The sequence below is a fragment of the Puntigrus tetrazona genome, chromosome 12 (genome assembly GCF_018831695.1).
Source record: "Puntigrus tetrazona isolate hp1 chromosome 12, ASM1883169v1, whole genome shotgun sequence".
Lineage (NCBI taxonomy): Eukaryota > Metazoa > Chordata > Actinopteri > Cypriniformes > Cyprinidae > Puntigrus > Puntigrus tetrazona.
In genome coordinates, this window is record NC_056710.1 from 6,028,080 (window position 1) to 6,100,168 (window position 72,089).

Sequence of the window (72,089 nt, forward strand, 5' to 3'; positions counted from 1 at the left end):
ATTAAAAGGTCATTCCTTATACCTGGTCTTTAAAAAGTACATAGCATGGTGTATGGGGACACACACCACACTACACACACCACACTACACACACCACACTACAGGCCGATCTGGCTACAGAATCGCGCCTTGTTGTGTTTTGTCACTTTGCTTATATACTCAGACCAGACAAAGAGATTCCAAATGTAGCTGTAAATACCTTTTAGTGTTTAGGTTCCCGTGCTCTAGAGTCACACCTGGTTGGAACACTTTCAGAGACACAAAAGGAGGACACACCTCCTTCTCAACAGAACACACTTATACCAAGTTCTTAATCTTCTCCATAATATAAGTGATTACTTTGAAATTGAGACCAATTTACCAATCGCACTGAGACCTTTCAAATGAGACCAAACATGAAAGTGAAGAACAATAGGTTCAAAAGATGCATGACATATAATGCCTTATTCCTAATTAACTTTAAGCCAAGTCTTTTGGGCAGAAGGAGGGGAAGCAGGAAGAGCAGAGGTGAGGAGGATGTCATAAAAGCAATGGGGGGGTGGTGTTGTTTACTCTCTTTTTGAAGTCCTTTTGTTCTTTTGGATATCCCTTCTTAGATTAGTCTTATTGCATTACCGGTTTTTGATTCAGCTCCTTACACAAGCCATACGTATGAAGTGTAAGAGTAAGTCTTGCTGTGTCAGACATACATGTTATTATGCATCAGAGCCAGAGTGCCTCTGTCCAGGTAATGCGTTTTGAGGACTCCCATGCAGCAGCTTGAACAAGTGATAAAGCTGAAGGGATCAAATTCAGTGCAAGTCTATGAATTCTTCACAATATTCCATGCAAGCATTGTGTAATAATACTACATCATTGACGCCATACTCGTACAACTCTTGCCTGAAACCGAAGAACCAAAGTTACTGTGCTGTAACATGAGTCCCGAGTTTCAATTAGCGTCACTCTGGTAATCAACGAGGAGCACCTGGCCGCTCCCATTACTGGCCGATCAGGCACAGCTGCACTTCGTCTCATGTGGGCTACATAAACCCTGCAAGGCACGCCAGTTGACAAGCATGGCCTCCAGAAGAGTTTGGTTTAACAGCTGTCTCTTGGTTTTTTACAAGTCAGATAGCAGCGTGTGACTGATCAACCAGCACTGTACAATGCACAGACCCACTGCACCACAGGAAGAGAAAGAGAGAGAGCACCACAGCACGTTTTGTTTTCATGTGATTCTTCACCCCGTCATGCTGGGTAAGGACCCTCGTAATTTGCACCCTATTGAAATGATGGGAAAAGTCAATGATTTTTAAACATTTATAACTCACCTATGTTCGTCCTGTAAACAAACTGATGTCTAGCAGGCATTCAAACTTGGCTATATTATGAAACCCTGTGTCATTGTGGATGAATGTCGCTCTAATTCGTTCTCGGGACTTTGCAGATTGAGATACCATATGAGTCAGACTGAAAGGCATAAATTATTAGCATAAATCTCGGGGACGAATAATAAATTTTCCTTCTTTTAATCAACTGCTGCAGAGGTATTTCTGTGAGTTTACGTCTTTGTCCTCCTCCTTGTCTGTTCATAGTGTAACTGGAGGAGCAAACAACAGACACAGTGGATGTCGCATCAGGCCTTGGAGAGGCTTTTTATTAATAAAATACAAAGTGTCCAAAATAAACAGGGGAACTGGTATCCTCGTTCCAGTGGGAAGGGTCCAGGTAAGGGGCGGAGTCTGGCGGCCACATGCGCTCCCCTCTCTGGTTTGGGGCGCTAGGGGCAGCGGCTTCTCCCAGCGGCTTCTCCTGGCTTCCTCCGAACGGCAGTCAAAGTGGATAAACAGCCCGGCATCTTGGCCCATAAAGATATGACCTTTAGGGACTGCTTTACCATAAGAAGGATGTTGACCCTGGGGGTGTCATCTATACTCAGAAAAAGTACCATTTTTAAAAGATGCCTTCCATCTCCTACCCATGTGTGGAAAAGTATGACTGAATGATAACCTTGAGGGGTGAGACAAGCTATAACAGGAACACCCTGTCTTTGTTGCCTTGTTGTGTCAGGCATTCACCACATAAATGAACCATATAAATTACTGAGAAGGTTAAACAAAAGCTAACTCAGAAATATAAGATCCATCCAGACAAGACTTGGTCTGTAGAGGAGTGTAAAAAGGTTTTAGGAGCATGTTTACGTAAGAACAATTTGAAAGGCATTATCTGTTGCCATAGGAATTTGGCTTGGCACTAGCTACACAATCTCAGCGCATCTCAGAACTAGAGGAACAGAACCAAGAGCTATGTGCTAGAATATCGGCTTTGACAAAAAATTTAAACCACAACAAAGATTCAGAAAAAACTGAGGTGGAAGTTAGTCAGCCTGATGGCACATATCCTGACTTGCAAGCCTTCTTTGAAACTGAGGTGCCTGTAGATTCAGTGAAGGTATGTGGTGCTAGGAGAAGAGCTCAGGGAATTGAGGCAGTTGAAAGTGTTCTTCCCAACTCTTGTTGTCCAGGTCCAAACCATTGCAAATAATGCTTGGACCTAAAGACATAGAGGGAATCTCCCAGAGCTTACCCTCACAGACACTGATTTTAAAGCCAGAGTAAGGATTGCAGCAGCATCCTTTAAGGTCAACACAAAGAACAGGCAGAAAGGTAAATGTCCTAAGAGGGAGGGCAATTGCCATTACTGTGGGAAATCTGGACACCGCATGAAAGGCAGGAAAAGCAAAAAGACTTTAGGAGAAATTAACAGCTTAAAACCTACTAAACCTATTTCTAACCTACTAAAGTTATTTCAGACAATATTATAAGTTAACCAAGATTAACATTTATTTTGCCAGGCAAGAATAGTTTCTAAATTGGTATGATTGATAAACATTTGCACAACTGATCAGCAGTACAAAAATAACACAACAAACTTAAAAGGTACCTGGTCTTTCAAAAGTACATAGTGTAGTGTATGAGGACACACACCACACTACGGGCCGATCTGGCTACAGAATCGCGCCTTGTGTTTTGTTACTTTCCTTATATACTCCGACCAGACAAAGGGATACCAAATGTATTTGTAAAACCTTTTGGTGTTTAGGTTCCCGTGCTCCAGTGGTGCTCCACCTGGCTGGAACACGTTCAGAGACCCAAAAGGAGGGCACACCTCCTTGTAAGGGTCCACCCACCGACCGGAATCCAGTGGCTGGTTGAAGGCTGTATGTGTGTAGACTCTTTCTGGCGCTTCTGCAAAATCACTTATATTAATTAACCTTTTGTTTCCCCAATTTTAGTACTGACCTTATATAATTTGATCTGACTCCAATTTCCGTGATTCTGACTCTGTTACTTTTAATGTTACTGCTGGTCCCTCTAGTTGCGATTGAATTTAGATCATTAATTAACTATAATACTTCTTAGTTTTGACTTTTCGTTCGTTAGGAATCTGGGTCGCTTAGAGACCTTGTTTGGCCAGAACAGACTCACGACACATCTGGGCTAGTCCAGGTCTTAGTCAGAGTCTACCCCGTAGATCGCTTACCTTAATGCAGCCATCTCCTCGATAGACAACAAAAAGAGTGTTTTTTTTTTATGCGGTCTTTATGTAATAGCATGCTAAGCCAGTTTGGTGGCCAGAAGTCAAGATCTCAAGACGGCTCCATCCATCGATCGTTGATCTGACTCAACCTAGCACGCCAACAATGCGGAAAACCTCAGAAGTCACTACCCTACTAGAAAAGTTATTCCAGACAATATTATAAGTTAATCAAGATTAACATTTATTATGCCAGGCAGTACTGTTTTCCAATTCATGAAATTTCATTACATTTACACAACTGATCAGCAGTAAACACACAAAAATAAAGCAAACTAAAAACAAACAGATAAAACAAATTATAAAAAGCATCATTTAAAGGTCATCGTACCTGGCAATGAAGACACACAGAAGTTGTGCGGGAAGATCTGTTTACAGAAAGCTTCCTTGAGTGATTTGCCCACTTTCTTTAAATGCCCAGACTGATCAAACATTTAGCACCCAAATGTGAAACATCTCCCCAAACCATTCCCGTGCTCATCCTTGGAGCAAAGACAAATGGTTATCAAATGGTCTTTATTGTGGCACACACTCACCAGGAGACCAGAAACCCTTTCACCAGTCACACCTGAACCATTTACATTAGCCTCCCATCTGCATCTGTCACACTCAAGGGGAAGGAGAGGTTTACCTAAACAGGAACCAAAAACATGAGGGGTAGAAGGGGGAGCAACCAAATTAAGCCACATATTGTTTTTACTCTTTCCCGCAGATCTTCTCGCAAGATGAAAGAGGGTTTGATTACTTTACTGTAGACTGGAATTCTTGCTTGGTTAAATCCATCCTTACATCCCTCTCAACAGAACACACTTCTACCAAGTTCTTAATCTTTTCCATAGTATAAGTGATTACTTTGAAATTGAGATCAATTTACCAATCGCACTGAGACCTTTCAAATGAGACCAAACATGAGAGTGAAAAACAATAGGTTCATAAGACACATGACATATAATGCCTTATTCCTAATGAACTTTAAACCAAGTCTTTTGGGCAGAAGGAGGGGAAGCAGGAAGAGCAGAGGTGAAGAGGGTGTCATAAACACAACAGGGGGTGGGGTGGGCTGTTTACTCTCTTTTTGAAGTTCTTTTGTTCCTTTGGATATCCCTTCTCGGATCAGTCTTAATGCACAGATTTTGATTCACCTCCTTGCAGCCTCATCTGTATAATTAATGAATTTTTTTAGGTTATAATAAATATAATTAATCCATTCTGCATTTTTTGTTTAGTGTGATCTGAATAAATATTGATTCAAAACCTGATTTTACTTCATCTCTTGCCTTAAATTCATTGGTAATCCCTCTAGGTTGTCCAATTGAATCTATATACACATTGGGGTCTGGTTCATAACCTCTTCTAATTCTGTTGTCTCCTTTTTTTTTTTCTGTTCCCCATTGGGCCATGGTAATTTCTTGAAGTAATCTTACTCTTACACAAACTTTTCCATTCAATTGGTAAAGACAGCAGTGATAATTCCTCTCCACAGATCCAAAAGAAATCTGCTATAATTAATGATTGATGTTCATAAACTTCTATAGAAGGTAAGGCCGTAGTTTGATTTTTCACAATTTTCAGGTGATTTTATTTATTTATTTATTTTTTCCTTCCTTTGTGCCGTGTGCTAAGAGTTCCGGAGCTCTAGCAGGAACTCCTGATTTCCAATAATTTTTCTTATCTATCAATTTAGGATTTCCCAAAAAACCTAGGCATTCCGCTATACAATATGGTTTGGTGAAATCTGTTAAAAGACTAAAGTTTCTCCCAAATTCAGCACATTTTTGATAGTTATATGGATTGGGTATGGCTTTGTATCACTTTGTTTAATGGAGATTTGGTGGATAGCAAGCAATTTTCCTTCCCTGTTTCTCTAGCAGTAAAAGCTGCCCACTTGTACCACTCATTATTTTGAGCTGTTTCCCATAACTCATCATTTCGTCTACTTTCTTTATCACCTTTCATTTCATCATCAGCATTTCTATGAGACTTGGTTGTCCTGGTGTCTATGTTTTTGATATCATTATAATTGTTATTCAAAGGTTGAAATTTTAATTGAAGGGAAGTCAGGTTGACTTCTGCTGGGTGAGTTTGAACTTGCATTAGACATAAAATGGTCTTCAGATGAACTGTTAAGACTCATTCTCTTTCTTCTCCTATGCATTGAACAGGAGGATGTGCGTTCCTTGAGAATCCTTTTTCGAGTTTTTGTCTGATTGCCCTCCATCTTTTGTCTCTGGTTGCTTCTCCTCACTTTCTCCTGTATTGTCTGCCAGCCTGTTTCATTCTCTTTCTGTCCTTTCCTTTGGAACTCTAGTGCAGTAGTTTAGATGGTACCATGTCGTGCTTCCTTCCACTTGAACTGCTGTCGGAGTAGCTCTCACCACTTGGTAGGTCCCTCTCTCCTGGGCTCATTCCATTTCCTACAGAATACCCTCAGATATACTTGGTCGCCTGGAACCACTGGACACGCTGTCTCGGTTTCCTCTCTTACATATACGGAGTCCATTTGTAATTGCTCGAGAGGCGGTCCTTTGTAGGGACCTCTGCAAAATGGTACAGGCATGGGTCGACCCGTAAGCCTTTCATGCGGTGTTAGGTGCATGTTTCTTTTAGTTTGCATGTGGTTTGCTCATTAGTGCAAGAGGTAATGCATATTTTGTTCATTTTGGCCTTAATAGTGCCATTAAGTCGTTCGACTACACCTTGTGCCTGTGCTCAGTAAATGCAGCCTAGTTTTATCCTTAATTGTTGCAATTCTTGTTTAACAGTTTTTTTTTTTTTTTTGTTGTTTTTTTTTTTTTTTTTTTTTTTGTATGAATGCCGACCCATTTTCTTAACTTATTTCTGATGGTATCCCAAATCTAGGAATTACTCCTCTTGTTGGAAATTTGATTACTGTTCCTGCTCCCAGATCTGCTGATGGTACTGCCTCGAACCCACCTGCTAAATCTGTCTATTATGACAAGCATATATCTCTGGCCCTGCACTCTCTTTATCATATCCACATAGTCCATTACGAGATTCCTAAAATGACCTTTGGGTATGGGTATATGGCCTATTGGTGTTGCTATCCCTTTCCTCACATTGTATTTGGCACAGATTTCACAGGTGGACAAAAATTCATCCACCATTGCATGTAAATACGGAGACCAATATCCTCGCTGTTTAATTTTCCTTATCACTTCCCCCCTTGCACAGTGGTCAAAACCATGCGCATCTGTAATGAGAATATTCAAAAGCATAGTTGGTGCAACAATTTGTCCTTCATGGGTACGCCAAATTTCCTGTGAGTCTTCTTTAGCTCCCCTACAGTCGTGGTCCCTTTTAAGAATTTTAGTTTTCAGTAAAGAGTTATGCCATGTGATTAAGGTGAAAGTGAGCATGTTCAGCTCAGAGAGTAGAATTTTTTTTAAACTATACTGTTATATTTGCATACTTCTTGCATCATGGGTATGTATGGACTGTTTTTAGCTATATCTATGATTGCTGAGCATTACTTTAAGACAGTGTTACACTTTATGAAGCTTATGGTTAGAAGCCTATTATCTTCTATCTACCTCACTTAGTTAATGGGTATTTGTTGTGGTAATGTTTATACTGTTTCTAGAACATTCAAAGTTTATATAAATACAATTTAGGAATTTAGTTTTTGTAAATTCTTACACATGCAACAGTAAAAGGAAAAAAGGGATTTCAATAAATTTTTGAATATCTGTTGATTGTGTATTTTGTATGTTTCAGTTTCACCTTTCCTCACAACGTCAATAAACCTGTGGACGAGGAGTCTTGATATTAGGGAAAAATTTACCTGGCTGTCAATTTATATACAGTACATAATACCAAGGGCAGCACACTGGCCATGTCTGATAGCTGTGCCATCCCTTTATGACCACAGTGTATCCATCTTCTGATGGCTACTTCCAGCAGTATAACACGCCATGTTATAAAGCGTGAATTATCTCAGACTGGTTTCTTGAACATGACAGTGAGTTCATTGTACTCAAATGGCCTCCACAGTCACCAGATCTCAATCCAATGGAGCACCTTTCGCATCATGGATGTGCAGCTGACAAATCTGCAGCAACTGCGTGATGCTTTCATGTCTATGTGGACCAAAATCTCTGAGGAATGTTTCCAGTTCCTTGTTGAATCTATGCCACAAAGGACTAAGACAATTCTGAAGGCAAAAGGGGGTCCAACCCGATACTAGTAAGGTTTACTTAATAAAGTAAGTGTATAAAGGATAGGCATCTTGAACCTCTGTCAAGAATCATGGGCAAGTTACAGAGTAGATTATGATAAGAAACACTGAAATAAGTCATGAGATCTAGATAACTGTTACCCACGAAATGATATCATTAAGTTGGAACTTGTTCTTGACTTTATTCCACTAGTGCAGAACTCACACTGTACGCATACTTTAGTGGTGGTTGTTGTTGTTGTTGTTGTTTAGAATGATCATATGCATACATGCGTACACGTGCGGTCAAACTGTAAACACAAAAACATTTATATTTAGTAATATCACATACTGCATTACCACAAACTTGTCTATCAACTAAATACAACATAAACAGCATATGTTTACACAAATGTGAGTTGAGAGTCTGGTTAATGACAGCACGTCCCTTTAGAACCCTGAAACGCTGACAAATTTCTGTGAGAACTCGTTCTGGACATGCATGACCCAAACAAAGATGGTAGTGATGAATAATCAGCTGGGTGACGTGGTGATTATTAGGTAGGATCACCGGGTGTTTAGCCTCGTAGGGAATTGGGGCATTTGTTAGTCTACCTCAGGCATGAAGAAGATGATTATTCTCATCCTCGAAAGGTTTGAGCTTGAAGAGAACTGGGTTTTGCTTGAGCAGATCCGAAAGTTGCTGCTTGTATGTATTTGAGACTGGCTAGCTCTGCTTTCTGGAGCTCACCAACAGTGATGGGGTCAGAGAGATGCACACTCGCTTTCTTGCGTGACAAAGCCTTTAGACGCAACAAGATAACAGTAGCTCTTTTCAAACGATGTCAACTGGAGTATCATTCCAGTAATCTATCCACTGCATTTATCATCAGATGGTTTTGTTTTATGCTAGCAGCATAAATTTCTTTGCCTTGTTTGATCTCTGCTTCGTCTGGCAAGTCATTTATAATAGCCAAAAGGCCATTGTTCCTCCTCAAGTCTAAGAAAGTGTGGACCAGCTACCCATCGTTCACTCTCTAGAATCTCCCTCATAATCATCCCTCGAGAGACGTCATCCACAGGGTTAGAAGCAGAATCAATGTGTCTCCACTGGCATGAATCTGACCGTTCATGTATTTTTGATATACGGTTGGCGACAAATGTCTGGAAACGACAATGCTTGTTGTTAATGTACTGGAGTACAATAGTACTGTCTGTCCAAAAAGTCCTTTCAATTGGAATCTCTAAGTGTCGCTTGATATGCTGATCCAGCTCTGTAGCAACAACAGCTGCTAGTAGTTCCAGTCATAGTATGCTAACCGGCTTGATCGGAGCAAGTCTGGCCTTTGACATCACCAGCCTGCAGGTGTCACCAATCTTGATGTATGAAACAGCACCGTAAGCCAGTTCTGAAGCATCGGAAAAGTGACGGAGCTGAATTCGGTAACAAACAACTAATCGATGTTGGTTTAAGACATCTTGGAATTGTCAGTCCTGCCAACAGAGGCAAGTCATTCAACCATCAGCGCCATTGTGCTGCTATGTCCACTGGTAACTCCTCATCCCAGTCGACTTTCATACGGCACAATTCTTGAAAGATTGCTTTTGCTTTGAGCACAAAAGGGCTTGCAAATCCTAAAGGATCATAGATGGAACTGGTAGTGCTCAATACTCCTCTCTTTGTTACTGGCTTGTCTACTGACATGACATCGAATGTGAAGCAATCCCTTTCTACATCCCAAAGGACGCCCAGTGTTCGTTCGAGTGGCAAATCCTTTTGGTCAAGGTTAACCTCATGTAACGATTTCGCCCAGTCATCAGCTGGTATTGATTTTCATCACTTCTTTAGAATTGCTTAACCACTTGGTTAATCTAAACCCTCCACAGGTAAGCAGTTCCCTGAAGCAAGTTTAATGGCAGCCTCCTCTGTTGGTACTAACTTAAGACAATCATCAACGTAGAAAATTCACTTTACTGTTTCCACTGCGTCATCAGAAGTTTCCACAATTGTCTTCAGCCACTCGTTGTAAGGCAAAATTGGCAGCACTAGGACTCCAGACACCTCCAAACAGGTGAGCCTTCATACGATAATGCTTAGGTGGTTTGTTCGGGTTGTTATCATCCCACCATAGGAAACGAAGCACATCCCTTTCGTCAGACAGCACCCGGACTTGATAGAACATGCTCTCGATATCTGCATTTAGAGCAATGGGTTCTTGTCTAAACTTGAGAAGGACTCCTAGCAGCTTATTGGCAAGGTCTGGGCCTTGATGGATGTGGTCATTTAATGAAGTACCTTGGTACCGTGCTGCACAATTAAAGACAATATGAACCTTCTCTGGCTTGCGTGGATGTAGAACCAGATTATGTGGCAGGTGCCACAAGCAGCCATCTTCTCTTATAATGTCTACGACCTCTTCTGCGTATTCTTTCCGCAAAGAGTCTCCAATACCCTCAATATACATGTGAAGCAAAGTTGGGTCCTTCTTGGGTCAGCTTGAATGAAGTTGGCAGAAACGGATGTAGAGCCATCTGCTACTGGTCCATGGAGTGTACATCCCAGGCCACTCAGAATTGCGTATGGTTCGCCAGACTCACCACAGCATGTGTCACGAGGTTTAAGTATGTCTGGTTGGTCTAGACCTATTAGCAGGTGAACCTCATTTGCTAGATCAGCATCAGGTAAACTGATTTCATCCGCAATTTCCCGCAGATGTGACCACTGAAACACCTCCTGCTGTGTGACTAGACTGTCCAGATTTATGTTCAGGTGGTCCCGACAGAGCACTCCTTTCATCAGGAAAGAGTTCCTTTTGAGCATCTTCAACTTGTAAATCAACTGCTAAGGTAACTACGCTGAGGTTTTTGGTCTCCATAATGTTCAATTTAACATTCATTTTGGGTGATTCCAATTTAAGAGCAGGTCCCAAGGTCCAATTGGAGCCACTATCAAGCAAAGCAAAGACATTCATAGAGAATTGTTTGTGTCTGTCTGAAACCACAACAGGCAGGATAGGAAATGTAATCTTCTTTTGACTGACGTCAATGCATTTTCTGGTGGCATGTGTTTGAATTGCTTGTGGCGGGTCAACAGCTGGCTCATCTTCAGTGGCTTGGTTAGTAGATTTGTCTTTGCCATTGTAGTTTCTAACAATGACAGAGTGTAGCCAGCTGTTGTGCCTTTTCCCACATCCCGGCACCTTGCATACCCAGCTGCGAGAACAGACTGCACTGCGTTGACCCTTCATAAAGCAGTTTAGGCAAAGTTGCTTTCGCTGAACAAAGGCCAAATGCTCTTGAACAGATAAAGCTCTGAAGGCTTGGCATTGATTCAGAAAGTGTCCGTCAGCACACTTTGGACATTTAAATCTTGAAATAGTCTTTGTTGTGGGCGATGTGATGGATTCATCAGTAACTGACATTGTTGCAAATGTTTGCCAATTGTTATTGAAGCTTGACTTGGTATTTGATTTGGAACTCACTGGAGAATTTCAAATGGCAGGCATAAGGAAATTCGCAAAGATAGGATCAGCTCTCTTAGCAGCTTCTGATTCAACAAGACAGACTACATCGTTTAACTTTGGTAAACGTCCAGATTTGATAATCTCATAATTTATTGTGAGCCATCTTTTCTTTATGTCTTCAGGCAGCTTTTCCACAATTTTTAGCAAAGTGCGTCCACTCTGGTTCCTGAAAGTGCTGTCCTGGTCGTCTGCCACTCATCCGAAGAACTGCAGATCAGCCCTGATATCCTCCCCATCTCGTCCCTCAACTCCTGGGTGATCTCATGGAGAGAGGTATAGCAAGAAAGTTTTACCTCTCCGTCATCATCGAACGCCACATCAGGGTTGAAGCCCTTCTGGACACAGGAGCTGACATCACACTAATGTCAGCAGAACTCCTCGGAAAAATCCAGGAAGGAGCAAAGGCATTAAATGGCCCCCTCAAACTTCAAAGATGTGAGCTGAACCTTCAAGCATACTCCCACACGGGCCTACAACTGACACAGGTGGCCCCAATTCAGCTAACTGTGGGTCCGATGAACCTCATCCACCCAGTCTACATCTCACCCCTAAAGACTTACCCACTGCTAATCGGAAAGGACCTGCTTAATCGCTTTGAGCCACTAATAGATTTTAAGCACTTGAAGTTGTGGACACAAGTCCGTGAACCTCTGCCTTTCCAGTCAGTAAACTTTCAGGAGTTGCAGTGCCAAGCCACAGACACCACTGCCCGTTTACAGACTGCCGAGGCAATGTCAAGGTCACAAGCAATTTCAAGTCCAAGCAGCAAGAACCAAGACCCTTTGCTGTGTTCATTGCAGATGTCTGACTCAGACTCAGGCTTCTTTAGAATTATGACTGCCATAAACGTCCAAGACACTCAAGTATCTGATGCAGCCCTAACCCTGTGGGCAGAAAACTCAGCCATCAGCCTGAAGCTTTTCCAAGCCATACAGCAGAGACACCAGAGCCTACCACACATCTCCAAACACAGCCGTTACCCCCTCAGCCCATGCTCAACAAACATGGCCACCTCCAAAATCACCTGTGCGGTAGACATAGGATGGAATGACAGACAACTACGCCATCACTTCCTCGTCATCCCCAACCTGCCTCATGATATCTGCATCGGAGCAGACATCCTGGTTCGTCTCAATGCCTGCATCGATACTGTGAACAACGTCATATGGGCCCCCCAGTCACGCCCACTGACACCTGCAGTCAGCCTCATGAACCTTCAGTCTGGCCAAACAATACCAGACGCGTGTGCCATGATCAACAAGCTAGAAGCCATCATACCTGCTTACAGCAAGAGTGTCAGCGTCCGCCTCAACATGCGACCTGCTCAAACCCTCAACAGTAAGCTCGGCTTCTTCCAACCATCCAGATCATGCCTACAACTAGGACTAACATTAGAGGCTACACCTCTCATTGAAGTGTCATCTCGAGCTGTGTACGTGTTGTTCAACAACTGTACGGCCAAAGACATCCACGTACCCAAAGCAAGTCCTATGGGATGGCTCATCAACCAGGCATTCCATGACTTTGAACTGATGGTACCTGTCATCGGCCCCATACCAGCTCAACTCCTGTCTAACGAACAGGATGACACCACAACCTTCACAAGACCGCACGAAACCATTGCCATTACCTCTGTCCTGCCAGTACCGAGAGAATGCATCTGCTGCTCAGAACTAACAGACGACACGCATCTCACAGTCTACACTGTGACGTGGATCGTCAAGGACTCAAGGAGGTTCTGTGCAAATACAAAGACTCATTCGCAAAAGACTCCTTGGACTGTGGCCTAACCGACATTCACACGGTGCACATACCAACACACCCAAGTGCGCCACACACATATGTCAGGCAATACAAGTTCCCAATAGCATCATACGAGCCAGTGCAAGTACCATGTAACAGCACATACTCTGCACCAATATGGCCCGTCCTAAAGCCCAGCGGCAAATGGCGGCCCACGGTCGACTATCGCAAGTTGAATCAGCAAGTACCCTTGTCACGATGGCCTATGACCCAATTGGACCAAGAGATACCCAAAATCAAAGGCTCCACAATCCTTTCCACGCTAGATGTCGCCTCAGGTTTCTGGACAATCCCTGTCCACCCTGATGATCAACACAAGCTGGCGTTCACCTTTGCCAGTCGCCAATACACCTTTACACGGTGCCCCTTCGGCTATGCCAATTCACCAGCTGAATTCAACATATTCCTGAACAAAGCGTGCCCTGATGCCAGAACCAGAGGTAACCTTGTGTTCGTTGACGATGTCTTGTTGAAAAGCACCAATGTGGCAGACCACCTGAAAGAAATCGATCATGTTCTGAACCAGCTAATGGTAGCAGGAGCAAAGATCGCATTGCATAAGGGACAATGGTGTAAGACGAAGGTGAACTACGTCGGCCTGCTCGTGGGACGAAACGGCATTGAACCACAGTCTAACCGCATCCAAGCCATCCAGAACATAAAGACCCCCTCTAACATCTCTGAATTGCGAAGCTTCCTGGGTGTATGCAATTACTCCAGACAATTCATCGAGAACTACGCCGACATTGCACGACCACTAACTTCCCTCCTGAAGAAGGACGAACCATTCATCTGGTCGGCAGTCCAGGACACAGCGGTGAGCGAACTCAAGCAACGCCTGTGCCCTGCTCCGTGCCTGGCCTACCCCGACCCAGGAAAGGAATTTTATCTGGATGCTGGATTCTCCAACCATTGCCTCAGCGCAGGCCTGTACCAGCTCCATGACAAAGACAAGAGAGTGGTCGCGTATGCCAGCAAAACGCTGCTCCCCCCAGAATGCAAGTATTCAGACAAAAGGCATTACTTTGCACTGTGTGGGCGATCCAGCATTTCTCTAACTACATCGGCACACAAAAGGTCATCATAGAGACATGTCACCAGCCTGTCACCTTTCTCAACAGCAGACGAATCCGAGATGGTGTGGTAACCAACGCACGTGTAGCCACATGGTTAATGACGCTCCAAGGACGGGACGTCGAGGCAAGATATGCTCAGAACCACAAATCAGCACTCTGAGACGGACTAGCTGCTTGCCAAAGCTGCTCGACAGACACTACGCACACGTCAACAGAGCCCGAAGTACCGTCACAACCGCTGCTCACAAACTACAGGTATTTCGAGGTAAACGTGTGTGAAGGGATGCCCACAGCATATGTCGATGGCTGCTCCTACAACGACAAGGGTAATTTGAAAGCCGGAGCGGGCATGGTCTGGCTCAACAACGACCCCTGTCCACCACAACAATTCAAATTAGGCCCTCACTCATCGCAGTATGCAGAAGTGGCTGCCATCCTCATCACCTTACAACTGGCCGCCTCCCACAACATCAGAGAACTCCTCATCTGCACTGACTCCAACTATGCCCATTTGAGTTTCACGTGCCACCTAGCCGGGTGGAAACTGAATGGATTCAAGACAGCCAACAACAAGCCTGTCAAACACCAAGAACTCTTCCAAGCATGCGATGCCATCGTCATGGAACATGACATGATCATCTATTGGAAAAAGGTCAGAGGTCATTCACGCCTACCAGGGCAAGACAAAGACTTCAATGACCAAACAGATGCCCTCGCTAAAGCAGGTGCATTAAATGGAGAGTCCTGGACGTTCCACTCCCACCCACCCAACCCAGCTGTGGCAGCCATCACCCGCCGCCAACACGCCACTGGCGTTGCGAACCCCACCTCCTCCCGTATCTCCATCTCACCACAGTTTGCTGCTGATGATCTCAGTACCCTTCAAGCGTTGGATCCAGCACTGCAAACCATCACCGCACACATTTCTGACCCAGCTACCGCCCCCGTTTCTGCCTTCGACCTAGCCAACTCCTCTGACCTCCGCCACCTGCACTCCATCAAGCACATGCTGCATCTCAAAGACGGTGTTCTCACGTATGTCCCTGAGCCACTCGCTACACCACGGCTCGTAGTGCCACCTATGAGACACTCAAACAAGTAGGGCCACCTATGAGACACTCAAACAAGTGGTATACTGGCCTGGCATGCAGCAAGACGTGGCGGAATACGTGAAAGGATGCCTGGTCTGTTGCCAGTTTCAACCGACGAATGCAAATCACCGCGCACCACTGCAAAGGAAAGGAATGACCTTCCCATGGTCGGACCTCCAAATAGACTGGGTAGGACCCCTGCCACGGTCGACACGAGGTAACAAGTACTTCCTCAACGTGGTCTGCAAGTTCACAAAGTGGATAGAGTGCCTCCCAGCTCTGAATGACATGGCAGAAACAACAGCCTACCTCTTAATGAACCATATCTTCTCAAGATTTGGACTGCCCCTGAGTGTCAATTCAGACCGCGGAACTCACTTCACCGCTGAGGTCATGCAAGAAATGTGGAAACTCCTGGGTGTGCAAGCCAAGCTGCACATAAGCCACCACCCAATCTCTTCTGGACAGGTGGAATGTGCCAACAAGACAGTGGTCAGCATGCTGAAGAAATAAGTGTCCGCCAATCAGAAGGATTGGGATGTCAAACTTCCCCTGGTACTAATGGCCATCAGGTCCACTCCTCACCGGTCCACCGGAGTACCCCCATTCAAAATGATGACGGGGAGACGAATGACACTACCCTTACACCTACCAACCCGGTGACATGAACCTTGTCACTGCCTACACCACGCATCAGTACCTGAGAACGACTTTCGCCTTTGCACAGCAACAACTCCAAAGCAGCGCGGAAGGTCGTAAGGCTTACTACGACAGGAAGGCCTCATATCAGGAACTTGAGGTCGGAGACAAAGTGTGGTATTACAGTTTCGCCCAACCACGGCCGAACACCCCTCATCGATTGTCAAAGAAGTTCCTACCTCACTGGAAGGGACCCCACGAAATCGTAGACAAACTGTCACCTGTTGCCTACCGAATCAAGATTCGACAGGGGCGCAGCGAGCCAGCCCTGCGATGGGTACACCGGAACCAGATAAAGAGGCACCAGGGCTCCAAGAGACAAGAAAAGGGGGAAGACCAAACCCACTGACACAGACCGACTATCGCACCTCACTGATGTAATTCCTCACACACTAGGGAAACACATAGCCAGGTTTTCAAACACAACACCTACACGCTCCTTCACCGCACTGCTAGAACCAACACTCTAGTAACAAGGAGTTTCTCCACACATGTGACCATTGTTTGTTGTCCTAACCTCACTCAATGTCCTTGTGTCCCTTCTGTGTTGTCTTTTCCCTTCTCTTTCTCTCTCTGTTTCCCTTTTCCCCTCTAGGCCCTTTTACAGGAACACCCTTAACCATTCCCTCACATCAGGTCCTGACAACGAGATTGACTCCCCGCACCAAGTCCATAGATTGAGCGCAAATGTCATATCAAGTTTCTCACCCGATCTGTCCAAATTCCAAATCTCTGCACCGCAGTGCAGTTAGCGATGGAAATGTTGTTTTGTGGATGTCTGTTCTCTCTGTCCATTGTTCCAGTGCCCGATGACGTTCGCAACGGGAACCTCATCGCGCAAAAGGGGGATCTGTGAGGCCTTGATGAACAGACACAAACCATAAAAGGGGGAATTGCTCTAAAACCAGGTCGTAAAAACCGCGCATCCTCCGCACCCGGACCATAAAGGCAATCAAGATGGTCTGCAGAGCGATGCAGAGCGCCACAAAGTCTGCCAAACGTTTTCAAGAGACTGTCGCTGCAGTGAGCTCGGCAATCCGAGCGGCGTACCCACATCAAGATTGGGATGATTGAAAGCGCAACATCTGGTCGACAGCACGATAACCCGTTCTGTGCACTGACCGGGACCAGTTCTACCAAGCCACCAAGTCAAAAGGTGGTAAGACTCCCGCCGTGAATCAACGTGTGTTCAAGACAACCTTACACTTTCAACCCCCCCAGGGAGGTTTGCTCTGTCCCAACATACATTCCTTAAAAGCGCACCTTTTCCTTTTCGCTACAACAAAGGAACTGCCAGGACACACGTAAAACTACTAAATGAACAATCTAAATGCCTTCCTTTCAAACAAATATAGGTTCATTTGTAAATAACTGTTTAATAAATTTTGTTTCATTATTACGAATTCTCGTTTGTGTGTTATGTGACTGGAAAGTTAAACTCATGCCCAGATCCGTTGCTACCTGCTCGAGGTAAAGCTAAAATCAGATAAAAGAGTAAAGTCCAATTGATTTATTTTGCTGATCACAGAGTGAATTCATATTGGTAACATACATTTAAATTGCCCTAAAACGCTGGACATATTAGGTGATTTAAAGGTATATTTGAATTGCATACTAACGCGAATCTTTTAAGATTAAATTCCCCAAACTTGAATTAAGAGCTAATTCAAATGATAATTCATAATTATCATAATTAATAAAAGGTGTAATCCTACAACACGACCAGGGATGTTATCCGGGCCTGGGGCTTTATGAGCATTTGTCACTCTGAGACAGCGCCTCACACTATCAGGGGACAGTATCAACACCTGGTCACCGAGAGAAGGTGGTAACTTCTGTGCTGGAGTGAAGTTGTTCAGATGGTTCAGCAGAGAGGTGGAGCTATCACAGGTCCGTGGAGAGGGCTTGTAGTCTGTGATGGTTTGGATTCCTCGCCACAGGTTCCTGCTGTCTCTGCTGTCACTGAAACAGTCTGCAATCCTCCTGGAGTACTGTCTCTTGGCCAGTCTGATGCCCCGAGACAGGTTGGCCCTGGCAGTCCTTAGGCCCACCTCGTCCCCAGCTCTGAAGGCAGTGTCCCTGGCCCTCAGGAGCCTTTTGACATCTCCTGTTAGCCAAGGTTTCTGATTGGCCCGTATGGTGATGGTTCTGGTGACAGTGACATCATCCATGCACTTCCTCATGTAGGACGTGACGGTCTCTGTGTGCTCCTGGAGGTCAGTGATGTTGTTGTAGGTGGCTGCTTGCTTGAAGACACTCCAGTCTGTGGTGAAGAAGCAGTCCTGGAGTGCCTCTGTAGATCCCTCAGGCCACACACGTACCTGCTTTGTAGCTGGTTTGGCCACTTTAATCAGTGGCCTGTATGCTGGCATTAGCATAACAGTGGTGTGGTCTGAGGCTCCGAGGTGGGGGAGGGAGAGGGCTTTGTAGGCTCCTCTACAAGCAGTGTAAACATTGTCTAAAGTGTTGGTACCTCTTGTGGGAAAGTTGATGTGACCATAGAATTGTGGAAGCATGCTCTTGGGGTTTGCGTGGTTGAAATCCCCAGCCAGGATGAGAAAGGCATCAGGGTGGGCTGTGTTCTGCTCGCTGATGTGCTGATAGAGTTCGTTTAGTGCCTCACTCCTGTTGTTGCTGGAGCCAGGAGGGATGTAAACTGCCACCAACAATATAACAACAATATTGTTGTTGTTGTTTAGAATGATCATATGCATACATGCGTACACATGCGTACATGTGCGTACACGTGTGGTCAAACTGTAAACACAAAAACATTTATATTTAGTAATCACATACTGCATTACTATAAACTTGTCTATCAACTAAATACAACATCAACAGCATATGTTTACACAAATGAAACACAAACATAATATATTAACATTTACGCACTATGGCTGCACTCACTATAATCTCCAAAATAGCGATATACGTAGCATTATGTTAAACATCATATTTCTTAACAATGAAAACATTCTCACCATGCTGGGAATATGTAGGTTTTAAATCAAACACTTATGTAAATCGACAGAAGTCCAACGTGCCAGAACCGAACAACATGGCCTTCTTTTTTCCCTTTTTCTTTTTCCCCTCCCCCACAACGATCACTTGATTCCACTGAAAACGTTCTTAAAGGGGCAGCAGCCAACAATAACGATCTAGAAAAACATAAATATAATGCGTATTAGATAATAGTAGTATAATAGTAAATATTCACTGGATTCATAAAATAAGGGATTAGTTTTTTTGGTGAAATAATCATTAATAAACATTTGTTATGCATAGGTTCAACATGTCTCACTATTTGGCAGGTATTGTATTCACAACAGTTTATCAATTATCTGTAATACATTTGTAAAGTTATTAGTTTTTTATGAACACCTTTATAATAATAAATTATAAAGGTGTTATTATAAGCTCTTATATTTATAAAAGGTACTCACCTTTTGCAGTTTGCATGTCTGTTAGCTGCTGTTAGAAGTGTCCATGTTCACGTTTATTAGTTCTTAAACATCATTCCACAACACACACTCACTGAAAAACCATTAGTGATTCAAAGTCACACTGTGTGACACCGGACAGTTTTTCCTGCCAATTATCTGTTACCCTGTATATATGCGAAGCGCTCCGATGGGACAGAGTAACGGTAAGACTTAATCTTCCTCCTATGTGGGCAGTGCTTGCAGGTTCACCACCTGATCATGAAGCAGATCAGAGAGATCAGTGGGAACCCTATGGAACACCCTCTTGATGGAAGAGACCCACTTGATGGAAGTTAAGTGACAGGAACTGACTCCAGTGGCTCAAAGAGACCTCTCTGAAGGCCAGCCAGGACAACAGAGAAGTCACATGAGGGCACTAGCGGTGACCTAGGAGTATTTAATCTTCCGGCACCCCTCAGGAACCTCACAACGATATTTTGCTTTCCCAAAAACCAGCAGTATACTGCATCTTGATGGGCTGCAATGGCAGCCACATACACTTTTTTTAAAGTGGAGGGTGACAGCCTATGCTCCAACCTTTCTTTGCAAGACAAAACCCAAGGCAGAGCGGTGGCAGCAGGAGGATCATCCACAAGGGAGGATGTGCTAAATCACCTCGATCTGCTGTTGTAGTGCTGAGAACTGCTTAGCAAAGTCCTCGACAGTGTCGCCAAATAGCCTTCCTGAGGGACTGCACTGTGACCTTTGTCAGTCACCATGTGCAGCTTCTGCATCAACCCCGGGTCGGAGCCACCCTTGTGCAGCTCTTTCAATGCCTTGGCTTGGTATATCTGCATGATAGCCTTGGAATGCAAGGCAGAGGCGGCTTGGCCCATGGTCCTACAGGCTTTGGATGGAAGCCTGGGACAATTCCAATAATTAGCTGCGTTTTGCGGGCACAAGTGTACTGGAACTGCTCTCTCCACCTGGGGAATATCCACATAATCCCTCGCCCCGCCATGGAGGGTGGTGAGGACGGAGGAGGAAGACGAGCAGCTTCTGCTTGAAAAAGGAGCCATCCACGATGCAAGGTTCAGGGCTGGGTGGTGTGGACACCTCCAGCCTGATAGTTATGGCAGCCTGGGCAAGCATGGCTAGCAGCTCCAGATCTGTCTCGGTGGAAGCCGCAGTTCCTGAAACCTGTGATTCCTCCTCTCATCCTTCTTGGCAGACGATAGTCCATCCCTTGATGCTTTGGTTGACATCTGGTCCTCTCTTAGTGCTCCAAACGAAATGAGAGGACCGCCATGAAATGGCAACCAAAACAGCAATCAAATGGGGCAAGCACTGCGGGAGGAATAAATGGTTCGCGTGTAGGATCTGTCGGTGTGGCACTCACCCCAAATGTGTCAGCCAATGATCCTCCACTAGCGGCAGAGAAACCAAAAGAAGTGACAACAGAAGGTGCTGGTCCATCCCAAAGGATAGACAGGCAGGGCAGCCAGGGTAGTCAGGGGCCTGGACTCGCAATGAGGACATGTTCCCACCCCAAAAGTGTCTTCAGCATGCCCAGACACTTAAGATACATAGTGATCACACCTAAGAGGGCACAGCTGAAATGGCATCTTGAAAAAGAAATAACTGTACAAAAATTGCTCTTTTAGGTGAAACATCCAGGGGAATTGCTGGAATACCACCGATCGTGTCATACACCTGTAGCCTATTTATACCTGCATGAGGGGCTCAGGATTAGTTAACCACTTGCCACATTTCATGTTTGGTCTCTTTTGAAAGGTCTCAGTGCGATTGGTAAATTGGTCTCAATTTCACAGTAATCACTTATATTATCAAAAAGATTAAGAACTTGGTAGAACTGTGTCCTCCTTTTGGGTCTCTGAAAGTGTTCCAGCCAGGTGTGACCCTGGAGCATGGGAACCTAAACACCAAAAGGTTTTTATAACTAAATTTGGTATCTCTTTGTCTGGTCTGAGTATATAAGGAAAGTGACAAAACACAACAAGGCGTGATTCTGTAGCCAGATCGGTCCATAGTGCAGTGTGTGTCTCCATACGCCACACTATGTACTTTCTAAAAACCAGGTATAATGACCTATTATGTTTGTTTTATTTTATTTTTATTTTTGTACTGCTGATTGTGCAAATGTTAATGAATTTAACCAATTTGGAAACCATTCTTGCCTGACAAAATTTAAAGTTAATCTTGGTTAACATAATATTGTCTGAAATAATTTTTGTAGTAGGTTAGTGAGGTTTTCATCTCAAAAATATATCCAAATTATGGCATTTGCTCTTAGCATCAAATACAGAAATGTTAATTCATGAACTTATGACCTTGACATTGACTTTATTGGGTGGTTGCTCTGCATGCTTGATTAAAAAAATACAGCTGGTGCAAAGCACAGCAGCTTGAGTCCTTACTAGAACCAGGAATCGTGTCCATATTAATCCGGTTCTGTCAAATCTGCACTGGCTCCCTATCAAACATTGGATAGATTTTAAAATCATGTTAATTACTTATAAAGCCCTCAATGGTTTAGCTCCTCAGTACTTGAGACAGCTCTTTTCACATTATAATCCTGCAGACATCCACAGTGTTCTCAAAACTCATTTGATAATACCTAGAATATCAAAATTGACTATGTGTTTCAGGGCGTGGTTTAGCGGGAAGGAGCACTCAACAAAAATAAATAAACTTAAACCTTTTAATCCTCTTCAAATGGACAAAACAATATGCAGGCAGAACAAAAAACACTCGTATTAACCTTGACGATCGGACAAACTGAATACAAACACACAGGACTTAAATACACAAGGAAATCACTAAATTAACAAGACACTGCTAAAGACGATAAAGATAATTAACTAAAGTAGGTCACACGGAACACAAGGCACACAACGAAAACAACAACAAAAGAGTCCAAAGACGTGACAATGTGAGGTAAATCCTTTTCCTGTTTAGTATCCAAACTATGGAATAATCTCCCAAACACTGTTCTGGAAGCAGACACACTCTGTCAGTTTAAATCTAGATTAAAGACAGTTTACACACAACACACTAACATGCTTCTGTTATCCATTTAAGGATTGTTAGGCTGAATTAATTAGATCAGCAAGAACTGGCAAGACTCCCTTTAACACCCAATGTAGTTGTTAAATCATAAAAAGGATGGCATCAACACATCAATACGTCGGTTTCTTTGTTTGTTCCAAGTCTTAGTCTATGTTGCCCTGCCTGTTTTCCGGTCCTTTTATACTAGTCTTTATAGTTTGTAATACAGTAATTTTCTTGTATAAAAACATTGTATTTTGTCTTTAGTGCTATAATACCTAAAATAGCAGTAAATTTGTGACTTTACAGATATTGTTTGTAATTATACATAGTTTTGAATGTAATTTGAAATAACACAAAACTACTGTAATTTTTATTTCTGTAAAATTCATTTATTTTCACAGTAAATGTTTTATAATAATAATAATAATAATAATAATAATAATAATAATAATAATTTATTAATTTCATTTTCATTTCATTAATTTAACAGTTAATATCGGGGGCCTTGAAGTTACATGACATTTCTACTTTATTTTATTTTTTTATGTAACACAGTAGTTACTTTTCCTGGTAATTAAATGTAACTAAGTTGTGAGAAGTAACTAGTACCTAAAAGTAATTACTGATAACATGCCCAGCATTGATTGTTTGTGTAATTTAGATACTAATAGACTGTCACATATGCTGCTTAAGAGACAGACAATATTAACTGCAATGAATGTGGGGTGATTTAATAATTGTGATAATTGCAATGAGTAAAATCAAACATTGGGAACAATTGTTTTGTTTAGAATTCGTCGTAATTTTTCATGTTCAATTAAAAGTGAAGAATTAAGACATAAGACAGTCATACATGGCCTAACTTTACAGTCCATGAACTACTCTTCAACTACAATTGTTCATGTTTTCTTAGCTTTTACAAAGAACACACCAGTGACATCATCCACTCCCAGCTTCATGTCTGGGGGCAGGTGGTAAATGCACAACTGCAACAGCTGATATCCACTGGCCTTCAGGCTAGCACAGACCTGAGACTCATCCAGAGGGACCACAGGGATGTATAGCCCTGGTGCCCCCATGTAGAAGCTCTCTCCCAAGGCACCAATAAGCAGGAGGTGACCATCTTTTTTAAGCAGGCTGGAGATGTGGCCTAAGGCATGGTCGAAGGAAAGCAAGTCATGGCTTACACTCTCCAGACAGAAAGATGACACCAGACAGTCTGCTCCAGAAGGGGGCAAGAACTCTGGTGATAATGGAAAGGACTGGTGTACATCAACTGGCAGCACATCAGACACAACCGAACGAAGACGTGTTGCCTTTTCTGCCCAAGCCGATGAACTAGAGAAAATGAAAAGGTTCAAAACACTGGATTAGATTGATTTTTTAGATATTAAGTGCATATAGATATTAAAGTAAACACAGACAGGTTATTATATTAGAGCAGTCAATCGATTCAAATATTTAATCACGTTTAATCGTTTGACTGCATGAATCACACATTTTAACGTATCTAAAATGAATTCTTTTTAAATACTCTAATTAACTTAGGCATTGACAAATATGGATGCTTTGGGCAATAAGCTTAAGAGACTAGGGTCTTGCTTGGAGCCCTTATTAGCGATGATTAAGAGAAAACGCCAGTGGTCAGCGTGTCAGGCCAATGCTATGCAAGATCGTAAACCTTCCCAACACACCAGAGCAAATTGGCTGACCTTGGCTCCCACAGGGACCAACGGTGGGTACATTGCTGCTGGAGAGGCCAAACCGTTCTTCCTAAGATAGATTGTTAAGAGAATGGATTTCGACCTTCAAGAGATGCTTCAATCACCCTATTTGCTACAGTTTGGCAGAACAAAGGGGTAAGCTATGGAGACCACATCCTGCCTAAAGGGAGGTCATATGTGGAGACAGTGCAACATGTGATATAGGTCTCTATGTCAGATCTTGGCCAAGGTAGCGGGGGAAACAACTGACGGTGGAGACGGACAGATGATCTGCCAAGGGAAGACACAAGTTCACCCGTAGGAGAATCTTACCGTCAAAATACATATATGGGATTGCCCGCAAGGAATCGAACATATGGCCACCTAGCCCAGTGCAAGGGCTGACCGGGAGAACGGGCATTTAACCTCGACACAGCCTGGTGGCAGATTGCTCCACCCAGTCTGATTGCCGGTGCTGGAGGATGCTCAACCGGAGTTCGAGAGACCGGGAGAGAAAGGGGGAATGGTGCAGCAAGCAGGACATGACCAGTTCTCACCAGTTACTCAAAACACTGGAAGAAACTGGCTCAGTGCAAATGGTTGTAATACCATGCAAAGGTATTCAGTGTCACCCAGCCCGCAGCTCTGCAATGTCTGCGAGAGAGTGGAGTGGGCTCTCACACCCAGGGGACACGGCTCGAATTGGAAATGGTACGCCCAGGCAATGGCGTCCACTATTCAGTGAGCCAGCCTCTGCTTGGATATGCTTTCCCTGTCTGCTGACCACTGTAACAGACAAACAGCTGCTTGGAACTACTGATGCTCCAGGTACGGTCCACATATATGCGCAAGACCCTTACGGGCTATAAATCAATCAATCACTTTTATTTATATTGCGCTATTAACAACACAAATTGTACCAACATCAAGGCTGGGTCTGCCTCCTTCGGGGGCAGTACTTGCCGGAGTACTACTTGATCACGGAAGGTGTGGTGGGAACCTTTGGCACATATTCAGGCCGGAATTTTAAGACGATGTGACAGCAGGCCAGCCCAAACACAAGGCACTCTTCGCTGACCGAAAACGACTGGAAGTCCCCGATCCTCTTAATGGAAGTGAGCGTGATCTGGAGCGCTGCCTTAGCAGACAGAAACTTAAGCCAGGACAACAAAGAGACAGGGCAGCTCTGAAGAGGAAAACTTTCTACTGCCAAACTAGAAAGATCAAGACATGGAACACATCCCACGACCACTGTAAATCAGTCCTGTGGCTGAACACATTTGGTAATGTGTTTCTGCATTAACATTTAAATTGGAGCTTGTGAAGGGCCCAATTCAAAACACGCAGGTCCAGGACTGGCCCCTCTTTTCTTGAGCACGATGAAGTAAAGGCTGTAGAACTTCGACCTCATCTAGGCTGAAGGGACAGGCTCGATTGGATGCTTTGCCAGGAGCACAGCAACCTCCTCACACCAGACAGAAGCGGTTGAACGCCACTGAACTTGGACGGGCCTCTGGGATTATCCGGAAGAGCCACCCCAATGGGTTGGGAAGTCTCTGTGCAAGTGGCAAAGGGGGGCAGCAGCAAAAAGGTTATAAGCCCTTCACTGCCACACAACGAGGCCCATGGCCCAGAAATCTCTCTCAATTCCAGGGGAATCACTGAACAACAGGAACGCTGCTGATTGTGTCTTACCACCACAAGAACAGCTTCTTTTCCAGCGCTCTCTTCAAAAGAAATTGCCAGTACAGTCAACATGCAGCACTCCGAAGCAAAATTTGACAAGTGGTTACACCTGTCTTCTATTTATACCCGTGTGATGGGGAGTGCCTCAGGATTAGTTAACCACTTTTCTCTTAATCAGAGCTAATAAGAGTTCCAAGCAAGACCCCAGTTTGTCGTCACAACATAACTTGTAGTGACTGACAGACAGTGAATCATAGTTTAATGTAGAGCATGACTGGCTATGTTTCCGTGGTCATTTATGTTTTTTAAAGAACTTATTAATGTCTATTGCTCACATAAAAACAGAACATAGAAACACCACATTCCCATTACTTCTCTTTATTTGCAATTGACTTTTTTGCAAACCTGTTTACATTTTCACATGACAGGGCATGTACATTTATTATTATATTTTTTTGTCAATATGATGTTGGTCTACTCTTTGCAGCTATAACAGCTTCAACTCTGCTGGGAAGACTGTCCACACATTTTAGGAGTGTTTATGGGAATTTTTGACCATTCTTCAAGAAGTGCATTTGTGAGGTCACACACTGATGAGAAGGCCTGGCTCTCAGTCTCTTCTTTAATTCACCCTAAAAAGTGTTCTACCGGGTTAAGTGCAGTCCAGTCAACTTCATCTGCACCAGACTCTCCATGTCTTTATGCTTTGTGCACTGGTGACAGTCATGTTGGAAGAGGAAGGGGGCATGGAACTGTCCAAAATGTCTTGGTATGCTGAAGCATTCAAAGTTACTTTCACTGGAACTAAATGGCCAAGCCCAGCTCCTATAAAACTACCCCACACCATAAATCCCCCCTCTAAACTTTACACTTGTCACTATAGAGTCAGACATGTACCGTTCTCCTGGCAACCACCGAACCCAGACTCATCCATTAGATTGCCAGATGGAGAATCAGCGTGATTATTTATTCCAGAGAATGCATCTCCACTGCTCTAGTCCAGTGGTGGTGTGCTTTACACCACTGCATCTGACACTTTGCATTGGACTTGGTAAAGTATGGCTTGGATGCAGCTGCTCTGCCATGGAAACCCATTCCATAAAGCGCTCTGTGCACTGTTCTTGAGCTAATAATAAAGTTTGGAGGTCTGTAGTGATTGCCTCTGCAGAAGGTTTGCAACCTCTTTGCACTATGTAGGTATATCAGACAATTAAATACTGAACAAACTAGAACTTATTTAGGGAGGAGATAATGACATAATTATAAACCTGAACATAATGGCATAATTAACTAAATAACACAATACAGAAACTAGGCCACACAGAGCACATGGGCATAGAAAACAACAAACAGCCCTGGGGCACTACAGTAATATTTTTGTGATTTTTTTTTTTTTTTTTTTTTTTTTTTTTATTTTAATATAGAAAATCTAGATTTTATATATAAAATCTCATTTATTTCATTTATGTTATGCAAAGTTGAATTTCAACATCATTACTCTAGTCTTCAATGTCACATGATCCTTCAGAAATCTTTCTAATATGCTAATTTATAATCAGTTCTGGTAACTGTTATGCTGCATAATATTTTTTTTTGGAACCTGTGATATTTTTTTAGGATTCTTGAATGAATAAAACATTAAAAAGAAAACATTGATTTTAAATAGAATATACACTACCACTCAAAAGTTTGGGGTCAGTACATTATATGTATTTGTAATGACGAGGCAGGTAATTAGAGCTGGAAAGAGGCATGATGGGAAACGTAGTTCCGGGGACTAATATTCTGGGGAGGGTTCCCTCCGGTGGCCGTCGGAGAGAGCCACAGAGGCGCGGTTCTTTACAGAGCCCCCTTCCTGTGAGCGGCTCCTGAAGCGAGGAATGACTCTACGCCGAGGTCTTCCTCGAGGACGGGGTGCGGGCCTGTCCGGATGATCCCGGTGGAAGTCAGTAGTTAAGGAGGGATCCAGGATATCCTGGGCATTAACCCAGGATCGTTCCTCTGGGCTGTATCCCTCCCAGTCCACAAGGTATTGTAATACCCTGCCTCGGTGTCGCAAGTCGAGTAACTCGTGTACCCGGTAGGCTTCCTTGCCATCGATGATTAAGGGAGGGGTTTCGCTTTCCGCTGCCTCATCCTGGTCCCTCTCTCCTCTCGGACCACCGGCAGGTTTCAGCAATGACACATGGAAAGTGGGAGAAATGCAATAATTAGAGGGCAATGCCAGGCGGTAAGAAACAGGAGTGATTTGTCTTACGACCCTAAATGGGCCCACATACCTGAGGTTTAGCTTCCTGCATGGTTGGCGGAGGTGTAGGTCCTTGGAGGATAACCAAACCCACTGTCCAGGTGTATAGACTGACGATTCCCGACAGCGGCGGTTGGCTTGTTCCTTTGAAGCCAGGCGTTGAAAGCGGGTAGGTTGGAAAGCCCAGGACACATTGAAATGGGGTTAGTCCTGTGGATGCCTTTCAAAGGGAGTTCTGTGCGTACTTAGCCCACAGAAGAAATTGACTCCAGTCCTGTTGGTTGGAGTGGCAGTATGACCTTAAGAACCGGGTAAGTTGTTAATTGAGTCGTTCCGCTTGACCGTTAGGCTGTGGGTGGTATCCGGAGGTTAAGCTGACATTGATGTTCAGTTGTGAACAGAAGGCCTGCCACACTCGTGATGTGAATTGTGGTCCACAATCTGACACAATGTCCTCTTGCAATCCGTAGAACCGGAAGACTTGATTCATTAATACTTTGGTGGTTTCCCATGCCGTGGGTAGTTTAGGTAGCGGTATGAATCTGCAGGCTTTGGAAAATCAGTCCACAACTGTAAGAATAGTAGTAAAGTTGTTTGATGACGGGAGATCAGTGACGAAATCCACTGCGATGTGTGATCATGGTCTCTGGGGAATGGGTAAAGGTTGTAACAGCCCTGCTGGTCTTTGGTGAGATGACTTGGTTACGTTACAAGTGGGACATTGCTGGACAAACCTTGCAAAAACTGCAGACCGTAGGTCGGGCCACCAGAATTTGCTGGTCGTCAATTGGAGTGTCGTAGCGATGCCGGGATGTCCAGCACTGGGGCTATCGTGAACCTAATGTAGAACACGGATCCGGAGTTGCTGTGGTACGTAAGTGAGTGTGGGTGGACATTCAGGTGGTTCGTGAACATGTCCCACTGCACAGGTGCAATGATCACCGCTTGCGGAAGGATGGGTTCGAGGCTGGAAGAGTTAGCTGCCTGCTCAAACTGCCTGGATAGTGCATCTGCTTTGTCGTTCTTGGACCCAGGAATGTAAGTGACCTTGAAGTTGAACCGTGCAAAGAATAATGACCATCTGGCTTGTCTTGGCTTCAGTCGTTTGACCGTTCGAATGTATTCTAAGTTGCGGTGGTCTGTCAGTATGAGAAACGGTAGTCTTGCACCTTCCAGCCAATGCCGCCACTCCTCGAAGGCGGCTTTCATGGTGAGTAACTATCGGTCACCCACATCATAGTTACATTCAGCGGGGTTGCGCTTACGTGAGTAGAACGCGCATGGAAATAGTTTGGCGGGATTTCCGTGACGTTGGGATAGTACGGCCCCGATGCCAGCGTTGGAATCGTCTACCTCTACCACAAACTCCTTCTCAGGGTCAGAGTGATGAAGAATGGGAGCAGTGGTGAATTTCTCTTTGAGGGCTTGGAATGCCTGAGTACTCTCGGACGTCCATCTTAGCAGGTGACTGCCCTTCTTGGTCAGAGAGGTGAGCGGTGCGGCTGTAGTGCTGAAGTTCCGAATAAATCTCCGGTAGAAATTGGCGAACCCCAGAAATCGCTGCATCTCCTTCAAGGTCCTAGGTTGAGGCCAGTGGACGACAGCATGAACCTTGCTCTCGTCCATGGTAACTCCTTCAGAACTGATGATGTAGCAGAGAAAAGAAACTTGGGTCTGGTGAAATTCACATTTCTTTAACTTGGCGTAGAGCTGATTCTGGATGAGACGTTTCAGGACAGTGGTCGTGGAGAAGGCGGTCTTCCACTTGTCCCCTTCATGGATTATGGTTATATGCGCTGTGTAGGTCCAGCTTAGTGAAGTATTTGGCCTGAGTTCTTCCCTCATCTCGGCATGCCAGCTCGGCTTGTAGATGAGTCCCTTGAGGTAGAGGAGTTTGAGAGGTTCTGGTTTCCATCCAGTCTGTGCAGCGAGAGTGCGGAATGTTAGTGTGTTACCTTGTTTTAGAGAGAGCAGTTGTTCGCCAGGCTCCTTTCCTCATGCTGTATGTTCGAACACCTCGTGAAACTGTCGCAGGAAATCAGTGTATGAGGGGATAGCCATTTGTCTGCCCTCCCACATAGCAGTAGCCCAATCCAAAGCTCTTCCAGTCAGTAAGAAACATATCAGGGCCACCTTACTGTCCTCCGTGGGATATAACAGGGGTTGTTGTGTAATGAAAATAGAGCATTGAAGCAGGATTACCATAAAAATTTTTTAAGGTAAGGAAAGTCGAGGTGAAGCAGGGCTGTTACTCACATTCGCGATGTTCGGCGTGGGAGGCGGAGCTGGCGTGACTACATTTGTGGCGAGGGGTGAGAACGTCTGCACGGCTTTCACTAGCTCCTCAGTCAGAGTGGTTCATTTTTGGAGCTGTTGTTGGTGAGTCACAAGCATGGCGGCTTGTGACGAGACCTCGGAAACCAGCTGATACAGAGCCGCTGGGTCCTGTGGTGTCAAAGTCTTCTGTAATGACGAGTCAGAAACGTTCGGATCCATTCGCAAGCTCTTTAATGAGAATAGTCAAACAGGCACGGTTCGGTAACAATAGCTGAAATAACACAGGACAGGCAGAGTCGTAAACAGAGTCAGGCAGAGATCGAGGCAGGCAGACAGAATCAGAGTCAAGGTACAGGCAATAAGTAGGCAGCAAACCATCGGCGAAACGAAAACACGGAACAAGGTCAAACACAGGAAGACAACAATAGAACAAACGCTTAGAATTACCAGCTGGGGCAAGGATAAGACTTCGCAAAGAGTTCTTGGCTGGTTGCAGTCTTAACAAGGTACACCTGGGCAGGTAATTAGAGCTGGAAAGAGGCATGATGGGAAACGTAGTTCCGGGACTAATATTCTGGGGTGGGTTCCCTCTGGTGGCCGACGCGGCGCGGTGCGGCGGGGTTCATTACAGTATTATACAGTACAAAATAAAACTTTTATTTACCTAGGATATGTTAAATTAATAAGTGATGGCAAAGATTGATATTATTCATTATAGTATCCTGAATAAATATTTGCCATCACAACTTTGCCAACATTAACAATTCTAATATTAAATCACAATAACTGAATGATTTCTGAAGGATCGTGTGATACTAAACATTAATCACTGATGGAAATTCAGCTTTGCATCACATAAATTTAATTTAAAATTATATTGCAAATATTTCACAATCTTACTTTTTTCCTGTATTTTTAATCAAATGCAGGCTTGATGCATCAATTTTTTTATTTTAACAGTATAGATTGTATCAAAGCACTGAACAGTATCAAAAAGGAGAATAAAGTGATGGTAATGTATATGACAAGTTTTAAAAAAATGTTTTAGTAAATGCTGAGACTGTCTCTGTAATCAAATCAGCTATAATCATATCTATTTAATCATATAAATTAAGTGTCCCCAACTAAGCAAGCCAAATGCACCAGGGCAAGGAAACAACATTTCATCCGTGAAAGAAGAAAGAATGAAGAAAAAAACCTTGTAAGAAACCAGGCTCAGTTGGAGCCAGTTCTTCTCTGGCCAGACGTCCAGCACTTAATTTCCAGTTTAATTTTAAGAGCATGTCAGATTGTGCAAAGGACTTTGTGTGTTTGTGTATGCATGCATCTGGTTCGAGTGATCTGTCTATGGGGCTCATCTAGGTGTTCTGGTCTCTGATGAAGGTCATCTCTCATCCAGATCCACCATCTGATCTAAATATGAACTGAGAAACAGAATAAGAAAGAATATTAGCATAGATGACATTTTTTTGCAATGTAACAAGTGCATTATATTGTCACGTCTTTGGACTTTGTGCTATTGTTTTGTCGTTTGCCATGTGTTCCGTTTAACCCACTTTAGTTAGTTGTTTTTATTGTCTTCAGCTGTGTGTAGTTTAAGTAATACCGTAGAGTGTTTAAGTCCTGTGGTTTCAGTTCTGTTTGTCCGATCTCGTCTTTATGTGCGTGTGGTTTCGTCCTGTCTACCTACCTGCCTGCCTGCCTGCCTGCCCGTCTGTAATTATATTGTTTATTTCATCCCTGAGTTGATTAAAGCCTTTTATTTACCCTTATGCTAGTCGTGTGTTCTCCTGCTAACCACACCCGTGACAGAAGATTGGACCGTACAAAAGTACAGAAATAGCGGCGTTTATCCCCTTTTATTTTCATAATGTTTTCCCCCTACAACAACAAGAACTTCCTCATCCTCCTGCTGGAGCAGGGGGATTGCTCTCTCGAGGAATATACAAAGACATTCTTCCATTCGCCCACGACTTCCATTACCTGGACAGCTTTCTGTGCGAAAATTACTTCCGCGGACTAAACATCTCTAATCAGGCGCGGCTGTCCGGGAGCGGCCCTTGAGAGAGAGCTTCGCCGCTTACGTCGAGTGGGTGCTGGTGTTGTGCAATTCGTCAATGACTGTTACGCTGGAGGACAACGACACCAGCCCCACTCAAGATCCAAAGCCCAGCTCATCACTTCACCACATGGTCGAGCCACAGTCTGAGCCCACCGCTGACACAGGTGTAGAGTCGAGCGCGACCACGGACCCATCACCGAGGAGAGCGACAGAACCGTGGAGCGACACCGGACCAGAGCCGACTACGTCAGACCAGGTGCGTGAGCCGGCAACAGAGCTCGCCACGGTGGAGACTGCCATCTGCCATGAGAGCGAGGAGTGGAGCTCCGCTCACTGCACTTCGGCTGAGGATGAGCTGATTATCCACCTGGGGCTGCTGGATTTACAAGAGGAACTGGGTATGGATCTGGAAATAGACCTAGCACCTCCTCGTTATCATGAATGCCCGCTGTTTCTCATAAGCTCCCTCCAGTGCCCGCGCCACGTGTGCTTCCTCCAGAGCACATTTTCCCACCCTCCCGCCCTTACCATACGACGTTGATGGATCCCAGCAGCCCCTGCGCTCACCATCTGGAGCTCGCCATGGGTCTGCCGGTCTCCATCGCCGCTGTGGGTGAAGGATTCCTCACCTCACCTTCCTGCCTCCGAGTCCCGGACTCCATCTCGGCTCATAGAACCGTCGGCTCCCCCTGGGCTCCTAGCTCCCTCCTCCACATTCAACGTCTTCTGCCTCTTCTTCATGCCAGTAGGTGAAGTTGGTAAAAAGGGTGTGGACTTGTCTAGTTCTTACAGTCTTTGTGTGATAACTTTGTGATAACGGTGGGATAGTATACAGTATAAGTGATATTCTTACAAAAGCATAAAGTTATTCTTACTAATCAACAAGTACATTAGATCTTATGGAAAGTGTTGGCAAGTTGCTTATCGTAATTGGTTAATCAAAGATCCTAAGTAAATTATAGAAATGTGATCTTGTGTCATGTTTATGGGTGTGGTTTGTGAGAGGAAGCACTCAACAAGTAAAATAAACTTAAACAGTTTTAATTTTCTACAAACTAACAGAAATAATATAGTTTGAACGGGCAGGCAGGCCGACCAAACAAAAACCGCACGCATTAAAGACGAAGTCAGACAAACTGAATACAAGCAACAGGACTTAAATACACAACGTAAATATTTAATAAACGAGACACAGCTGAACACGATAAAACATTAACTAAAAGAAGGTCATACTGAACACATGGCACATGACAAAAGCAACAACAAAAAGGAGTCCATGTGACATATGCCCCCCCGGAAAATAAAACGAATATGGGAGCTTGGGAGGAGGTTCCAGGGGAGGACGGGCCCCCAGGAGGGGGTAAGCAGACATAGGCCAGGGAGGTGCAGACGGAGGGAAGAGCCAGGAGGAGTCCGGAGAAGAGGACCCAGAACCCAGCCATGATGGTCCACAGTGGAGCCGATGGAGGGAGGAGCCATGGAGGAGTAATGATCGCTGACTCCATGGGGCCGACTGATGGTGGCGGAGGAGACCGAGACGAAGAGCTAGGGTGACACCAAGGTGCTGGCGGACTGATGGACCACGGTGGAGAGAAGGGAGCAAAGGGGGAGCTGATGGGTCTACAGGCCGACGTGAAGTCCAGGACTCAGAGGCCGGATGATGAGGCAAGGGATCCTCCACTCACGGCGGCAATGAAGACCGGCAGAGCCGTGGCAAGCACCAGATGGTGAGCTGAAGATGATGATCGACGGAGGATGGTAAGGGTGGGAGGGTGGAAAAACTTGCACCACAGACACTGGCTGCGGTGCAGGCACTGGAGGGAGCTCTTGGGGAACGGTCTCTAGGGAGCGCTCTCAAGGCAGGAACTCAGGATGACTGGACGGAACCAGCGGGCATACTGGACGACAGGATGGAACCAGCAGGCAAACAGGATGGCTGGACGGAACCAGGAACTTCGAATACAGGGGAGGTGCCAGGTCTACATCAAAATCCACATCATCCAGCTCCTCTTGAAGATCCAGCAGCCCCAGATATGTGATCAATCAATCAATCAATCATTTTTATTTATATAGCGCTTTTAACTACACAGGTTGCATCAAAGCACTGTACAGTATAATGTAGAAGAGTACAATGACAGGGATGTATAATGACGAGAGTGACCAATTTCTTATTAAATGCAGAGACGGTCTCTTTAATCAACTCAACGTTAAATCACTAGAAGTTAAGTGTCCCCAACCAAGCAAGCCAGAGGCGACAGTGGCAAGGAAACAAAATAGAGAATGGAGAAAAAAAAACCTTGGGAGAAACCAGACTCAGTTGGGGTCAGTTCTCCTGTGACCGGACGCCCAGCACTTAACTTCCAGTTCAATTTTAAACACAGCTGTGTCAGATAGTGTAAATGACTTAGCGTGTGTGTGTGCGCGCATCAGGATCTGGTGATCTGTCCACGGGCGCATCTAGGTTTTCTGGTCTCTGATGAACATAACCTCTGTGTGCTGATCCACCATCTAGTCTGGATACAAACTGTGAAAACAGATTGAGAAAGAGACAGGACTAATATTAGCGTAGATGCCATTCTTTTTACGATGTCACAAGTACATCGTATTTTAGGAGTAGTGTTCCCGGTTCCAGCAAAATCTAAGTAATGCAGCCTAAAAATCCTTTAACGGATTTGAATAATAAAAAGTTAAAAAGATCTTTAATCTAGATTTAAACTGGCAGAGTGTGTCTGCTTCCCGAACAGAGTTAGGGAGATTGTTCCAGAGTTTAGGTGCTAGATAGGAAAAGGATCTGCCGCCCGCAGTTGATTTTGATATTCTAGCTCATGCTCAGCCGTTGTGCAGTGGGCGGAGCTCCACTCCGCGCTCTCCTTGCATTCGGCTGTCTCCACTTTGGCGAGCTCTGTTGCTGGCTCACGCACCTGGTCTGACACAGTCGGCTCGGGTCCGGTGGTGCTCCACGGCTCTGTCGCTAGGGTAGGGTAGGGTATCCCAAGGCAAACAGGTCCTAGGTGACAAGCCAGACAAAGAGCGGTCCACCCCCAACCCTTATGAACAACAAAAATAACGAACCTACAGTGTGCACTGGGGTGGTTTGCAGCTGAGTGTGAAGCGGCTGGGATGAGAATCAGCACCTCTAAGTCTGAGGCCATGGTTCTCAGTCGGACAAGGGTGGCTTGCCCCCTTCAGGTTGGTGGGGAGCTCCTGCCTCAGGTGGAGGAGTTTAAGTATCTTGGGGTCTTGTTCACAAGTGAGGGGAGGATGGAATGAGAGATTGACAGATGGAACGGTGCAGCTTCTGCAGTAATGCAGTCGCTGTACTGGTCTGTCATTGTGAAGAAGGAGCTGAGCCACAAGGCAAAGCTCTCGATTTACTGGTCGATCTTCGTTACTACTCTCACCTATGGTCATGAGCTTTGGGTCATGACGGAAAGAATGAGATCCCGGATACAACTGGCCGAAATGAGTTTCCTCCAAAGGGTGGCTGGGCACTCCCTTAGAGATAGAGTGAGGAGTTCATTCACTCAGGAGGAGCTCGGAGTAGACCCGCTGCTCCTCCACATCGAGAGAGGACAGCTGAGGTGGCTCGGGCATCTGTTCCGGATGCCTCCCGGACACCTCTCAATGGAGGTGTTCCGGGCATGTCCCACCAGCAGGAGGCCCCGGGGAAGACCTAGGACACGCTGGAGGGACTATGTCTCTTGGCTGGCCTGGGAGCACCTTGGTGTTCCCCCGGAAGAGCTGGAGGAAGTGTTTGGGGAGAGGGAAGAAGAAGAAAGACGAAGAAAGACGAAGAAAGACGAAGAAAGACGAAGAAAGACTTCTAATATTACTAGAAAATACATTATGTATTTTGGACCAAATAAATGCAGGCTTGAAACATTAAAAATCTTGCTGTTCAAAAACTTTGACTGGTAGTGTGTCGTGTTGAAATATATAAATGAGCATCACATACCTGGCATTTCCAATGTGTATATTGTTTATGTGCTCTGAAAGACGTTTTGAAGAGACTCATGGCGGAAAAATGCCTCATTTCGTCAAGCTGTGTTCCAGGATCCTGAGTAGGCTGTTTATTTGCATTGGCTCCCTTTGCAACAGGTTCTTTTGCACTTATCCTCACATCTAAAATAAAAACATTAAGCATGCTGTTTACACAAATAAATTGCATTATTAACATTATTACGATGGTCACTGATACTAGTACAGATTTATAGGAAAAAAAAAACAACACAGTTACCATATAACACAAATTTTATCATTGATATTTACTGCTTACTTGATACATTTACACCTCAAATGATCACAAACACCAATGACTGGATATAACACATTCAAAATATTTACACCAGTGCAGATCTTTGTGAACATAAGCTTGGTTACAGTTATAAACACAAACATTCTTTGTATATACAATAAAAAAAACTATAGTTATAAATGTATATTCGTAAACAAAGAATAGTATATCATAATAAATTTGTGTCTACTCATTCTTACTGACATTATAAAATTATACTTTTATATTGTATTGCTGTTTCTGTGTTAGACCATAAGAAAAAACATTCTGACATTGTGAGACATTTAGATGCTGTGAATGAAGCTTATTGTCTCACATGAATATATTTAGGAGTTATTGTTTGGAAAAAGTCTAATTAGTAAAATGTGTACATGGCATGTGAAAACTATTACAAGTAGGTTAATAAAAAGATACTTACTTATTTTCTCCGCTGGTGTCACATTTGCGCTTTCGCAAGACTGAGTACACGAGACGTAAAATAAACTTAAACGGATTTAATCCCAACAGGCAAAAATAAAGATACAAAGGCAGGCAGGTAGAACAGGCAGGCAGGACAAAAACCACGTATGGACATTGACGATCGGACAACGTGAACTCAAAACACACAGGACTAAATACAAGAGGAAATTAACTAAATTAACAAGACACAGCTGAAGACAATGATATAATGAACATGGAGAGAAGGCAGGGCACAGGGAGCACATGGCACGAGATAAAAACCATAAACAAAGAGTCCAGAGATGTGACATTACCCCCTCCCAGAAGGTGCATCCTCGCACCTAAAGAGTAACATAAAAAAAAAACAAACACAATGACTAGGAACTGGGGATACAGGATCTTGGGAGGAGGTTCTGGTGGAGGACGGCCCACAAGAGGGAGTAGACAGACAGTCCAGGGAGGAACGGACGGAGGGAGGAGCCAGGGAGGAGACAGGAGGAGTCCGGAGCAGGAGGAGATCCAGAGCCCAGCTATGGTGGTCCACGGTGGAGCCGACGGAGGGAGGAGCCATGGAGGAGGAGCAGCCATCGACTCCATGTGGCCGACCGACGGCGGCGGAGCAGGTGGTGGAGGAGACTGAGGCGGAGACGGAGAGCCGAAGAGCCAGGGTGACATCGAGGCGCTGGAGGTCCTAGGTGACGCCGCAGGCTTCGGCGACTGACACGGAGACGGGGGACAGGAAGGACGCGGCGGAGCCAGAGCGACTGAGGACTGAGGTAAAGCCGGAGGGAAGGAGGAGCCTGACTGAGCCGGTGGGATGGAGGGACGAGGTGAAGCCGGAGGAGAGGAATCCCGAGGCGACGGATGGTCGACGACAGACCAAGGCGGAGCCGGAGGGACGATGGAGCCTTGTGGAGCTGGTGGACTGACGAACCACAGTGGAGAGGAGGGAGCTAGGAGCCCAGGTGGAGCCGACGGGTCTACGAGCCGAGGACGAGTCTGGGACTCGGAGGCAGGACGGCGATGCAAGGGATCCTTCACCCTCGACGGCGATGGAGACCAGCAGACCCGTGGCGAGCTCCAGTTGGTGAGCTGAGGATGAGCGCAGGGGCTGCTGGGATCCATCGACGTGGTATGACCAGGGTGGGAGGGTGGGAGGGTGGGAAAACTGGAGCGCCGCGTGGTGCGGGCACTGGAGGGAGCGCACGGGGCGCGGGCACTGGAGGGAGCGCACGGGAAATAGTCTCTATGGTGCGCTCGTGAGGCAGGCATACGGGACGGCTGGGCGGAACCAGCGGGCTAACGGGACGGCTGGGCGGAACCAGCGGGCTAACGGGACGGCTGGGCGGAACCAGAGGGCTAACGGGGTAGCTGAACGGGAACAGGAACTCTGTCCACAGGGGAGGTGCCCAGTCTATGTCCAGGTCGACATCGTCCAGCTCCTCTTGCAGATCCAGCAGCCCCAGGTGGATGATAATAATCTAGAACACAGTCTAACACTTGATGGCTGCTCTGTTAATTCTTCATCATCAGTTAGGAACCTAGGTGTGCTGTTTGACAGCAATCTTTCCTTTGAAAATCATGTTTCTAGCATCTGTAAAACTGCGTTTTTCCATCTTAAAAATATATCTAAATTACGACCTATGCTTTCAACCTCTAATGCAGAAATATTAATTCATGCGTTTATGACCTCAAGGTTAGATTATTGCAATGCTTTATTGGGTGGTTGTTCTGCACGCTTAATAAACAAACTTCAGCTAGTCCAAAACGCAGCAGCCAGAGTCCTTACTAGAACTAGGAAGTATGATCATATTAGCCCGGTTCTGTCAACACTGCACTGGCTCCCTATCAAACATCGAATAGATTTTAAAATCTTATTAATTACCTATAAAGCCCTGAATGGCTTAGCTCCTCAATACTTGAGCGAGCTCTTATCACATTATAGTCCTGCACGTCCGCTGCTTTCTCAAAACTCTGGCCATTTGACAATACCTAGAATATCAAAATCAACTGCGGGCGGCAGATCATTTTCCTATCTAGCACCTAAACTCTGGAACAATCTCCCTAACTCTGTTCGGGAAGCAGACACACTCTGCCAGTTTAAATCTAGATTAAAGACACATCTTTTTACCTTAGCTTACACATAACACACCAACACGCCTTTTATTATTCAAATCCGTTAAAGGATTTTTAGGCTGCATTATTTAGATTTGCTTGAACCGGGAACACTACTCCTACAATACGATGTACTTGTGACATCGTAAAAAGAATGGCATCTACGCTAATATTAGTCCTGTCTCTTTCTCAATCTGTTTTCAGTTTGTATCCAGACTAGATGGTGGATCAGCACCCAGAGATTATGTTCATCAGAGACCAGAACACCTAGATGCGCCCCGTGGACCAATCACCAGATCCTGATGCACACACGCACACGCACACACTAAGTCATTTACACTATCTGACACAGCTGCATTTAAAATTGAACTGGAAGTTAAGTGCTGGGCGTCCGGTCAGAGGAGAACTGACCCCAACTGAGGTTTCTCCCAAGGTTTTTTTTTCTCCATTCTGTATGCATGGGGTTTTGTTTCCTTGCCGCTGTCGCCTCTGGCTTACTTGGTTGGGGACACTTAACTTCTAGTAACTATCGTTGAATTTACTACAGAGACCATCTCTGCATTTAATAAGAAATTGGTCACTCTCGTCATTATACATCCCTGTCATTATACTGTACAGTGCTTTGATGCAACCTGTGTTGTTAAAAGCGCTATATAAATAAAAATGATTGATTGATTGATTGATGATCAGCTCATCCTCAGCCGATGTGCAGTGGGCGGAGCTCCACTCCGCGCTCTCATTGCAGTCGGCTGTCTCCACCGCGGCGAGCTCTGTTGCCGGCTCACGCACCAGGTCTGACGTAATCAGCTCTGGTCCGGTGGCGCTCTACGGCTCTGTCGCTCTCCTCTGCGATGGTTCCGTGGTCGTCCCCGACTTGAGCTCCGCAACGAGCGGAGATGATGGGCTGGGTTCTGGATCTGGAGTGGGGCTGGTGTCGTTGTCCTCCACCGCAACAGTCATTGACGAATCGCAGGACACCAGCACCCACTCGATGTATGCGGCGAGGCTCTCTCGAGGACCATTCCCGGACAGCTGAGCTTGATTGGTGATGTTAAGACCGCGGAAGTAAATCTCGCACAAAAAGCTGTCCGGGTAACGGGAGTCGTTTGCGAGGAGGAAGAATGTCTCCGTATATTCCTCGAGAGAGCAATCCCCCTGCTCCAGCCGGAGGATGAGGACAGACGGGTCGATAAACGGGGTAAACATAGTGACAAAGCAAAAAGGGGAAAACACGCCGCTAACTTTTAAGGTCCGATCGTACTGTCACGTTTGCGCTTTCGCGAGACTGAGTACACGAGACGTAAAATAAACTTAAACGGATTTAATCCCAACAGGCAAAAATAAAGATACAAAGGCAGGCAGGACAAAAACCACGTATGGACATTGACGATCGGACAACGTGAACTCAAAACACACAGGACTAAATACACAAGGAAATTAACTAAATTAACAAGACACAGCTGAAGACAATGATATAATGAACATGGAGGGAAGGCAGGGCACAGGGAGCACATGGCACGAGATAAAAACCATAAACAAAGAGTCCAGAGATGTGACAGGTGGATTCTTCTTCAAACCGCTGCATTCTTCTGATAATTAATGCAGCCTAACAATCCTTTAACGGATTTTCATAACAGAAGCGTATTAGTGTGTTATGTGTAAGCTAGGTTAAAGACATTGGTCTTTGATCTACATTTAAGGTAACAGAGTGTGTCTGCTTCTCGAATAGTGTTGGGAGATTATTGCAGAGTTTGGGTACTAAATAGAAAAAAAGATCAAGTGTTAGACAGTGTGCTAGGTTATTACATGTGGGCTTTTTAGATCTGATAATTACCTCCTTAATTTTTTCAGAATTTAGAATTAAGAAGTTACACTTGTGAAAGATACAATACCTCCTCATTTACTGCTACAAAATGCCATGGTCAGATAAGTATGATTTGAACCATGCTAAGGCACTTCCACCAGCATAGTTATCCATTTTATTCAATAGAATGTTGTGGTCAATAGTGTTAAAACCAGCACTTAGATCTAATAGCACTAATATAGAGATACAACCACGATCAAATAATAGAAACAGGTCTCTAATGAAAGCAGTATCAGTACTATGGTCTGGTCTAAATATTGACTGGATATCCTCACAGATACCGTAGGAGGTAGAAGGAATATAAATAAACTTGAAAACTTGAATACAGACCAACGGTCAACCCTCCAAAATCATAAAGTTTCATGTTTCATGTGCCATGTTTCATATGTAAATGCTCCTCTTGTTATGTCTTAAATGATGGTGTATTGTACTGTAATGTGTCTTATTCCACCATTATCTTTTTCTTGTCTAAAACAATTTTCTCCTGAAGCACATTCGTGCAGGTGGTCATACAAAATGTAAATGAGACAAAGTTGAAACAAAGAACCATGTTTCGCTCCCATTCACATAAGTACTCTTTGTTTTCTTCTAAAAGAGATTAAAAGTAGTCAGATCTATCATTTTTTATTGCTTTTCTGTATGATAGTATACTTTCCCGCTAGGATATACAAAATACTTCTAGTTTTGTTTTTCTCCAGCTGCGCTCCATTTTTCAGACTGCTGTCTTTAGGGTGCGATTATGCTCATTATACCATAGAGTCAGATTGTTTTCGTTCATATTTCTTAAGCGTAAAGGAGCCACATTATCTAAAGTGCTAGAAAAAATGGATTGCATAGCTTCTGTTACATCATCACGTTTTTCTGTTGAATTGGATGTGCTAAGAAATTTAAATAAATCAGAGAGATTACTCAGAAAGCATTCATTTGTGGTGGCGGTGATGATTCTACCATACTTGTAATAAAGTGCAGAGTTTATGATTTTAACTATACAGAGTTCACACAAGACTAGATAGACCCACACAAGACCTTCTAAGAAGTACTGAGAATATTGTTATAAATTGTAGCAACACCTCCCCCTTTAGATTTAGACATGGATCATTTTTGTAACCCCTATAAGGGAGGGTTAGGTATAGTTCCAGTACCAGTTTATGTCTAATTTGTGAAAGCCATCTAAGGTGTTGGTGAAAATTACTTAACAGGACCCTATTTTGTTAATATTCATACTTTTAAATGTGTGTTACGTAAGCTATACAAAGAATCTTGTATAAGTGCATGTCCCCTTTAAGATATTAAGGGAAACTCTGTGGATCGGTTGAGATGTCCTTGAACAAAACTTGGTTTTCACCAGCGTATTTGGTTGATTTCTATTGATTGGAGGTTTATTAGGTAATGCCCGCCTTCGTTATAGGTGAGTCGTACGTGGTTGGTTTGGAAAAGGGAGATCTAAAAAAAAAAACCGAGAAAGAGAAGATGCAGAAAGAGGGAGTAGTGAGAGAAACTGATCGATATCTACCGTTTATAAGTGAAAACAATCCCGTTAAAATTTATATTTTCATAGAAGCGCTTGAGTTTGATTTAGGTGTTAAATTGTGATTTGTGTATTTATTTTTAATTCGTTTAACTGTGGACAACAATTAGGATTTAGCGAGGATACGGCGGTTTCAGTTTGACAAATCGTCTGATTAGTTGCGTTAAATAGTACCACCCCGTAGTACTATGGTCAATATCTATCGGGGGAAGTGGAAGAGGAGATCAAATAGACCCGTTGAGCTACCGGAAGTGTAGCTCTGACCACGAGGGATGAGAACAAAAACCGGATAGCGCGCCCAGCCATCGGAAGTGTTGGGTGCTGTTGTTGAGACTATTGCGAGCCGGAGTTGGTGACGATCGAGACCGAGTACGGATTATAGGCACTGCTTGTTGGTTTTATTTTTAGCTCGCTGGAGAGTGAAGAGGCCAATTGCGTTTTGAAGGCCACTACGCACTCAAGCCACGAATCAGGCCTGCATCGGGAGTGGGTATGAGGGTGGTTATGGTGTGAGTGGGCCCACGGTTTATGTGTTGTTTTGCTTTAGGTATCCTAGTAAGTTTATGGTTACCGTTCAAAAAGGGTGAAACATGTTACTGTAATACTCTACTAATGTTCCGTAGTACACTGGAACTTGTAATTTGTTGATACCTGGTGAATAATCATACCTTTATATCATCTTACTAACACATATATAATAATTCTATAATGTTTTTTTGTTTCATAAATAAATCCCTTTTGTTGCATACAGGTATCAGATTACTCATTTAGGATCCCTAAATCTCTATAAAAGTGGTATCAGAGGTGTGGCTGAAATTTATAGTGGAGAGACAACCATTAAAGCTCCACCCTATAGAGCAGGGGTGTCCGAACTCGGTCCCGGTAGGGCCGGTGTCCTGCAGAGTTTAGATTCAACCCTGCTAAAACACATATACTATGCATGTCCGAAGTACTTGATTAGCTGGATCAGGTGTGTTTAATTAGGGTTGCATCTAAACTCTGCAGGACACCGGCCCTCCAGGACAGAGTTTGGACACCCCTGCTATAGAGCTTAGGTTAGAACATATCTAAGAGGGCAGGGGGAGCTACATTTATTATAGCAGTAATTTTGGGGGGTAGACTCATTTAAGGTAGTATTCATCAGGTTTTATCCAGTTTTCTGTCAGAAAGCAAATCTTGGTTCTGATCATTGATCAAATCATTTATATAAAGTGTTTTTTTATAGAAAGGGATCTGATATTCAGTAAGCTAAATTTTATCATTTGCTTCTATTATAAACAGTTATTTATTTGTTAAACATCAAATAAATTGTTGCTTTTGACTTTGTTTGCACATTTTCTGTGTACTCTAATTTGGGGGACAGACACGCAGAAGGGTGGTTTAGCCAGTCTGTCTGCTTCATTACCTGGGCCTTAGTTAGTCAAGTGTGAGCTCTAAGACTGTATGCCATATTTTGTGAGAGAAGAGCGGCACCACCGCTCTGAAGCGGGATGAAGACCATCTCTGTTTAACGGGTCACGTCTGCTTTAGAAATTCATTCAATTGTCTATGAAACCTATGTTATTCTGCGGGCATCACTTAGACATCCAGTCATTGAGACCCAGTAGTCTACTGCAAATCTTATCACCCCTGTAAGCCAGGAGGTGAACAGAGCATATTACAGTGTCTGACATACTTGGAAATTTACAAACCTCTTTAATGTTATTTTTAGGTTTCTCCGACTGGTGAAGAATAACATCATTAGTGCCGACATGAATAACAATTTTACTGAATTTATGTTTAGATTAGCCAGCACTTTTAAAATGGCTGAGATGTCTATGGTGGCTAGTGTTTTCACCTTCCATACAAAAGAATCGCCAATTACTAGAGCACTTTGATCAGGTTTCTCAGTGGGTGCATCACTGAGTGGGGAGAACCTGTTTGATGTTCTGATCAGAATGGAAGAACTGTGTTTTGACCCGTACAATGTACATGATTCACTGAGCTAGTCGCATCCAAAACCCTATCTACGGTCCTCACATTTTTACTGTCCTCAATTAAAGTTTAGATGCATGTCTCTAATTCTAAATTGCATTTATCACATGTGAATCTCTAAACCCTGATAGAGAGAGATCAACTATACACATGGCAAGCGGTGCAAGTGACAATGCAAGGAGAAGCCATTTACTTACTGTGAGTGACTGAAGATTCACTTACCACTGCTTGATGAGCTTTAAAAAAAAAAAAAAAAACTAACGAGCACGAGGAAGAAATGAAATGTAACGGAAAAAGAAAACAATGATAGGTGCGTAAAGCGGGGGTAAGAACAAGAATGATACGCGTGACTGGCTAACAAGTGTTAGCATACTGCATGGTTTTAGATTCACGATCAACAGTCAAATTTGTTAGGTAAGTTTGTGGCTGGTATTCACTAAAAAGAGGATGTTTGGGACCGTTGCTAATATTAATTGCCCTTCTTGTCAATGCCTATAAGATAATATATAAGATTTGTATGGGCTCATATTTTATTACTCTATTTTGGAACTGTGATTTCCGCAAAAAGGTTTGGTTGGCTATATCTGCTTTCATGTTAACTTTTAAAAGCTCAACAGTTTTTGTTTGTTAAAAAAAAGATGGGAATCTCACCTGCGACCCTCCAGTTCACAAACGTACTTGAAGTAAGCAGTCCAGTCTATACTGCTCTTTCCCTCCTGTAGCCAGTTTCGTAGCTCTCTTCGATTCACTTCCAAAAAGTCAGACAGGATGACACGATTAAATCTCTCACAACCACTCATGACTTGGTAGAGAGTGGGGCCGGATCCCACATCAACTAAAATGTCCCCTCTTATATCATCTGTAAAAGAAAGGGAATATTCAAGAGCTACTGGAGTATTGAAAATGTGCATCATGCTTATTCTTGTACTTTTCTATAATAATAATAATAATAAATATAGCAGCAGTAATTATGGGGCCAAGCACTCCAGTGGGAAAATAAGAACATGGCATGAAGTATCAGACCAACTACAACCATTAATTGAAGTATGATTTTATTTGAAATGCCTGAAAACTTTTTTTGGTGAAAAACAGTTAGAAAAAGTAGGCTTTCAACATAAATCAAAAAGCGGACAGGACGTTCAGCTTTCTATGGCTTGATACCATATTTTGATACCAGTTTCATTACAATAGGGTAATGTGGAGATCGGCCAGCCTGACTGCATAGCAGGAGCCAAAGTTTCTCCTTTTTGGTTTTTACATCATAATGGAGGAGACGATAATGTATACCTCAAGTTTGCTGCGTCCTTAATTTCTGAACAAAGGAAGAGCTACAAAAAAAAAAAAGAGCTAATAAGGGCTCCAAGCAAGACCCCAGTCTATCATCACAACAAAATGTCTCCATCAGAGAACGAGGGTTAACTATGTCACCAAAATGTTCTTAACTTTTGGACCTGAGAACAAACAATAATAAGAACAATAGATGTTTTTGACAACAAGCAGTGTGGCATTATTAAACATACAAAGAGTGCATGTCTACCTACTACAGAATCAAAATCAACTATAGATCATAATCGGAGGTTATTAAAAGCATTTCATGATTAATTAAAACATTAATAATCACATATTTTCAAATGTGGCTTAATGCTTATTAATGCTAATTGTTCTAATTTATTTTTCAAGATGTTTTCTTGTAAAGTACTGATAGATAGTTTTGTGTTTCTGGTGTAGAATCTCACTTTTAGCTTTATTAATTTGATGCTGTACATTGAGCAGTGGACAATAGTAAATCCACATGAGACACAACAGGAAAAGTGCATTGTTGATCAGTGCCACCTAGTGTGCACGGGTGAATGAGCAGCATTCAGGCGGTTCATCAGTGATTTACCTCCCTTTTTCACATTGCTCTTAGTATGAAATTACCGTTAGACACATATCATGTTGTTGTTTGAGAAAAATGCAACAACTAAATGTGTTCAAGTTTATATTGCCATAACATGTTTACTAATGCAAAAAGAAACATTACTTACTGCTGGGATTGATGTTACATGGATATTTATATATGAATAAATTGCAAATGTGACTGCATTAAAAAAGAGTTTAAACAGGAGAGATTGGACATTGTGTTCGTTTCATACAGATTTCTTTATCCCAGGACATTTGTTTTTGACATGTTTTCTTTATTTTACAAAAGCAAAAAGTTTTTTTGTTATTGTGAGTGACTGATATATAATACTTATTTGTGTGAGCAAAAATTATTTTGCAAGACTCATATTTCTAGATTATTAGGTGGTGCTGTGTAAGACTTTAATCTGATTGTTCATATGAATTATTTGAATTAGCTCTTTAATCAATATTTAGGGAATCAAATCTTAATAATTCGAGTTGGTTTCATTAAAATTCATAGAATACACTTAATTCTGAGCTGGGTAGCGCAGATCTGTGCGGAGTTTGACTTTACAATGCAAAACACACAAGACAACGACGACTCTTTGTTTTGATTAATGAATTGATTTATGAAGTCTAAAGCTTATTTGCTAATTCTAAGATCGCAACCCACAAAAATTCATCAAAGCAGAGGTTTTAGCTTATCATTAATTTTCACTTTGCACCATTCAGTTAAGAAAGAAAAACTCTTAGGGAATTCTCTTAGGGAATCCTGGCTTTTTTGATTGGTCGCGGTCTTGGATGATGTCTTTGGGATTCCCCGGGTGATTTGAATGGGTGTTTGTGAAAGTCTCTCATCATTGGGCTTCTCAGCTTTGGAAGTTTCCAGAGTTGAAGGGTCAGTTTAAGTTCTTGCTGAAGGAATGCTGAAACAGTTCAGTGTTTCGCATTGCAGCAGCTTACGCTGGGTTCTTGGCAGATTCCAGTCGTTCTGTACAGCAAGTTGTTACAGCGCAAGTGATGGAATGTGCAATGTTTGATGAAGAACAACTCTCTGATGGAAGGAAACTCAATCTGAAAGCTTCTTGCTCTGAAGTTTTAAACAGCTGATTTGGGCTTACCCCGAGGGTTGCTGTCCAATCAATGAGGGGCTACAGGGCTTGTTCCCACCCAGTTCGGCTCTTCTTCCATGCATAAATTAATGCACATTAACACAGAGTTTCCATCCAATTTGGAGATAGCATCTGTTGAGACTATTTCACTCGAACGGCTCTTTACCAGGAATCAATCAATCAGGATCAACTCAACGCGAAATAAAACACAAGACAAGTTCTGTGGATTTTTAGCTTGCAAGGATTGTGCTGTCGGTTGCAAGCGGGAGAAAAGCAGGTTTCTCTCTTTTGCCTCCAAAGCTCAGGTCACAAGTTGCTTTATTTATAGAGGAAAAGACAAGACAAAATAAGTGAAAGCAAATGGCAAAATATCTTTTGTGCGTCAGAATCTTCACTCCTTCAGATTCTTCTGGTGCCCATATCAGTATTATACTGCAATGTCTTATACAACAAATGAGTATGAAAGTAACTGAGATCTATCAGTCTGGAAAAGGTTACAAAGCCATTTCTAAAGCTTTGAGACTCCAGTGAACCACAATGAGAGCCATTATCCACAAATAGTGATAACATGGAACACTTCCCAGGAGTGGCCGGCCAACCGAAATTATCCCAAGGGCACAGCGACAATTCATCCAAGAGGTCACAAAAGACCCCACAACAACATCCAAAGAACTGCCACAGTTAAGGCTAGTGTTCATGACTTCACCATAAGAAAGAGAGCAAAAATGTTCCACAATGAAAGCTTCTGCTGAGCAAAAAGAACATAAAGGCTCATCTCAGTTTTGCCAGAAAATACTTTTGGGAAAATACTATAATACTCAAATACTAAAATACTAAATATAACAAATTTAAATCAGCACGAAATCAACATCAAAATATGTTAGAATTGTTGTTTTACCTCTCCTGTAAAGTTGGTGAAATGTCACTTACGCCTTTCTGGTTTTCACCCCTCGATATGCAATGACTAATTTAATGGTTTGTCACTTTTGACCAATAGGTGGCACTGTTATCAAATTGGTTACAGTGGTCTGAGGTGACAACGACACGCATAAAGTTGCTTTGCAGAGATACAGCTTCAGGTGCAGTTTGGTCATCAAATTTGTTGTTGCAGTAAACAAGAACTATTTTATTGACAAAATTTAAAAGGGTCTGAAAAAGATTTAGTGTTGCAGGTTGTTGTGTGATGGAAAATTTTGTAATACGGTAAACGTATGCCAAGGAGTCACTAAAAAGTAATTTTGTTATGCAGCAAGACACCTGACTATGTAGCTTTAGTGCTCGACCCCTTATAATTATACTGAAAACAAATATTGAACACATCTAGGTTGGTTCCTTTTTTGGAATTTAAGATTTTTTTTTTCTTAAATATGGTAATATTTTAAAATTAAGTTTTTAGTCATTTGATTTAACCTGTATCCACAGACAGCATTCAAATAATTTATATTTGTGCAAAAAGGTAACACAAATTTTATCAGCTGCTTTTAACCCCACATGTTGAGATCAAATGACAAAAATACTACACTGAATACAGTACACGGCAGTTCTTGAATATTTTCTAGAATGCCACTGCATGCTGAACCCATTTGTATTTGCTTTTGCATTATCCTGTTTCCATGCATATATTTAAAAAAAAGTCCAAACCGACTTTGTCAGCCAGTAAACAAAATAAAAACATGAGTAAACTGAAATCTCCTGTAGAGATTTCTTATCCACAACACTGTCAGCATAATAATATCAGGTCAAATTTACGATGCAGTCTCATAACAATGGTTGCTGTTTTTAACAGCCTCTTTAGGCTGGATTTATGCAACTGCAGATCCACCATATATAACACTAGTTTCAGGAAAGTAGTCCAGCCCAGACCTAAAGCTGAGTTGGAGCTGACCTAACCTGCTTCTACCACTAATTTTTTAATCAACTAATTTGTTAATTCATTCAATTATTTGTTTATTTTTAAATTTTATTTTATCTTATTTTTATAGCTACCACTGAGTGATGCTGTTTTAACATTTTTCTATGAATAGCCAGTCTTCACATCCTATACTGTTTCTGTTCTCATATAATCAGTTGACAACAAAATGAGTGACAGCATTATTCTTTTGCCTGTTTTGCAACTACTGTCATGAAAATGCAAATCTAGTTACTCTCTTACACATTTGTATGCTCACCTTCAGTAAAGGCTTTGTGCAGACAGCTGAGTTTCCATGGCACAATGCTACTTTTCCGCTCAAAATCAGCTCGAGGTGGAGTGTAGTTATAGTGCAGATAAGCTACAGGATCAAAACCGTGGTAACGTGCCTCCAAAGAAGCCACTGTCTTTAACTTTTCTATCTTTATCCTATGTATTTCTTTGTCTCTCTCCATTTCAGCTCCTTTGAATCACTGTCCCTATTCTGTTTTTGCTGAAGACCTTATTTATATTTGTGTGTGAATGAGATTAAATGGTTATTAAGTACTTTTGTAAGTGCACAGTTCTACATCTGTGCTTTAGGTCATTTGTTTCCTTATTGCTTACTCATATCTCCACAAAGATAAGAGTGTTCTGCCTACCTGAAAGCACTTAGACCTCCTGTCTTTTTGACTTCAGGCACTGATAATATCTGAGTTAGCTTGTTTTTCACCAAAATGTTACTTTACTGAACAAAGGGCCTATTTAAGTCCAAACGCTTACTCACAGACACTCGTTTGTTTTACTATATTAGTGAGGATATCTCATAGACTCATAGACAATTCAGGTTATTGATCATTTCTATGCCCTAAATGTGAATGTGTAGCAAGAGACCATTGCCTAAATGGTGCTTGTTTATAAATCTGCCCCTCTGTATTACTATATAACAGGTCAAGTCAGTTTTTAATGCAGTACAGTTCAGGTGTAGATTAACATAAATCTGTCAACATATTATTGTTAACAAGTATTGCTGTTAACTAACTAAACATTTTTTTTTGCAGGGTTAAAGGACTGTCATGTTTTTTTTTTATTTTTGTTTTTTTTGTATTGTTTTCTGAGGTCCACTTAAAGTGTTATCTAGAATTTTGTACATGAAAAATCATATAATTTATATGTAATAGGTTGTTTTCTATGGAATAAAATTTGTGCCAATTAAAATTAGCATAAGAAACGTAAACATAAGAAATGAAAATATGAATGGAAACAGAATAAAATACTAAAACTAAAAAAATATTAATTAAAGGTGAATTTTTTTTTACTTTGTTTTTAATGTACTACATGTTTTGCAACTGTTTTCAATGCACAAATGCACTTCCAGAGTTTTAATTTACACTTTTGAAGTTTTTGTTCGCCATTCTTGCACAATTCTCTTATGGTTCAGAAGTGTAAATGAAAAATTTGGAAGTGAAAAGGAAAACTAAATGGCAGTGCATTTAGATCACTGTCCAAAAAATGTAGTGTGAGTAAAGTACTAAAAATGTCCTAAAAAAATACTTGCTGATTTATGAGTATTAATCTGCGGATTCTACCCCATCATAATAAATTCTATACACTGAAATGTATACATTTAAAAAAAAAAACATTTTTGTATTTCACATTATCTTGTTTGATATAAAGAATGAAAAATATCTACTCATTTAATAAAACAACACAGAGACAGTATTCAGTTGAAATATAAAAAAGTTGAAGGATAAAAGTTATTCTGAGTACAGTCATCCCATTTAAATTAGATGAAAGAAAAAGAGTATAAAACGTGTAAGGCCACTTAGAGTGCTGTTGTTGCACATAAATAGAACAGCGCAAATCCAAACACCATTAAAGCAGGAAGAAAATATAGAAATAATATGTAAAAGCTGATGGCGCTATATTATTGAACGTTAGCATGTAGATGTCTTCAGACCAGTACTTTGATCTATCATATCAAATTTGGTAAAAAATTGAACATGCAATGTTTCAGTAGTTTTAAAACAACACAAATCATGTTAACACAAATATCCATTGCTGGAGCTATGATTATAACTAAATATTGGCCTTTAGATGCCTTCAGACCAGTAGTCTTTCCAAATTTGTGAAGTTTGTTGCAGATTGGACATTAAATGTTAAAGCATGTCAACATGTCATTTTCTGTGGCCAACTGGTGGGAATTTATCTTGTCAAAGGGCTTTGTATTAGACTGATCAAATAAAATGTTGATGTCATTAAATCTCCAGAAAGAGTTCATTACAGAGCAAAAAATGCCTGGTGCCAGGTGGTCAATATATGAACTGTGTGTATATATATATATATATATATATATAACTGAATATGGGCATGTAGATCTCTTCAGGTCAGGAGTCTTATTAAACTTCCTGTTTCATGGGGAAACACTGAATTTTGACAGGCCACCATGGACATGTCCTTCAAAGAAAACTGTAGATCTTTGCAATTTAACATTACAAAGGCCTTTAGTGTACACTGACCAAATTTGGTGTTGATCTGAATAAATCTCTAGGAGTTTGTTAAAGTATGACCGTGAGTTGTTGTTTTTTTTTCTAACATAAACACAGTAAAAATGTTTTTCATATTTAGGGTTGTAGTTGTGAATTAACAAATTTTAACTGTATTAAGAATTATTTGAAATTGTCTATATGAAATAATTATATAAAACAATATTACTAGTAAAATACCCATTAAGTAGTTTTATTTAAATGTTTATTATTTTAATTAATTTAACTGACCAGTCTTTACAGTCTTAAAATATTTCTTAACCTATCAGTCAGAAAAAAAACATTGCAACACCGTTCAAGCTATCCAAATGCCATTCGCAATTTGAGTTCCTTAATGTGTTTGCAACATGTCAACAAAGTTGGTGAGTATTATATGTAATCCCTCAAAGGAGTGTTCAAAATTCCATGGCTTGTTATTAACTCTGAAATTCATTTTCAGCACACTTTCTGCTACCAGTTGTTGTGGTGCTATAGATGTAACTCCTAAGAGTCTATCTATGCAATCGACATCATACAAAAAACAAACTCATGAGGTTTGAACAAAATCAGATATGTATGTGGATGTTATTAGACACTTCCTGTTTCTCATTTTTCACCATTAATTTAATAATAAGGATGCATACATGCTACACAGGAAAGCTCCTCTAAAATACAAAAGGAATAGGGTTTTTGTCTACAGCATCAACATGCAGTTCCAGGCAGATCTGGCTGATATGTCTTCATATGCTAAAGAAAATGACAACAATAATTTTCTGTTGACATGTATAGATCACTTCAGTAAATATGCATATATTAAAAAACAGTAGAGGTGGCTAAGGCTTATGAATCCATATTAAAAGAGGGGTGAGTACCACAGAAATTACAAACAGATAAAAGAAAAGAGTTTTTTAACAAGCATTTCCAATACATAATAAAAAAGTACAACATCATACATTTTGCTGCAGACACAGAACTTAAAGCATGTATTATAGAATGCTTTCACCGTACCTATAAAACCAAAATGTTTAGGTATTTAACGGCTACAAAGTCCAGGCCATGCATTCAAATACTTTAAGACCTCACAGATGGATACAATGCAACATGGAGCATCAAGATGAGTGTTGGAGTTGTGTATTGACATTATGCAACTTTGACCCTTCAGTTTCAGCTTCCATCTGGTATAACAATTCTTGTTCTAGGTCATGACATGGCCTCTATATAATATCTTAGACTGGTATGGGCGCCGGGAGATTTTGTAGGAATGAAGATTCTGACACACAAAAGATATGTGACTAGTGATAACTTATGTGACGAACATGTCTGAAGTCTTTGTTTTGCCAGTTGCTTTTAATTATCTCACCCTGTCCTTTCCTCTATAAATAAAGTTGTAGGAAATTATGAAATAGTGCGTGCACTTCAATCTGCACCGCAGCTGGTCCCTTCTGTCTGTATCGCTGGTGGATGTGTACCCTTGGTTCAGCGCGCTGGAAGCACAGCCCGATAAAACCACACAAGTGAAATCAATCTTGTTTATTCAAACAAATGCTCAAAAACATCAAGTCTGTCTTCAGCTTATATACATAGGGAAAAATAGGAGTGCACCCGAAAACAGCTCGGCAAAACCAAAAAGAGGGAAAAACAGTGGGAATGAGAACCTTGTGAAAGCAAGATACATGCTATCTAGCCAAAACAGCTCTCCGTACGCACAAGGCGTCTCCGTCGCATTTAGGTCAGAGTTCATACACACACACATAGTAGAGAAGGCATAATGTTCCCTCAAAAGTGACTTGCGATCTGAGCTTTGGAGGCAAAGGGAGTCAAAGGGAGGCAAAAGAGAGAAATCTGCTTTTCTCCTGCTTGCAACCGACAGCGCAATCCTTGCAAGCTAAAAATCCCAAAAACTTGTCTTGTGTTTTATTTCGCCTTGGGTTGATCCTTCCTGGTAAAGAGCCGTTTGAGTGAAATAGTCTCCACATTTACTTGGTCCTTCGAGCCGGATCCCAACAGGACAGAGCGGAGGAGGAGAGGACGAAGAGGAGCTGAGAGATAGTCTCTGGCCAGAGCCAGGCAATAGCCGCCTGACAAAATCCACCCGCGTGAATTCGAGGGGGGTCGGTGAATCTTTGTCTGGAAAAATCAACTTCTCCGGGCTGTCTGACGGGAGCCGTTGGAAGGACAACTCAACACACTGTTCAGGTGATATACCGGTGTATTTTTCATGAACATTCAAGTGTGTGTGTGTGACTGCAGTATAATAGATACCAGCTCGAGTTCGTAACCAGTGATTTACCTGTTGAGGTGAAGGATCTGTATCGACTCTGGAAGCTCAGTGATTAAGTACTAGCTCAAGTGTGCAACCGGTGATTTACCTGTTTAGGTAAAGGATCTGTACCGACTCTGGAAGCTCAGTGATTAAGTACTAGCTCGAGTGTGCAATCCGTGATTTACCTGTTTAGGTAAAGGATCTGTACCGACTCTGGAAGCTCAGTGATTAAGTACTAGCTCGAGTGTGCAATCCGTGATTTACCTGTTTAGGTAAAGGATCTGTACCGACTCAGTAATTAGATTTGGACAGAAGGATCTGTCGACCAATTGTCTGGGACATTGGGCTAAGTTAGAGCCAGGGGCTCTGGTGTCGACAAAGTTGTTTTAAGCGTGCAGGGTATGAATGGTATGAATGTGTTGTATGAATGTCATTGTGAATCATTAGGATTTTACGGTGAATAAGTTTGTTATTGTTTAGGAATAACACAACTGATATTTCTCCCCACTAGAAAGGGAGTTTGTGTTATTCAAACATAGGAAATTATATTGGGTTTGAGTCAAAATTGAAAAGTTGGTCTGTTCAGACGGCTGTATCTGCAGACAAATTACCAAAAGCAAATATAATAAATAAAATAAAGTTTGACTTATCCTTAGCCAAGGGAAAAAAGGTTGATGTGTTGAAACTTCAATTGATTGAAGCGACGAAGTGGCAAGAGCAGGCCGATAAAAGACAGGCGAGAGTAGAAGAGAAGAAAAGACAGAAACAAAAAAAATTGATTGCAGTGCAGAAAGAAGAAGACCCAGCAGATTATGTTGGGAGACCAGAAGCATTGTATCGGCAAGAAAGGTTAAGAGCAGAAAGAGCAGCCAGAGGCCAGGAGATGGCTACAGCAGCTCAACGAGAGGAGCTGAGAGAGCAGACAGCACAAAACGAAGTGCGAGCACGGGGGAAAGGAAAAAAAAAAAAACATGACCCATCCAAGATAACTGAATTCAGTCCCCCTTGCACTAGAAGAAATGCACCGCATACTGAAGCAATCTCTCTGTTAGTGTAAGGGAACGGAATCCAGAGGCCCTGGTCGAAGGTCAATGCATGTTCGATCTTTTCTTTGCGTCTCGTTGAAAATCACTAATATTTATTAATCTTTTGGGTTTCCAATTATAGTACTGACCTTATACATAAATTTATCTGACTCCAATCCTTCGTGATTTTAGTTATATTTACTTAAATGTAACTGCTGATCCCTCTAGTTGTGATTAAATTTGGATCATTAATTAACTATAATATTTCCTAGTTTTGACTTATCGTTCGTTAGGAGTCTGGGTCACTTAGAGACCTTGTTTGGCCAGAACAGACTCACGACACATCTGGGCTATTCCAGGTCTTAGTCAGAGGCTACCCCGTAGATCGCTTACCTTAATGCAGCCATCTCCTCGATAGACTCAAAAAGTGTAATTTTTTATGCGTTCCCTAAGTAATAGCATGCTAAGCCAGTTTAGTGGCCAGACGTCAAGATCTCAAGACGGCTCCATCCATCGATCGTTGATGTCACGAACAGCACCTCTGTGGCTCTCTCCGACCACCACCGGAGGGAGCTCTCACCGGAATACTGATCACTAAAGACTACATTTCCCACAATCCCGTGCCTTGGGCTGATTAGAGCCACCAGGTGTTCCGCATTACTCAGCCTTTATAATGAACTCCCTCACGATCACTCATCGCGAAGTCTTGTTTGTATCTACAGCAATTCCGAGCGTTTATTCTTGTGTTTGTTTACCTGTTTTACTGGCGCTATTAGATCTTAGCGCAGCATTCGATACTATCGATCACAACATTCTCTTGGATAGACTAGAAAACTATGTTGGCATTAGAGGAAGCGCCTTAGCATGGTTTACATCATATCTATCTGACCGCTATCAGTTTGTGGCATTAAATGAGGAGGTATCATATCGATCAAAAGTGAAATATGGAGTTCCTCAAGGCTCAGTGCTAGTACCGTTACTTTTCAACCATTACATGTTACCTCTGGGAGATATTATCAGGAGTCATGGTGTTAGCTTTCACTGCTATGCTGATGATACTCAGCTCTATATTTCAGCGCAGCCTGGTGATACACACCAAATTGAGAATCTAACAGAATGCATAGTCGATATAAAAAGCTGGATGATGAGTAACTTCTTAATGTTAAATTCTGAAAAAACAGAGGTGCTAATAATTGGACCTAAAAACCCCACATATAATAATCTAGAACACAGCCTATCACTTGATGGCTGCTCTGTTAATTCTTCATCATCAGTTAGGAACCTAGGTGTGCTGTTTGACAGCAATCTTTCCTTTGAAAATCATGTTTCTAGCATCTGTAAAACTGCGTTTTTCCATCTTAAAAATATATCTAAATTACGACCTATGCTTTCAACCTCTAATGCAGAAATATTAATTCATGCGTTTATGACCTCAAGGTTAGATTATTGCAATGCTTTATTGGGTGGTTGTTCTGCACTCTTAATAAACTTCAGCTAGTCCAAAACGCAGCAGCCAGAGTCCTTACTAGAACTAGGAAGTATGATCACATTAGCCCAGTTCTGTCAACACTGCACTGGCTCCCTATCAAACATCGAATAGATTTTAAAATCTTATTAATTACCTATAAAGCCCTGAATGGTTTAGCTCCTCAATACTTGAGCGAGCTCTTATCACTTTATAGTCCTGCACGTCCGCTGCGTTCTCAAAACTCTGGCCATTTGATAATACCTAGAATATCAAAATCAACTGCGGGCGGCAGATCATTTTCCTATCTAGCACCTAAACTCTGGAACAATCTCCCTAACTCTGTTCGGGAAGCAGACACACTCTGCCAGTTTAAATCTAGATTAAAGACACATCTTTTTAACTTAGCCTACACATAACACACCAACACACCTTTTATTATTCAAATCCGTTAAAGGATTTTTAGGCTGCATTACTTAGATTTGCTTGAACCGGGAACACTACTCCTACAATACGATGTACTTGTGACATCGTAAAAAGAATGGCATCTACGCTAATATTAGTCCTGTTTCTTTCTCAATCTGTTTTCACAGTTTGTATCCAGACTAGATGGTGGATCAGCACCCAGAGATTATGTTCATCAGAGACCAGAAAACCTAGATGCGCCCGTCGACAGATCACCAGATCCTGATGCACACACACACACGCACACGCACACATTAAGTCATTTACACTATCTGACACAGCTGCGTTTAAAATTGAACTGGAGCTTAAGTGCTGGGCGTCCGGTCAGAGGAGAACTGACCCCAACTGAGTCTGGTTTCTCCCAAGGTTTTTTTTTCTCCATTCTGTATGCATGGGGTTTTGTTTCCTTGCCGCTGTCGCCTCTGGCTTGCTTGGTTGGGGACACTTAACTTCTAGTGACTATCGTTGAATTGACTACAGAGACCGTCTCTGCATTTAATAAGAAATTGGTCACTCTCGTCACTATACATCCCTGTCATTATACTGTACAGTGCTTTGATGCAACCTGTGTTGTTAAAAGCGCTATATAAATAAAAAATGATTGATTGATTGATTGATGAGGGCAAGTCACTAGAGGAATTCATGGAAATCACCATAAAATTGGATAATGTTCTCAGAGCACGCCGCGGCAAGTACCCGATCCCCTCTTTCCAATATCCTGTCCATTCACCAGCACCGGAGCCCATGCAGATCAGCTCAACTCACCTTGACTCGGAGGAGAGAGACAGAAGAGTACGTGAACGGTTATGTCTCTATTGTGGTCAAGCCGGGCACTTTCGAGTTTACTGCCCTACACGTCCCCAGCGCCAGCGCCAGCAACCTGCTTCGGTGAGACCGCACACTCATCCAGATGCTTTTGAAATCAATGTTCAGTTGAGAGTGAATTCGACATGGATTACTGCAACAGCTCTTATTGATTCAGGAGCGGCTGGTAATTTTATTGACAAAGCCTTTGCAGAATCTAACAAAATCTCTCTCATTCCCTGTGAACCCCATGTAGCAGTGGCGGCGGTAGATGGACGGCCAATCGGACCTGGAACTATTTCTTCCGTCACCCAACCTCTAACACTACAAGCAAGCCCTCTCCATTCGGAATCCATACGCCTCTTTGTAATCCACTCTCCTAAACATCACCTCATCCTCGGACTACCCTGGCTTGAGACTCACAACCCCACTATATCCTGGACTGATCACCAAATAACACGCTGGTCAACTAACTGCCACAACCACTATCTTAAAGCACCCGTGCACCAATCTCCCTCCAAACCACTTCCCGCTGTAGAAGAAGTCATCATTTTACCTGAACTTCCCGCTGAATATCAAGATTTAGCCCTTGCATTTAGTGAAAAAGGAGCAACACAATTACCACCTCACTGTCCATACGATTGCGCCATCGATCTCATGCCGGGTCGCGTTCCTCAACGCGGTCGCGTCTTTCCTCTTTCACAACCGGAATCGGAGGCAATGAGATCCTACATCGAGGAGGAATTGGCCAAGGGATTCATCCGTCCCTCTACGTCACCAGCGTCTGCCGGGTTTTTCTTCGTCAAGAAGAAGGATGGAAGCCTTCGGCCTTGCATTGATTACCGCAGTCTGAACGAGGTCACTGTCAAATACCGTTATCCGCTGCCTCTCGTACCAGCCTCTCTAGAACAACTCCGTAAGGCCAAGTTTTTCACTAAATTGGACCTCAGAAATGCATATAACCTAATCCGTATCAGAGAAGGAGATGAATGGAAGACTGCTTTCTCCACTACATCTGGGCACTATGAATATCTTGTTATGCCGTTCGGGCTTGCAAACAGTCCTTCTGTCTTTCAGGCATTTGTAAATGAGGTATTTAGAGACATGTTGCACCAATTCCTCATTGTTTATATGGATGACATCCTAGTGTACTCTGATAGCTTTGATTCTCATGTCACTCACGTCAGAACGGTCCTTCAACGCTTAATTGACAATCAACTGTACGCCAAGCTTCAGAAATGTGAATTCCATAGGACCTAAGTGGCTTATCTGGGGTACATTATCAGTTCTGACGGGGTGACGATGGACGAACACAAGGTCAAAGCGGTCGTGGAGTGGCCGCGCCCCACTATAGTCAAAGAGTTACAGCGTTTTCTGGGCTTCTCTAATTTTTATCGTAGATTTATCCGCAATTTTAGTATCATAGCCGCCCCACTCACCTCTTTGGTTAAAAGAAGTTCTCATCGCCTATCGTGGTCACCTGACAGCATCCAGGCATTTGATCAGCTCAAAGAAAGGTTCACGTCCGCTCCAATACTTCATCACCCAGATCCCAACCGGGAGTTTGTAGTTGAGGTAGACGCATCTAATGTGGGCATCGGCGCCATCCTGTCTCAACGTCACGGGCAGCCAGCAAAACTCTTCCCCTGTGCTTACTTCTCCCACAAGCTTAACTCAGCCGAACGCAACTACGACGTGGGGGACAGAGAGCTCCTCGCTATGAAATCAGCCCTTGAGGAGTGGCGGCACTGGCTAGAGGGAGCCAAACTACCATTCACCATACTCACCGATCACCGTAATCTCGAATACATCCAATCCGCCAAGCGTCTAAACTCGAGACAAGCCAGGTGGTCTCTGTTCTTCTCCCGGTTTGATTTTAAAGTTACTTACCGCCCAGGGTCAAAAAATACCAAAGCGGATGCTTTATCCAGGCAGTTCGAGAGCATCCCTCAAGAGTTCTCTCATGAACCCATCCTACCGTCAGCCCGCATTGTTGCTCCAGTCCAGTGGGATATTATGACCGAGATCACAGAGGCTCAGCTTTCCGAACCAGCACCTTCAGCTTGCCCTCCTAATCGAACTTATGTGCCCCAAGCATTACGACAAAGAGTTTTGCATTGGGTTCATGATACCCCCAGCGCCGGTCATCCAGGCATCACAGCCACCCTGCAGCTAGTTAACAATTCTGGTGGCCCACCATACGTTCAGACACCATCCATTTCGTCCAACAGTGTGAGACATGCAATATCATAAAGACCTCCCATCAACGCCCAGCAGGACTCCTGCAACCACTACCCATACCGGAACGACCTTGGTCTCACATAGCTATAGATTTCGTAACTGATCTACCAGTCTCCAACTCCTTTACCACGGTGCTCACAGTCGTAGATCGGTTCTCCAAGTCATGCAGATTCATACCGTTGCCGAAACTACCCACAGCCTGGGAAACCGCTGAAGTCCTTCTACAACAGGTATTTCGCTTTTATGGGTTACCCGAAGATATCGTGTCTGATCGCGGCCCACAGTTCACCTCTCGAGTCTGGTAAGCTTTCTGTTCACAACTCAACATCAACATAAGTCTAACTTCAGGTTATCACCCTCAATCCAACGGTCAAGCCGAACGTCTGAACCAAGAACTGTCACAATTCCTCCGAAGTTACTGCCACAACAACCAACATGACTGGAGTCGCTATTTGGTCTGGGCTGAGTATGCACAGAACTCTTTAAGGAAACAATCCACTGGGCTAACTCCCTTTCAATGCGTTCTGGGCTTTCAACCTCCTTTATTTCCCTGGTCTGGAGAACCCTCCACACTGCCCGCAGTCAACTCATGGTTACAAAGAAGTGAGGAGGTCTGGAACTCCACCCACGTCCATCTCAGAGGAGCTGTCAAAAGGTTCCAAGCTCAGGCTGATCGTCATCGCCGAGATGCACCAGAGTACTCACCTGGTGACGGTTTGGCTATCAACCCGAGACCTCCGCCAGTCCAAGGTACGTGGGTCCCTTCAAAATCATCAAACAAGTTACACCAGTTTCCTACCGTCTTGACTTACCTGCTAATTACCGCATTGCCTCTACCTTCCATGTCTCACTGCTTAAACCCGCCGGTGGTCCGGGAGGAGAGAGGGACCAGGAGGAGGTTGCTACCAACGATGCCCCTCCCTTAATCATCGACGGCAAGGAAGCCTACCAGGTTCGAGAAATCCTGGATTCACGACACAGAGACAGGAAATTACAGTACCTCATCGACTGGGAAGGCTATGGACCCGAGGAAAGGTCTTGGATACCTGCTCGAGACATTCTCGACCCCGCTCTCACTACCACTTTTCACCATGTCCATCCCGACAAACCTGCTCCCAGACCCCGTGGAAGACCTCGGCGTCGAGTCACCCCTCGCTTCCGGAGCCGCTCGCAGGGGGGGGTGGCTCTGTCACGAACAGCACCTCTGTGGCTCTCTCCGACCACCACCGGAGGGAGCTCTCACCGGAATACTGATCACTAAAGACTACATTTCCCACAACCCCGTGCCTTGGGCTGATTAGAGCCACCAGGTGTTCCGCATTACTCAGCCTTTATAATGAACTCCCTCACGATCACTCATCGCGAAGTCTTGTTTGTATCTACAGCAATTCCGAGCGTTTATTCTTGTGTTTGTTTACCTGTTGCCGACCTAGACCTTGTTCGTTCCTGTGATTGATATCTGCCTGCCTACCGACCTTCTGCCTGTTATTGTTTACATCTCTCGGATTCTCCTTGTGTATTATCGTTTGCTCCTGTTTGACCCTGCCTGCCCGACCACGAATAAAACTCAGTCGCAAATGGATCCACCTGTCTTTGACGCGTCATTACAGTTGATCTGACTCACCCTAGCACGCCAACAATGCGGAAAACCTCAGAAGTCATTAACCTACTAGAAAAGTTATTTCAGACAATATTATAAGTTAACCAAGATAAACATTTATTTTGCCAGGCAAGAACAGTTTCCAAATTGGTATAGTTGATAAACATTTGCACAACTGATCAGCAGTACAAAAATAACACAAATCAAAATAAAACAAACTTAAAAGGTCAGTATACCTGGTCTTTAAAAAGTACATAGTGTAGTGTATGAGGACATACACCACATTACGGGCCAATCTGGCTACTGAATCGTGCCTTGTTGTGTTTTGTCACTTTCCTTATATACTCAGACCAGACAAAGAGATGCCAAATGTAATTGTAAAAACCTTTTGGTGTTTAGGTTCCCGTGCTCCAGTGTCACATCTGGCTGGAACACGTTCAGTGACCCAAAAGGAGGACACACCTTCTTCCCAACAGAACACAGTTCTACCAAGTTTTAATCTTTTCCATAATGTAAGTGATTACTGTGAAATTGAGATCAATTTACCAATCGCACTGAGACCTTTCAAATGAGACCAAACATGAAAGTGAAGAACAATAGGTTCATAAGACACATGATATATAATGCCTTTTTCTTAATGAACTTTAAACCAAGTCTTTTGGGCAGAAGGAGGGGAAGCAGGAAGAGCAGAGGTGAAGAGGGTGTCATAAACACAACAGGGGGGTGGGGTGTTACTCTCTTTTTGAAGTTCTTTTGTTCCTTTGGATATCCCTTCTCAGATCAGTCTTATTGCATTTACAGGTTTTGATTCACCTCCTTACATTAGTGAAAAGTAGGGTGGAAGAAGGGTATAAAAAAGACCTCTTGAACTCATCACACTTTCCATCAGAGTTAGATTCTATTTTTCCAGCCATCCAAGTGGCTAATCCACATTACGGTGTAGAGGACGATTGCAATAGATACCTTCACGTGTATCACCCATGGTCAGCCCAAGAAATGAAAGATGCAGTAGATGGACTTGGTCCACTTGAAAATACCGCTGCATTGTTAGAGTATTTTAACCAACTGATACTTATGTATCGTTTAAATGGCCCAGAGGTTGATAAAGTTGCAAGATTAGCTCTTAAATACAAATATGGCCAAGTTAGGGGTGATTTCACTGGTCTAGATGAAAATAATGATCCGTTAGCTCATGATGCAGCGACATTGCGAGAGGCAGTAACCCAACTGACAACCAGAATTAGAGACACCCTTGGAACACGCCCAGATTACTCTAAAACAGCCCAGTGTAAACAGAAAGATGGAGAAGATGTACATGAATACAGAGCACGTCTGGAAGACATTTTTAGGGTTAACAGTGGGCTCCGGTATAGTGCTGATGATGCTGATGCATACCAACAGCAACTAAAACAGGTACTCCTTTCAGGATTTAGACCCCAGTTGGCAGACTACGTAAAAAAAAATATAATATAAACTGGTCCACCGACCCAGTAAATAGCATAATGAATTATGCCAGACATGGACAGGGAGTGTTGAAAAGTAAAAAAGAAAAAGCAGACAGAGCCCATACTTTCACTGCACTCACCGCCCTCTCCCAAGGCATGACCTCGCTTGGTGCAGACACATTCTACCAAGCTAATCAGAGAGAGTGGGGGAGAAAGCTTTCACACAGCTAAAGGAGGGATTGATTCAATCCACAGTGTTAAGTTTACCTGATTATTCCAAACCATTTAATCAGACAGTAGACTGTAAAGACAAATTTATGACGTCAGTGCTGACACAGGAGTCAGGGGGCAAGAACAAACCAGTAGCTTACTACTCTAAGAGGCTGGATCCAGTGGCTTGTGCACTCCCACCTTGCGTGAGAGCTGTATGTGCAGCAGCCCTAGCAGTCCAGGCCTCAGCTGAAGTAGTGTTGTTTCATCAACTCACATTATTGGTCCCACACTCAGTCGACGCACTATTAACTGAAACAAAAATGTCATTCCTATCACCACCAAGACATTTAGCTGTCATGTCTATTTTAATGTCACAGCCACATCTCACTATCAAAAGATGTACAGCATTAAACCCATCTTCTCTGTTGCCAACTTATGATGACTGTACACCACACTGTTGCTTGACCAGCACAGAACAGAATTGCAAACCTAGGCCTGACTTGAAAGATGTTCCATTAACTAAGGGAGAGACACTGTTTGTAGATGGTTCATGCTCTAAAAATAGCCAAGGTGAAAATCAATGTGGTTATGCTGTTGTCTCAGAAAAAGAGATAGTGACTGCAGGGAAACTCCCCTCACATTACTCAGCCCAGGCAGCCGAAGTTATAGCGTTAACAAAAGCGTGCCAAGAAAAAGACGTCACAATCTACACAGATAGCCAATATGCATTTTCTACTTTACATCATTTTGCAGCACAATGGGCACGAAGGGGCATGAACACTGCTAGTGGTCAAAACATAAAACATGCCGCCCTTCTCACAGATTTATTGTGTGTAAATGCGCCGCGCACACACAAAGGGTACTGACCCAGTGTCACTTGGCAATGCAAAGGCAGACGAAGCAGCTAAGCAAGCTGCACAAGGAAAGTTAGATATATGTGAAATACACAAATTAACATCATTAGAAACTCCATTAGACGTGTCAGTGATATCAGACATGCAAAAAACAAGCACATTTTAGACATAAACATTTTAGTAAATCTTCTTTGATCTGCTGTAAACATAACTCGCAGGGCAACTGCAGACCTACGAGAGGTCCATTTCCTAAGCCAGACTACCCTTTTCAGTTTATCCACATGGATTTTATTGAACTGACACCTTGCCAACAGTACAAATACTGTTTGGTGCTGGTAGATCCATTCTCCAAATGGGTTGAAATAGTGCCAAGTAAACATGCTGATGCACTAACGGTGGCTAAAGCTTTGTGTAAGGTAATGATCCCAGAACATGGAGTACCTCAGAGACTGTACAGTGATAATGGACCACATTTTGTGAATGATGTGGTCACTCAGATGTCCATTAATTTAGGCATAGAGCTTAAAAACCATTGTTCTTATCACCCACATGTTTCCTCAGGTTGAGGAAAACAATGGAACAGACAGGCAGAAATTGCCTGAATGTTTGACTTTGGTCAAAATGTATATGCGGATAACGCCCAATGACAAAGGGCTAACACCTTTTGAAATACTGTATGGTAGACCATTCAGTTTGCCGCTGTGTGATGATGTGTGTGAGAAACCACAAGAGCAGCATACGCTAGCAGAATGGATGAACAAAATGTTGAAATTGATGTTGTGAGTGTAAATGATCTGCCAGATATACCTCTGTCCCCACAGGCCTCAAGAATGAAACCAGGCGACAGCATCCTGATCAAAGTTATCAAGCGAAAGAACTGGTCGTCGCCAAGGTGGGAAGGACCATTCACCGTTATCCTTACCACACCCACTGCAGTTAAGATCGCTGAGAGATCTACGTTGATCCACCAAAGCCATTGCAAACTGCTAACACCTTAGGAGGACGCTGAGTAGGGGTGGAAGTTGGCCGGTATCTGTTGGAACTACTATTCTTGTTTTGTAGTTTTATTGACATTATTGTCTCATATATCAATATGGTTTTGAAGAACTTCTGTGTGTGTGGGTAAAGAGTTTGGCAACACGCTCACAAAGGACAGGACACTGTCCAGAGCCGACACCTTGCTGAACCCTTGCTGAACTCACCCCCAAGCAGATTCCACCTAAATGATATCTAATCAGGATCAAGCTCCCACAAGAAAGGAATGTGCCCTGTTGTAACCTTTTTATGGGGGTTGCTTTATCTTTATGTATAAATAAAGATGTGTGAGGGGCTGCGTTTCAGAAGCAAACTGAAGAGAGCTGGAAACAGTTTGCTTCCCTTGCAACTGAAGCAACTACACATTCAGAACAAATTCTCGTGTCTGTTATTGAGTTGTCTTCGGGCAGGTAAAGAACCTTAAAGGGGCATCCAGACCCAACAGTATCAAAACCCTTGGCTGCTGAAGAAATCAACTAATCCCTTACTCCCAGCTATAGCGCCCTTAATGGGAGCGGGGAGATGATGGGCTGGGTTCTGGATCTGGAGTGGGGCTGGTGTCATTGTCCTCCAGCGCAACAGTCATTGACGAATTGCACAACACCAGCACCCACTTGATGTATGCGGCGACGCTCTCTCGAGGGCCGCTCCCGGACAGCTGCGCCTGATTGGAGATGTTTAGTCCGCGGAAGTAAATTCCGCACAGAAAGCTGTCCGGGTAACGGGAGTCGTTGGCGAGGACGAGGAAGTCCAGCAGGAGGAAGGTTCGGGTCATCATAGGGGGAATCCATGACAAAAATACAAAAAACAAAAGGGGAAAGCAGTGGAGAAGCAGTTGATCGGCATTAGTCTGCAGGAACGTGTAAGTGTATTTGTTTGTAGTCTAATCTTATTGTAGCGCGGTCTCGTTGCTAGGTTTCGCTGTATTGTTTACCTCGTGTCACGTGATCATTGTCGTGTCACGTGATTATTGTCGAGAAGTGTCGTGCGAGTTTCGGACCTTAAAAATAGTGTTTACACCGCGGCAGCGATCGCAGCAATCCCCATGCGTGCAGACCTCATCGTGTGAAGACCGACGAGTGTAAAGACCAGCGACTCTACCTGTGCGACTCCACAGAGCACAGACACCGGCTAAACACTTGCATATACAGGTACCTAGTATTTATTTTCGTTTCTATTTGAGCTTTCCCTATTCCTCTTCCAAATTCTTCCACTGTTGTGTCTCTATTCCACCCTACTCATACAATGTCTTTCAACATCCCTAGCCTCATTACCACTCGCACTTCCTGTATCCGGCGTCATCGGAGGCGCAACTACAATAATATGCATACTATTCCCACATCGTTTACCACATCACACTCTTTCTCCATCGGCCTTTGGAATTGCCAGTCTGCTGTAAAAAAGACTGACTTCATCACAGCCATCACAGAACATTCCAATCTAAGTATTCTAGCACTTACCGAAACCTGGATTAAACCAGAGGACACTGTCACTCCAGCTGCCCTCGCTGCCAACCATACTTTCACTCATTCCCCTCGCACTTCTGGGAGGGGTGGAGGTACTGGTCTGCTCATATCAAAGAATTGGAAGCACAGCCAAATACAGACCCTCAATACAAACTCCTCTTTTGAATCACACGCCATTACTGTCACCCACCCTTTTAAAATTCACCTGATTGTTCTGTATCGCCCCCCAGGGCACCTCGGTAACTTCGTTAATGACTTGGTTGTGCTGCTCTCTGCTTTTCCAGAGGATGGCATTCCTCTGGTACTGCTAGGAGATTTCAACATCCATGTAGATAAGAGTCTGGCCTGCGACTTCCACAGTCTATTGGCGTCTTTTGATCTCAGCCGTGTATCCACCACTGCCACGCACAAATCAGGTAATCAGTTGGACCTCATCTACACTCGAAACTGCTCTACTCATCATGCCCAGGTAACACCACTGCACACATCTGACCACTTCCTGATTACATTCAACACCACCCTAACCTCTTCCAACATAACAACAAACCCTCCTCTGGTCACTTTTCGCCGTCACTTACGCACGCTCTCGTCAACCTGTCTTTCCTCTGCGGTGTCACTGTCACTCCCTCCTCCTAACCGGTTATCTTTACTAGATGTTAACACTGCTACCAATACCCTCTGCTCCACGCTAACATCCTGCCTGGACTCTTTCTGTCCTCTAACAACCAAACCTGCCCGGCCAACTCCCTCTGCCCCCTGGTTATCTGATGTTCTCCGTGAACATCGCTCCAAACTTAGAGCTGCAGAAAGAAAATGGCGTAAAACCAAGGATCCATCGGATCTCTGTTTTTATCAGTCTCTTCTCTCCTCATTTTCTAATAATGTCTCCACTGCTAAACGTAACTATTACCAAACAAAGATTAACAACTCCTCTGACTCTCTTTAAAACATTCTCTGCTCTTCTCTGCCCACCTGTCCCCCCACCATCGTCATCCTTAACCTCTGATGATTTTGCTCGTTTTTTCATTAACAAAACCACTAAGATCAGCAATCAATTTCCTGCTGCTCCTCGCCTTACACACATCAAACCACAGCACCCCAACACATTCTCCACTTTTTCCCTCCTCTCTGAAACAGAGGTATCAAAAATCGTCCTTGCCACGAATGCCACAACCTGCCCTTTAGATCCCATCCCTACTAACATCTTTCAGGCTATCGCTCCCTCCGTCCTCCCTGCACTCACCCACATTATCAACAACTCTATCTACACTTTCCCTCAGCTTTTAAGGAGGCTCGTGTTGCCCCTCTCCTTAAAAAACTCACACTTGACCCTGAGCTCATTGAAAATGACAGACCTGTATCTCTCCTCCCATTCATGGCTAAGACACTAGAGCGTGTTGTCTTTAACCAAATCTCCTCCCATCTCTCACAAAACAATCTCCTGGACAGCAACCAATCAGGTTTCAAAAGCGGCCACTCCACAGAAACTGCACTTCTATCTGTCATTGAGGCACTGAGACGGTCAAGAGCACAATCAAAATCTTCAGTGCTTATCCTGTTGGACCTGTCTGCTGCTTTTGACACTGTAAACCATAACATTCTCCTATCAACCCTCAGGCAGATGGGTGTCTCTGGAACAGCCCTTCGGTGGTTTGAGTCCTACCTCTCTGGTAGGTCTTTCAGGGTATCATGGAGGGGCGATGTCTCAGAGTCTCATCACCTCACTACTGGAGTGCCTCAGGGCTCAGTACTTGGGCCACTGCTTTTTTCCATCTACATGACATCACTGGGTTCTGTCATTCTGAAGCATGGATTCTCATATCACTGCTACGCTGACGACACTCAACTCCATCTCTCCTTTCAACCAGACGATCCCACTGTTTCTGCACGTATTTCTGCGTGCCTAAACGACATCTCAGTCTGGATGAAGGATCATCACCTGCAGTTAAACCTCACAAAAACAGAGCTCCTCGTTTTTTCGGCCGATCCCAACATACAGCACAACCTATCTTTTCAGCTAGGCTTGGCTACTGTATCCTCGTCTAGGTCAGCTAGGAACCTTGGAGTGATCATTGACGACCATCTAACTTTTACTGAGCACATTTCAAAAACTGCTCAATCTTGTAGGTTTGTGCTGTACAACATCAGGAACATCAGACCGTACTTATCAGAACACGCTACACAGATCCTTGTCCAGCCACTAGTCCTGAGTAGACTTTTCTCTTCAGATGGTCCAGAATGCAGCGGCAAGGGTGGTCTTCAACGAACCAAGGAGGGCCCACGTCACACCCCTCTTCATTAGTTTACACTGGCTTCCTATAGATGCCCGCATCAAATTCAAATCCCTGATGCTGGCCTACAGGACAATCACAGGCTCCGCTCCCTCGTACTTACACTTACTAATTGAATCATATGTTCCCTCCAGGTGCCTACGCTCTGCAAACGAAAGGTGTCTTGCAGTGCCTTCACAAAAAGGTGCAAAATCACTCTTGCGCACCTTCACCTGGTCTGTTCCTCGCTGGTGGAACGATCTGCTCGTTGCCACTAGGGCAGCATAGTCACTAGCAATCTTCAAAAACCAACTCAAAACTCATCTTTTTCGCTTACACTTGACCCAACATTGATAGCACTCTCTTCTTCTCCTGCTCCTTCCTATCATTTTGTTTAAAAAAAAAAAAAAAAAAAAAAAAAAAAGCCTCGTGTCTGCGTTAGGTAAGACAAGACCCCACTCAGAGCACTTATGCACTACTGCCCTTTTGCTGATATTAATTTGCTTCTATATGCCTACCTCATTTGTACGTCGCTTTGGATAAAGGCGTCTGCTAAACGACTAAACGACTAAATGAAATACGCCGCTTTACTGTTTGGTCTGATCGTACTGTCATGCTTGATGGTTTGCGTTGAGAGAGCACTCAAGACTCGAAATAAACTTAAACGGATTTAATCCAAACGGGCAAAAATAAATATACAAAGGCAGGCAGGACAAAAAAACATGTAGGGACATCGACGATCGGACACCGAGAACTCAAAGCACACAGGACTAAATACACAAGGAAATTGACTAAATTAACACGACACGGCTGAAGACAATAATACAATTAACATGTAGGGAAGGCAGGGCACACAGAGCATGTGGCACGAGACAAAAACAATAATAACAGAGTCCAGAGACGTGACAACACCAAAGGGATCGTCATAATCCTGCTGTATTCCACAGACACCTAATACAGTTTTAAAAACAAATCGTAATAGTTTGTGTGTCACGTCTCTGGACTGTGTTATTGTTTTTGTCTCGTGCCATGTACTCTCTGTGCCCTACCTTCCCTTCATGTTAATTGTATAATTGTCTTCACCTGCTCCCTGTTAATTTAGTCAATCTCCTCGTGTATTTAGTCCTGTGTGTTTTGAGTTCACGTGGTCCGATCGCCGATGTCCTTACGTGGTTTTTGTCCTGCCTGCCTGCCTGCCTGTTTATATGTATTTTGCCCATTGAGAAGATTAAATCCGTTTAAGTTTATTTCTCTTCTCGAGTGCTCCTTGCGTCAAACCACCACAACGTGACATTGTGTTTACAGTCCTTGCAGTATTATAATACATGCTACAGTTCTTACAGTATTATAATACACTAACCGTGTGTCTTTAATACTTACAGATCACATATAACATTACCACAACTGAACCAACCAAATAAAAGTTAATAATTCTTCTAAATAGAAAAATTACAAAAACCATCTAGTAATTATAGCTGACTGTGGAAAAAAAACGTGGAAAATATTTATGGGAACAAAAACGGAATGCAGAGTGACTAATAATTACATGAAAACAATGTCAATTACACATAAAATACATCAGGATTTTATGTAATCTGTGATTCACAATTCTAATCTTTGAGAATTTCAACATAAAGTGAAATAAGTAAAGTATCTTACCTGTGTCTGTGTCTCAACACAAAACAAACTGCACAAAATGGCATTAATCAGAAGACAACAATGTGCGTTCTAACTGCGCATGTGCAGATATATGTCAACGTGCGGTAATGCAGGAGCAACATAATTTTAATTTGTTCATGTAATGTCAATGAATTGTGTCAAAAGAAAGAAAAAAAAAGAAAAAAATACTAGTAGTTCCACGCTGCAAGACGGAGACCATACTAGAGCTGGCCCACTCTTACCCGATGGCAGGGCACCTGGCTGCCGCCAACACCATTCAGTGAATCAGAGACCGCTTTCACTGGCCCGGCCTGGAGCCAGAAGTCAAGTGATCAGAGAGCTCCTCCCCCTAGTCCGCTAATACCACTGCCCATCATTGAAGTGCCCTTCAAGAGCACATCGGGATGGACCATGTGGGGCCACTGCCGAAGTCTCCCCGGAGATATGAACACATCCTGGTGGTTGCTGACTACGACACCTGGTACCCTGAAGCAGTCCCGCTGCGTAAAGCCAATTCCATCGCCCATGAGTTGTTACTGCTGTTCAGCTGAGTTGGCATCCCCAGGGAGGGGTTGGCATCCCCTTTATATTCCAGCTAAGGGCTGACCTCAGCCGGCTGCTGGGGTGAAGCAGCTCCGGACAACAGCGTACCACCCACATACTGTACGTCATAACACATAGGGGATCTCATGATCCCCTATCTCCCTATGTTCGCCATCTGGGAGGTGCCACAAGGCATCAACGGGACCATTTGAGCAAAGCCCAGCAGTGCCACTATAATCGGGCCGCCCAACCACAAAAGTTCCATCCTAGAGACCGGGTCATGGTCCTCGTCCCAACTGCGGCCTGCATGTTCCTCGCCACCTGGCAGGGCCCATACAACGTTATTGAGCGAGATTCCCTTTATACCTAATGCCTATGGCAGCCAGGCCGACGAAGAGCCGACAAGATCTACCACATCAGTCTGCTCAAAAAGTGGGTCGTGACCAGGTTGCTGTGCTCGCCACCTCCGAACCTGTGGTTGTGGACATCAACCCACATCTGTCGGCTGCCTAGAAGGGGGAACTCCACTGTTCTCTCCTCAACCCGGGTGGACCAACAGGGTGGAGCACGACATCCGGACAACCCCAGGAGTCATTGTCCGGCAGTGCCCTACCATGTCCCAGAGGCTCAATAGCAGGCTATAGAGGACGAGATCCAGCAAATGCTGAAGTTGGGGGTAATTGAGCCGTACCACAGCCCATGG

At 43.4% G+C, this 72,089-nt stretch overlaps 1 protein-coding gene across 3 annotated transcripts; it reads right to left on the reverse strand.

Annotated features, from left to right (window-relative positions):
- Window positions 1-23,088: 23,088 nt before the first annotated feature.
- LOC122355418 (phenylethanolamine N-methyltransferase) lies at window positions 23,089-49,989 on the reverse strand. 3 transcript variants are annotated; one of them, XM_043253681.1, is made up of 3 exons: window positions 49,794-49,989; window positions 45,281-45,488; window positions 23,089-23,778 (listed from the first exon to the last, which is right to left on the reverse strand). In XM_043253681.1, the coding sequence occupies exons 1-3, from the start codon at window positions 49,987-49,989 to the stop codon at window positions 23,340-23,342; spliced, it is 843 nt and encodes a 280-aa protein (XP_043109616.1). In that variant the 3' UTR covers window positions 23,089-23,339. The 3 variants fall into 3 exon arrangements, 1 of the variants encoding a protein (XP_043109616.1); XR_006252216.1 differs by lacking the exons at window positions 45,281-45,488; window positions 49,794-49,989 and adding an exon at window positions 25,839-26,274 and having other exon boundaries at window positions 23,644-23,778; XR_006252215.1 differs by lacking the exons at window positions 23,089-23,778; window positions 49,794-49,989 and adding an exon at window positions 36,219-36,538 and having other exon boundaries at window positions 45,281-45,353.
- Window positions 49,990-72,089: the final 22,100 nt, after the last annotated feature.

Excerpts from the sequence above, each read along its gene's own strand:
- LOC122355418 (XM_043253681.1), bottom strand. The coding sequence starts at position 49,989 with ATGGAGAGAGACAAAGAAATACATAGGATAAAGATAGAAAAGTTAAAG. Across the intron at positions 45,489-49,793 it reads GCACAAAGCCTTTACTGAAG|ATGATATAAGAGGGGACATT; the intron begins GTGAGCATACAA and ends TTTCTTTTACAG. Across the intron at positions 23,779-45,280 it reads TGTGAACTGGAGGGTCGCAG|TTCATCGGCTTGGGCAGAAA; the intron begins GTGAGATTCCCA and ends CATTTTCTCTAG.